Genomic DNA, 70,447 nt, shown 5'->3' with positions numbered 1-70,447 from the left:
AGGCAGACTTGCATGGCATGCTGCACCTCCTAGAATCATGTTCCTGAGGCTATTGGTGAGCTGAGAAAATCTAGGTCCCGCGACGAAGTGTGCATCATGCTCTCCTTCACTCGGCACAGACACGGGTACTCCGAAGGGTCTACGTGTCTGAATGTTGATCTTCGACTCAGGAGAGCCTGGGGGTGCTCAGTGCCTTGGTAGGGAAGCGAGTGCTGCCGCGAGGGGTCTAGGAGTCCAGAAAAGCTTACTAGCCTTCAGCTAAAGCAGAAGAGTGACTAAGGCTTCATAGAAGCTGTTGTACACCTATCCCGCTGCATGGCATATCAGGGCCCTCCTTCGAAGCTAGGGCTCACTTTGAGTTTCCATTTAGCTACATAACAAGGCAGGATGAGCTCTGACTCAGAAACTGAAATACCCTGTCTCTTCGTGTAACCTCTTTTTCCCTCTCACAGCCATGCCTGCCGTGAGTATAAGCCTGACAACCACAGTGTTTTTAAGGGAGCTTCAAGGCGCAGAAGAAGAGCTTTCAAGGTGGGAAAACAAAGCCAGTCGCATGAGGCACCATCACCAGGTTGACACGCAGCATAAGTGTCCGTGGGTACTGGCAGGTCAAAAGAGACCTAGCTACCTCCCTGGCTCTTCCCTGATTCAACTTTTCTGCATAGGGCGCTCTGCGTGTAGCGAACTGCTTAGATGAAAGACTGCCCTAGGTCTCCTAGGGTCCTGTGCCTCTCCCAAAAACCTGAAGTATTCCACGCAAAACTGTGCTGTAGTGGAAGTTGCTGTGCAAGCTGCCTTTCTCCTAGAGATACGGTGACTTCAGGGATGAGGTCCTGGAAGGACTTGTAAGCAGAGAGTTTTTCTCAGTACCGCTCAGACTAGGGCAACGAGGACGACTTCCATGGTATGCTGGCCTTGCTAGAACCGTGTTCATGAAGCCGTTGGTGAGCTGGGGATATCTAGCTCGCCCAAGGAAGAGTGCAGCGGGTGACCCTTCACTCGGCCTACCCAGGGGCACCCTGATGGGCCTACGGGTCTGAGTGTGGCCCAGCAAGCCCAGGGGAGCCTGCGGGTACTCAGTATCCTTGTACGGAAACGAGTGCTGCCGCGAGGGATCTAGGAGGCCTGAAAAGCTTACTGGCGTTCAACTAAAGCAGAAGAGCGACTCAGGCCTCATGGAAGCTGTTGCACGCCTACCCCGCTGTAAGGCATATCAGGGGCCGCCTTCGAAGCGAGGGCTCACTTTGAGTTTCCCCTTAGCTATAAAACAGGACAGGATCAGCTCTGATTTAGAAACTGAAATACCCTGTCTCGTCGTGAAACCTCTTTTGCCCTCTCACAGCCATGCCTGCCATGAGTATAAGCCTGACAACCACAGTGTTTTTAAGGGAGCTTCAAGGCGCATAAGAAGAGCTTTGAAGGTGGGAAAACAAGGCCAGTCGCATCAGGCACCATCACCAGATTGACATGCAGCATAAGTGTCTGTGGGTACTGGCAGGTCAAAAGAGACCTAGCTACCGCCCTGGCTCTTCCCTGATTCAACTTTTCTGCATAGGGCCCTCTGCGTGTAGCGAACTGCTTCGATGACAGACTGCCCTAGGTCTCCTAGGGTCCTGTGCCTCTCCCAAAAACCTGAAGTGTTCCACACAAAACTGTGCTGTAGTGGAAGTTGCTGTGCAAGCTGCCTTTCTCCTAGAGATACGGTGACTTCAGGGATGAGGTCCTAGAAGGACTTGTAAGCAGAGAGTTTTTCTCAGTACCGCTCAGACTAGGGCAACGAGGACGACTTCCATGGTATGCTGGCCTTGCTAGAACCGTGTTCATGTAGCCGTTGGTGAGCTGGGGATATCTAGCTCGCCCAAGGAAGAGTGCAGCGGGTTACCCTTCACTCGGCCTACCCAGGGGCACCCTGATGGGCCTACGGGTCTGAGTGCGGCCCAGCAAGCCCAGGGGAGCCTGGGGGTACTCAGTATCCTTGTACGGAAACGAGTGCTGCCGCGAGGGATCTAGGCGGCCTGAAAAGCTTACTAGCGTTCAACTAAAGCAGGAGAGCGACTAAGGCCTCATGGAAGCTGTTGCACGCCTACCCCGCTGTAAGGCATATCAGGGCCCTCCTTCGAAGTTAGGCCTCACTTTGAGTTTCCCTTTAGCTATAGAACAGGACAGGATCAGCTCTGACTCAGAAACTGGAATACCATGTTTCTTCGTGACACCTCTTTTTCCCTCTCACAGCCATGCCTGTCGTGTGTATAAGCACGACACCAACAGTGTTTTTCACTTAGCTTCAAGGCGCATAAAAGGAGCTTTCATGATGGGAAACAAGGCTAGTCCCATCAGGTCCTGTTTCCAGATTGACACGCAGCGTAAGTATCTGTGGTTTCTAAGAGGACAAAAGAGACCTAGCTAGCTACTTGGCTCTTCCCAGAATCAAGTTTTCTGCACAGGGTGTTGTACATGTAGCGACGTGCCTAGACAATAGACTGCCCTAGGTCTCCTAAGAGCCCTGTGCATGTCCCCAAAGCCTGAAGTGTTACACAGAAAACTGTGCTTTAGTGGAAGTGGGAATGCAAGCCGTCTTTCTCCTTGAGATACGGTGACTTCAGGTATGAGGTCCTCGAAGGACTTCAAAGCAGAGAGTTTTGCTCAGTACAGCTCAGAATAGGGCGATGAGGCAGACTTCCATGGTATGCTGGACTTGCTAGAACCGTGTTCCAGAGGCTGCTGGTGAGCTGAGGAAATCTAGCTTTCCCAAGAAAGAGTGCAGTTTGTTATGCTTCACTCGGCCTACAGAGGGGCACAGTGAAGGGCCTACGGGTGTGAGTGTGGCCCGGCAAGCCCAGGGGAGCCCTGGGGTACTCAGAGTTCTTGTACGGAAACGGGTACTGGCACGAGTGGGACTGGAGTCCTGAGAAGATTAGTACCTTTAAACTAATGCAGAACTGTGACTAAGGACTCAAGGAAAAGGCTGCACAACTACCCTTCTGGAGGGCAAATCAGAGCTGTAGGCCAGGGTAGAGTGCACGTCAAGATTCCCCTTAGCTCTAGTGCAGGGCAGGATATGCTCCTAACCAGAGCCTGGAAGCACCCGCTTTCTTTCGAGATAACTCATATTCTTCCAGAGCCATGCCTGGAGTGAATACAAGTCCCACAACCACAGTGTTTCTCAGGTAGCTTTAAGGCCGCTTGAATGGAGCTTTCAAGACGGGAAAACAAGGCTTGACTCCTAAGGCCGCCATTTCCAGGTTGACACGCAGAAGAAGCATCTGTGCTTTCTAACAAGTCAAAAGAGACCTAGCTACTCCCTGGGTCTTGGAGAATCCACTTTCCTATGCCGGGTGTTCTGCGTGTAGCGAACTGCCTAAATGAAAGAATTCCCTAGGTGTCCTGGCTCCTGGGCATCTTCCAAAAGCCTGTAGCATTATACCAGAAAGTGTGCTCTAGTTGCACTTGGACCACAAGCCGACTTTCTCCTAGAGGTAGGTTGACTTCAGCTATGAGGTGGTAGAAGGAATTGTAAGCAAAGAGTTTTTCTCAGTACAGCTCGGACTACTGTAAGCAGGCAGACTTGCATGGCATGCTGCACCTCCTAGAATCATGTTCCTGAGGCTATTGGTGAGCTGAGAAAATCTAGGTCCCGCGACGAAGTGTGCATCATGCTCTCCTTCACTCGGCACAGACACGGGTACTCTGAAGGGTCTACGTGTCTGAATGTTGATCTTCGACTCAGGAGAGCCTGGGGGTGCTCAGTGCCTTGGTAGGGAAGCGAGTGCTGCCGCGAGGGGTCTAGGAGTCCAGAAAAGCTTACTAGCCTTCAGCTAAAGCAGAAGAGTGACTAAGGCTTCATAGAAGCTGTTGTACGCCTATCCCGCTGCATGGCATATCAGGGCCCTCCTTCGAAGCTAGGGCTCACTTTGAGTTTCCATTTAGCTACATAACAAGGCAGGATGAGCTCTGACTCAGAAACTGAAATACCCTGTCTCTTCGTGTAACCTCTTTTTCCCTCTCACAGCCATGCCTGCCGTGAGTATAAGCCTGACAACCACAGTGTTTTTAAGGGAGCTTCAAGGCGCAGAAGAAGAGCTTTCAAGGTGGGAAAACAAAGCCAGTCGCATGAGGCACCATCACCAGGTTGACACGCAGCATAAGTGTCCGTGGGTACTGGCAGGTCAAAAGAGACCTAGCTACCTCCCTGGCTCTTCCCTGATTCAACTTTTCTGCATAGGGCGCTCTGCGTGTAGCGAACTGCTTAGATGAAAGACTGCCCTAGGTCTCCTAGGGTCCTGTGCCTCTCCCAAAAACCTGAAGTGTTCCACACAAAACTGTGCTGTAGTGGAAGTTGCTGTGCAAGCTGCCTTTCTCCTAGAGATACGGTGACTTCAGGGATGAGGTCCTAGAAGGACTTGTAAGCAGAGAGTTTTTCTCAGTACCGCTCAGACTAGGGCAACGAGGACGACTTCCATGGTATGCTGGCCTTGCTAGAACCGTGTTCATGAAGCCGTTGGTGAGCTGGGGATATCTAGCTCGCCCAAGGAAGAGTGCAGCGGGTTACCCTTCACTCGGCCTACCCAGGGGCACCCTGATGGGCCTACGGGTCTGAGTGTGGCCCAGCAAGCCCAGGGGAGCCTGGGGGTACTCAGTATCCTTGTACGGAAACGAGTGCTGCCGCGAGTGATCTAGGAGGCCTGAAAAGCTTACTGGCGTTCAACTAAAGCAGAAGAGCGACTCAGGCCTCATGGAAGCTGTTGCACGCCTACCCCGCTGTAAGGCATATCAGGGGCCGCCTTCGAATCGAGGGCTCACTTTGAGTTTCCCCTTGGCTATAAAACAGGACAGGATCAGCTCTGATTTAGAAACTGAAATACCCTGTCTCGTCGTGAAACCTCTTTTGCCCTCTCACAGCCATGCCTGCCGTGAGTATAAGCCTGACAACCACAGTGTTTTTAAGGGAGCTTCAAGGCGCATAAGAAGAGCTTTCAAGGTGGGAAAACAAGGCCAGTCGCATCAGGCACCATCACCAGATTGACATGCAGCATAAGTGTCTGTGGGTACTGGCAGGTCAAAAGAGACCTAGCTACCTCCCTGGCTCTTCCCTGATTCAACTTTTCTGCATAGGGCCCTCTGCGTGTAGCGAACTGCTTCGATGACAGACTGCCCTAGGTCTCCTAGGGTCCTGTGCCTCTCCCAAAAACCTGAAGTGTTCCACACAAAACTGTGCTGTAGTGGAAGTTGCTGTGCAAGCTGCCTTTCTCCTAGAGATACGGTGACTTCAGGGATGAGGTCCTAGAAGGACTTGTAAGCAGAGAGTTTTTCTCAGTACCGCTCAGACTAGGGCAACGAGGACGACTTCCATGGTATGCTGGCCTTGCTAGAACCGTGTTCATGAAGCCGTTGGTGAGCTGGGGATATCTAGCTCGCCCAAGGAAGAGTGCAGCGGGTTACCCTTCACTCGGCCTACCCAGGGGCACCCTGATGGGCCTACGGGTCTGAGTGCGGCCCAGCAAGCCCAGGGGAGCCTGCGGGTACTCAGTATCCTTGTACGGAAACGAGTGCTGCCGCGAGGGATCTAGGCGGCCTGAAAAGCTTACTAGCGTTCAACTAAAGCAGGAGAGCGACTAAGGCCTCATGGAAGCTGTTGCACGCCTAACCCGCTGTAAGGCATATCAGGGCCCTCCTTCGAAGTTAGGCCTCACTTTGAGTTTCCCTTTAGCTATAGAACAGGACAGGATCAGCTCTGACTCAGAAACTGGAATACCATGTTTCTTCGTGACACCTCTTTTTCCCTCTCACAGCCATGCCTGTCGTGTGTATAAGCACGACACCAACAGTGTTTTTCACTTAGCTTCAAGGCGCATAAAAGGAGCTTTCATGATGGGAAACAAGGCTAGTCCCATCAGGTCCTGTTTCCAGATTGACACGCAGCGTAAGTATCTGTGGTTTCTAAGAGGACAAAAGAGACCTAGCTAGCTACTTGGCTCTTCCCAGAATCAAGTTTTCTGCACAGGGTGTTGTACATGTAGCGACGTGCCTAGACAATAGACTGCCCTAGGTCTCCTAAGAGCCCTGTGCATGTCCCCAAAGCCTGAAGTGTTACACAGAAAACTGTGCTTTAGTGGAAGTGGGAATGCAAGCCGTCTTTCTCCTTGAGATACGGTGACTTCAGGTATGAGGTCCTCGAAGGACTTCAAAGCAGAGAGTTTTGCTCAGTACAGCTCAGAATAGGGCGATGAGGCAGACTTCCATGGTATGCTGGACTTGCTAGAACCGTGTTCCAGAGGCTGCTGGTGAGCTGAGGAAATCTAGCTTTCCCAAGAAAGAGTGCAGTTTGTTATGCTTCACTCGGCCTACAGAGGGGCACAGTGAAGGGCCTACGGGTGTGAGTGTGGCCCGGCAAGCCCAGGGGAGCCCTGGGGTACTCAGAGTTCTTGTACGGAAACGGGTACTGGCACGAGTGGGACTGGAGTCCTGAGAAGATTAGTACCTTTAAACTAATGCAGAACTGTGACTAAGGACTCAAGGAAAAGGCTGCACAACTACCCTTCTGGAGGGCAAATCAGAGCTGTAGGCCAGGGTAGAGTGCACGTCAAGATTCCCCTTAGCTCTAGTGCAGGGCAGGATATGCTCCTAACCAGAGCCTGGAAGCACCCGCTTTCTTTCGAGATAACTCATATTCTTCCAGAGCCATGCCTGGAGTGAATACAAGTCCCACAACCACAGTGTTTCTCAGGTAGCTTTAAGGCCGCTTGAATGGAGCTTTCAAGACGGGAAAACAAGGCTTGACTCCTAAGGCCGCCATTTCCAGGTTGACACGCAGAAGAAGCATCTGTGCTTTCTAACAAGTCAAAAGAGACCTAGCTACTCCCTGGGTCTTGGAGAATCCACTTTCCTATGCCGGGTGTTCTGCGTGTAGCGAACTGCCTAAATGAAAGAATTCCCTAGGTGTCCTGGCTCCTGGGCATCTTCCAAAAGCCTGTAGCATTATACCAGAAAGTGTGCTCTAGTTGCACTTGGACCACAAGCCGACTTTCTCCTAGAGGTAGGTTGACTTCAGCTATGAGGTGGTAGAAGGAATTGTAAGCAAAGAGTTTTTCTCAGTACAGCTCGGACTACTGTAAGCAGGCAGACTTGCATGGCATGCTGCACCTCCTAGAATCATGTTCCTGAGGCTATTGGTGAGCTGAGAAAATCTAGGTCCCGCGACGAAGTGTGCATCATGCTCTCCTTCACTCGGCACAGACACGGGTACTCCGAAGGGTCTACGTGTCTGAATGTTGATCTTCGACTCAGGAGAGCCTGGGGGTGCTCAGTGCCTTGGTAGGGAAGCGAGTGCTGCCGCGAGGGGTCTAGGAGTCCAGAAAAGCTTACTAGCCTTCAGCTAAAGCAGAAGAGTGACTAAGGCTTCATAGAAGCTGTTGTACGCCTATCCCGCTGCATGGCATATCAGGGCCCTCCTTCGAAGCTAGGGCTCACTTTGAGTTTCCATTTAGCTACATAACAAGGCAGGATGAGCTCTGACTCAGAAACTGAAATACCCTGTCTCTTCGTGTAACCTCTTTTTCCCTCTCACAGCCATGCCTGCCGTGAGTATAAGCCTGACAACCACAGTGTTTTTAAGGGAGCTTCAAGGCGCAGAAGAAGAGCTTTCAAGGTGGGAAAACAAAGCCAGTCGCATGAGGCACCATCACCAGGTTGACACGCAGCATAAGTGTCCGTGGGTACTGGCAGGTCAAAAGAGACCTAGCTACCTCCCTGGCTCTTCCCTGATTCAACTTTTCTGCATAGGGCGCTCTGCGTGTAGCGAACTGCTTAGATGAAAGACTGCCCTAGGTCTCCTAGGGTCCTGTGCCTCTCCCAAAAACCTGAAGTGTTCCACACAAAACTGTGCTGTAGTGGAAGTTGCTGTGCAAGCTGCCTTTCTCCTAGAGATACGGTGACTTCAGGGATGAGGTCCTGGAAGGACTTGTAAGCAGAGAGTTTTTCTCAGTACCGCTCAGACTAGGGCAACGAGGACGACTTCCATGGTATGCTGGCCTTGCTAGAACCGTGTTCATGAAGCCGTTGGTGAGCTGGGGATATCTAGCTCGCCCAAGGAAGAGTGCAGCGGGTTACCCTTCACTCGGCCTACCCAGGGGCACCCTGATGGGCCTACGGGTCTGAGTGTGGCCCAGCAAGCCCAGGGGAGCCTGGGGGTACTCAGTATCCTTGTACGGAAACGAGTGCTGCCGCGAGGGATCTAGGAGGCCTGAAAAGCTTACTGGCGTTCAACTAAAGCAGAAGAGCGACTCAGGCCTCATGGAAGCTGTTGCACGCCTACCCCGCTGTAAGGCATATCAGGGGCCGCCTTCGAATCGAGGGCTCACTTTGAGTTTCCCCTTGGCTATAAAACAGGACAGGATCAGCTCTGATTTAGAAACTGAAATACCCTGTCTCGTCGTGAAACCTCTTTTGCCCTCTCACAGCCATGCCTGCCGTGAGTATAAGCCTGACAACCACAGTGTTTTTAAGGGAGCTTCAAGGCGCATAAGAAGAGCTTTCAAGGTGGGAAAACAAGGCCAGTCGCATCAGGCACCATCACCAGATTGACATGCAGCATAAGTGTCTGTGGGTACTGGCAGGTCAAAAGAGACCTAGCTACCTCCCTGGCTCTTCCCTGATTCAACTTTTCTGCATAGGGCCCTCTGCGTGTAGCGAACTGCTTCGATGACAGACTGCCCTAGGTCTCCTAGGGTCCTGTGCCTCTCCCAAAAACCTGAAGTGTTCCACACAAAACTGTGCTGTAGTGGAAGTTGCTGTGCAAGCTGCCTTTCTCCTAGAGATACGGTGACTTCAGGGATGAGGTCCTAGAAGGACTTGTAAGCAGAGAGTTTTTCTCAGTACCGCTCAGACTAGGGCAACGAGGACGACTTCCATGGTATGCTGGCCTTGCTAGAACCGTGTTCATGAAGCCGTTGGTGAGCTGGGGATATCTAGCTCGCCCAAGGAAGAGTGCAGCGGGTTACCCTTCACTCGGCCTACCCAGGGGCACCCTGATGGGCCTACGGGTCTGAGTGCGGCCCAGCAAGCCCAGGGGAGCCTGCGGGTACTCAGTATCCTTGTACGGAAACGAGTGCTGCCGCGAGGGATCTAGGCGGCCTGAAAAGCTTACTAGCGTTCAACTAAAGCAGGAGAGCGACTAAGGCCTCATGGAAGCTGTTGCACGCCTAACCCGCTGTAAGGCATATCAGGGCCCTCCTTCGAAGTTAGGCCTCACTTTGAGTTTCCCTTTAGCTATAGAACAGGACAGGATCAGCTCTGACTCAGAAACTGGAATACCATGTTTCTTCGTGACACCTCTTTTTCCCTCTCACAGCCATGCCTGTCGTGTGTATAAGCACGACACCAACAGTGTTTTTCACTTAGCTTCAAGGCGCATAAAAGGAGCTTTCATGATGGGAAACAAGGCTAGTCCCATCAGGTCCTGTTTCCAGATTGACACGCAGCGTAAGTATCTGTGGTTTCTAAGAGGACAAAAGAGACCTAGCTAGCTACTTGGCTCTTCCCAGAATCAAGTTTTCTGCACAGGGTGTTGTACATGTAGCGACGTGCCTAGACAATAGACTGCCCTAGGTCTCCTAAGAGCCCTGTGCATGACCCCAAAGCCTGAAGTGTTACACAGAAAACTGTGCTTTAGTGGAAGTGGGAATGCAAGCCGTCTTTCTCCTTGAGATACGGTGACTTCAGGTATGAGGTCCTCGAAGGACTTCAAAGCAGAGAGTTTTGCTCAGTACAGCTCAGAATAGGGCGATGAGGCAGACTTCCATGGTATGCTGGACTTGCTAGAACCGTGTTCCAGAGGCTGCTGGTGAGCTGAGGAAATCTAGCTTTCCCAAGAAAGAGTGCAGTTTGTTATGCTTCACTCGGCCTACAGAGGGGCACAGTGAAGGGCCTACGGGTGTGAGTGTGGCCCGGCAAGCCCAGGGGAGCCCTGGGGTACTCAGAGTTCTTGTACGGAAACGGGTACTGGCACGAGTGGGACTGGAGTCCTGAGAAGATTAGTACCTTTAAACTAATGCAGAACTGTGACTAAGGACTCAAGGAAAAGGCTGCACAACTATCCTTCTGGAGGGCAAATCAGAGCTGTAGGCCAGGGTAGAGTGCACGTCAAGATTCCCCTTAGCTCTAGTGCAGGGCAGGATATGCTCCTAACCAGAGCCTGGAAGCACCCGCTTTCTTTCGAGATAACTCATATTCTTCCAGAGCCATGCCTGGAGTGAATACAAGTCCCACAACCACAGTGTTTCTCAGGTAGCTTTAAGGCCGCTTGAATGGAGCTTTCAAGACGGGAAAACAAGGCTTGACTCCTAAGGCCGCCACTTCCAGGTTGACACGCAGAAGAAGCATCTGTGCTTTCTAACAAGTCAAAAGAGACCTAGCTACTCCCTGGGTCTTGGAGAATCCACTTTCCTATGCCGGGTGTTCTGCGTGTAGCGAACTGCCTAAATGAAAGAATTCCCTAGGTGTCCTGGCTCCTGGGCATCTTCCAAAAGCCTGTAGCATTATACCAGAAAGTGTGCTCTAGTTGCACTTGGACCACAAGCCGACTTTCTCCTAGAGGTAGGTTGACTTCAGCTATGAGGTGGTAGAAGGAATTGTAAGCAAAGAGTTTTTCTCAGTACAGCTCGGACTACTGTAAGCAGGCAGACTTGCATGGCATGCTGCACCTCCTAGAATCATGTTCCTGAGGCTATTGGTGAGCTGAGAAAATCTAGGTCCCGCGACGAAGTGTGCATCATGCTCTCCTTCACTCGGCACAGACACGGGTACTCCGAAGGGTCTACGTGTCTGAATGTTGATCTTCGACTCAGGAGAGCCTGGGGGTGCTCAGTGCCTTGGTAGGGAAGCGAGTGCTGCCGCGAGGGGTCTAGGAGTCCAGAAAAGCTTACTAGCCTTCAGCTAAAGCAGAAGAGTGACTAAGGCTTCATAGAAGCTGTTGTACGCCTATCCCGCTGCATGGCATATCAGGGCCCTCCTTCGAAGCTAGGGCTCACTTTGAGTTTCCATTTAGCTACATAACAAGGCAGGATGAGCTCTGACTCAGAAACTGAAATACCCTGTCTCTTCGTGTAACCTCTTTTTCCCTCTCACAGCCATGCCTGCCGTGAGTATAAGCCTGACAACCACAGTGTTTTTAAGGGAGCTTCAAGGCGCAGAAGAAGAGCTTTCAAGGTGGGAAAACAAAGCCAGTCGCATGAGGCACCATCACCAGGTTGACACGCAGCATAAGTGTCCGTGGGTACTGGCAGGTCAAAAGAGACCTAGCTACCTCCCTGGCTCTTCCCTGATTCAACTTTTCTGCATAGGGCGCTCTGCGTGTAGCGAACTGCTTAGATGAAAGACTGCCCTAGGTCTCCTAGGGTCCTGTGCCTCTCCCAAAAACCTGAAGTGTTCCACACAAAACTGTGCTGTAGTGGAAGTTGCTGTGCAAGCTGCCTTTCTCCTAGAGATACGGTGACTTCAGGGATGAGGTCCTGGAAGGACTTGTAAGCAGAGAGTTTTTCTCAGTACCGCTCAGACTAGGGCAACGAGGACGACTTCCATGGTATGCTGGCCTTGCTAGAACCGTGTTCATGAAGCCGTTGGTGAGCTGGGGATATCTAGCTCGCCCAAGGAAGAGTGCAGCGGGTTACCCTTCACTCGGCCTACCCAGGGGCACCCTGATGGGCCTACGGGTCTGAGTGTGGCCCAGCAAGCCCAGGGGAGCCTGGGGGTACTCAGTATCCTTGTACGGAAACGAGTGCTGCCGCGAGGGATCTAGGAGGCCTGAAAAGCTTACTGGCGTTCAACTAAAGCAGAAGAGCGACTCAGGCCTCATGGAAGCTGTTGCACGCCTACCCCGCTGTAAGGCATATCAGGGGCCGCCTTCGAATCGAGGGCTCACTTTGAGTTTCCCCTTGGCTATAAAACAGGACAGGATCAGCTCTGATTTAGAAACTGAAATACCCTGTCTCGTCGTGAAACCTCTTTTGCCCTCTCACAGCCATGCCTGCCGTGAGTATAAGCCTGACAACCACAGTGTTTTTAAGGGAGCTTCAAGGCGCATAAGAAGAGCTTTCAAGGTGGGAAAACAAGGCCAGTCGCATCAGGCACCATCACCAGATTGACATGCAGCATAAGTGTCTGTGGGTACTGGCAGGTCAAAAGAGACCTAGCTACCTCCCTGGCTCTTCCCTGATTCAACTTTTCTGCATAGGGCCCTCTGCGTGTAGCGAACTGCTTCGATGACAGACTGCCCTAGGTCTCCTAGGGTCCTGTGCCTCTCCCAAAAACCTGAAGTGTTCCACACAAAACTGTGCTGTAGTGGAAGTTGCTGTGCAAGCTGCCTTTCTCCTAGAGATACGGTGACTTCAGGGATGAGGTCCTAGAAGGACTTGTAAGCAGAGAGTTTTTCTCAGTACCGCTCAGACTAGGGCAACGAGGACGACTTCCATGGTATGCTGGCCTTGCTAGAACCGTGTTCATGAAGCCGTTGGTGAGCTGGGGATATCTAGCTCGCCCAAGGAAGAGTGCAGCGGGTTACCCTTCACTCGGCCTACCCAGGGGCACCCTGATGGGCCTACGGGTCTGAGTGCGGCCCAGCAAGCCCAGGGGAGCCTGCGGGTACTCAGTATCCTTGTACGGAAACGAGTGCTGCCGCGAGGGATCTAGGCGGCCTGAAAAGCTTACTAGCGTTCAACTAAAGCAGGAGAGCGACTAAGGCCTCATGGAAGCTGTTGCACGCCTAACCCGCTGTAAGGCATATCAGGGCCCTCCTTCGAAGTTAGGCCTCACTTTGAGTTTCCCTTTAGCTATAGAACAGGACAGGATCAGCTCTGACTCAGAAACTGGAATACCATGTTTCTTCGTGACACCTCTTTTTCCCTCTCACAGCCATGCCTGTCGTGTGTATAAGCACGACACCAACAGTGTTTTTCACTTAGCTTCAAGGCGCATAAAAGGAGCTTTCATGATGGGAAACAAGGCTAGTCCCATCAGGTCCTGTTTCCAGATTGACACGCAGCGTAAGTATCTGTGGTTTCTAAGAGGACAAAAGAGACCTAGCTAGCTACTTGGCTCTTCCCAGAATCAAGTTTTCTGCACAGGGTGTTGTACATGTAGCGACGTGCCTAGACAATAGACTGCCCTAGGTCTCCTAAGAGCCCTGTGCATGACCCCAAAGCCTGAAGTGTTACACAGAAAACTGTGCTTTAGTGGAAGTGGGAATGCAAGCCGTCTTTCTCCTTGAGATACGGTGACTTCAGGTATGAGGTCCTCGAAGGACTTCAAAGCAGAGAGTTTTGCTCAGTACAGCTCAGAATAGGGCGATGAGGCAGACTTCCATGGTATGCTGGACTTGCTAGAACCGTGTTCCAGAGGCTGCTGGTGAGCTGAGGAAATCTAGCTTTCCCAAGAAAGAGTGCAGTTTGTTATGCTTCACTCGGCCTACAGAGGGGCACAGTGAAGGGCCTACGGGTGTGAGTGTGGCCCGGCAAGCCCAGGGGAGCCCTGGGGTACTCAGAGTTCTTGTACGGAAACGGGTACTGGCACGAGTGGGACTGGAGTCCTGAGAAGATTAGTACCTTTAAACTAATGCAGAACTGTGACTAAGGACTCAAGGAAAAGGCTGCACAACTATCCTTCTGGAGGGCAAATCAGAGCTGTAGGCCAGGGTAGAGTGCACGTCAAGATTCCCCTTAGCTCTAGTGCAGGGCAGGATATGCTCCTAACCAGAGCCTGGAAGCACCCGCTTTCTTTCGAGATAACTCATATTCTTCCAGAGCCATGCCTGGAGTGAATACAAGTCCCACAACCACAGTGTTTCTCAGGTAGCTTTAAGGCCGCTTGAATGGAGCTTTCAAGACGGGAAAACAAGGCTTGACTCCTAAGGCCGCCACTTCCAGGTTGACACGCAGAAGAAGCATCTGTGCTTTCTAACAAGTCAAAAGAGACCTAGCTACTCCCTGGGTCTTGGAGAATCCACTTTCCTATGCCGGGTGTTCTGCGTGTAGCGAACTGCCTAAATGAAAGAATTCCCTAGGTGTCCTGGCTCCTGGGCATCTTCCAAAAGCCTGTAGCATTATACCAGAAAGTGTGCTCTAGTTGCACTTGGACCACAAGCCGACTTTCTCCTAGAGGTAGGTTGACTTCAGCTATGAGGTGGTAGAAGGAATTGTAAGCAAAGAGTTTTTCTCAGTACAGCTCGGACTACTGTAAGCAGGCAGACTTGCATGGCATGCTGCACCTCCTAGAATCATGTTCCTGAGGCTATTGGTGAGCTGAGAAAATCTAGGTCCCGCGACGAAGTGTGCATCATGCTCTCCTTCACTCGGCACAGACACGGGTACTCCGAAGGGTCTACGTGTCTGAATGTTGATCTTCGACTCAGGAGAGCCTGGGGGTGCTCAGTGCCTTGGTAGGGAAGCGAGTGCTGCCGCGAGGGGTCTAGGAGTCCAGAAAAGCTTACTAGCCTTCAGCTAAAGCAGAAGAGTGACTAAGGCTTCATAGAAGCTGTTGTACGCCTATCCCGCTGCATGGCATATCAGGGCCCTCCTTCGAAGCTAGGGCTCACTTTGAGTTTCCATTTAGCTACATAACAAGGCAGGATGAGCTCTGACTCAGAAACTGAAATACCCTGTCTCTTCGTGTAACCTCTTTTTCCCTCTCACAGCCATGCCTGCCGTGAGTATAAGCCTGACAACCACAGTGTTTTTAAGGGAGCTTCAAGGCGCAGAAGAAGAGCTTTCAAGGTGGGAAAACAAAGCCAGTCGCATGAGGCACCATCACCAGGTTGACACGCAGCATAAGTGTCCGTGGGTACTGGCAGGTCAAAAGAGACCTAGCTACCTCCCTGGCTCTTCCCTGATTCAACTTTTCTGCATAGGGCGCTCTGCGTGTAGCGAACTGCTTAGATGAAAGACTGCCCTAGGTCTCCTAGGGTCCTGTGCCTCTCCCAAAAACCTGAAGTGTTCCACACAAAACTGTGCTGTAGTGGAAGTTGCTGTGCAAGCTGCCTTTCTCCTAGAGATACGGTGACTTCAGGGATGAGGTCCTGGAAGGACTTGTAAGCAGAGAGTTTTTCTCAGTACCGCTCAGACTAGGGCAACGAGGACGACTTCCATGGTATGCTGGCCTTGCTAGAACCGTGTTCATGAAGCCGTTGGTGAGCTGGGGATATCTAGCTCGCCCAAGGAAGAGTGCAGCGGGTTACCCTTCACTCGGCCTACCCAGGGGCACCCTGATGGGCCTACGGGTCTGAGTGTGGCCCAGCAAGCCCAGGGGAGCCTGGGGGTACTCAGTATCCTTGTACGGAAACGAGTGCTGCCGCGAGGGATCTAGGAGGCCTGAAAAGCTTACTGGCGTTCAACTAAAGCAGAAGAGCGACTCAGGCCTCATGGAAGCTGTTGCACGCCTACCCCGCTGTAAGGCATATCAGGGGCCGCCTTCGAATCGAGGGCTCACTTTGAGTTTCCCCTTGGCTATAAAACAGGACAGGATCAGCTCTGATTTAGAAACTGAAATACCCTGTCTCGTCGTGAAACCTCTTTTGCCCTCTCACAGCCATGCCTGCCGTGAGTATAAGCCTGACAACCACAGTGTTTTTAAGGGAGCTTCAAGGCGCATAAGAAGAGCTTTCAAGGTGGGAAAACAAGGCCAGTCGCATCAGGCACCATCACCAGATTGACATGCAGCATAAGTGTCTGTGGGTACTGGCAGGTCAAAAGAGACCTAGCTACCTCCCTGGCTCTTCCCTGATTCAACTTTTCTGCATAGGGCCCTCTGCGTGTAGCGAACTGCTTCGATGACAGACTGCCCTAGGTCTCCTAGGGTCCTGTGCCTCTCCCAAAAACCTGAAGTGTTCCACACAAAACTGTGCTGTAGTGGAAGTTGCTGTGCAAGCTGCCTTTCTCCTAGAGATACGGTGACTTCAGGGATGAGGTCCTAGAAGGACTTGTAAGCAGAGAGTTTTTCTCAGTACCGCTCAGACTAGGGCAACGAGGACGACTTCCATGGTATGCTGGCCTTGCTAGAACCGTGTTCATGAAGCCGTTGGTGAGCTGGGGATATCTAGCTCGCCCAAGGAAGAGTGCAGCGGGTTACCCTTCACTCGGCCTACCCAGGGGCACCCTGATGGGCCTACGGGTCTGAGTGCGGCCCAGCAAGCCCAGGGGAGCCTGCGGGTACTCAGTATCCTTGTACGGAAACGAGTGCTGCCGCGAGGGATCTAGGCGGCCTGAAAAGCTTACTAGCGTTCAACTAAAGCAGGAGAGCGACTAAGGCCTCATGGAAGCTGTTGCACGCCTAACCCGCTGTAAGGCATATCAGGGCCCTCCTTCGAAGTTAGGCCTCACTTTGAGTTTCCCTTTAGCTATAGAACAGGACAGGATCAGCTCTGACTCAGAAACTGGAATACCATGTTTCTTCGTGACACCTCTTTTTCCCTCTCACAGCCATGCCTGTCGTGTGTATAAGCACGACACCAACAGTGTTTTTCACTTAGCTTCAAGGCGCATAAAAGGAGCTTTCATGATGGGAAACAAGGCTAGTCCCATCAGGTCCTGTTTCCAGATTGACACGCAGCGTAAGTATCTGTGGTTTCTAAGAGGACAAAAGAGACCTAGCTAGCTACTTGGCTCTTCCCAGAATCAAGTTTTCTGCACAGGGTGTTGTACATGTAGCGACGTGCCTAGACAATAGACTGCCCTAGGTCTCCTAAGAGCCCTGTGCATGACCCCAAAGCCTGAAGTGTTACACAGAAAACTGTGCTTTAGTGGAAGTGGGAATGCAAGCCGTCTTTCTCCTTGAGATACGGTGACTTCAGGTATGAGGTCCTCGAAGGACTTCAAAGCAGAGAGTTTTGCTCAGTACAGCTCAGAATAGGGCGATGAGGCAGACTTCCATGGTATGCTGGACTTGCTAGAACCGTGTTCCAGAGGCTGCTGGTGAGCTGAGGAAATCTAGCTTTCCCAAGAAAGAGTGCAGTTTGTTATGCTTCACTCGGCCTACAGAGGGGCACAGTGAAGGGCCTACGGGTGTGAGTGTGGCCCGGCAAGCCCAGGGGAGCCCTGGGGTACTCAGAGTTCTTGTACGGAAACGGGTACTGGCACGAGTGGGACTGGAGTCCTGAGAAGATTAGTACCTTTAAACTAATGCAGAACTGTGACTAAGGACTCAAGGAAAAGGCTGCACAACTATCCTTCTGGAGGGCAAATCAGAGCTGTAGGCCAGGGTAGAGTGCACGTCAAGATTCCCCTTAGCTCTAGTGCAGGGCAGGATATGCTCCTAACCAGAGCCTGGAAGCACCCGCTTTCTTTCGAGATAACTCATATTCTTCCAGAGCCATGCCTGGAGTGAATACAAGTCCCACAACCACAGTGTTTCTCAGGTAGCTTTAAGGCCGCTTGAATGGAGCTTTCAAGACGGGAAAACAAGGCTTGACTCCTAAGGCCGCCACTTCCAGGTTGACACGCAGAAGAAGCATCTGTGCTTTCTAACAAGTCAAAAGAGACCTAGCTACTCCCTGGGTCTTGGAGAATCCACTTTCCTATGCCGGGTGTTCTGCGTGTAGCGAACTGCCTAAATGAAAGAATTCCCTAGGTGTCCTGGCTCCTGGGCATCTTCCAAAAGCCTGTAGCATTATACCAGAAAGTGTGCTCTAGTTGCACTTGGACCACAAGCCGACTTTCTCCTAGAGGTAGGTTGACTTCAGCTATGAGGTGGTAGAAGGAATTGTAAGCAAAGAGTTTTTCTCAGTACAGCTCGGACTACTGTAAGCAGGCAGACTTGCATGGCATGCTGCACCTCCTAGAATCATGTTCCTGAGGCTATTGGTGAGCTGAGAAAATCTAGGTCCCGCGACGAAGTGTGCATCATGCTCTCCTTCACTCGGCACAGACACGGGTACTCCGAAGGGTCTACGTGTCTGAATGTTGATCTTCGACTCAGGAGAGCCTGGGGGTGCTCAGTGCCTTGGTAGGGAAGCGAGTGCTGCCGCGAGGGGTCTAGGAGTCCAGAAAAGCTTACTAGCCTTCAGCTAAAGCAGAAGAGTGACTAAGGCTTCATAGAAGCTGTTGTACGCCTATCCCGCTGCATGGCATATCAGGGCCCTCCTTCGAAGCTAGGGCTCACTTTGAGTTTCCATTTAGCTACATAACAAGGCAGGATGAGCTCTGACTCAGAAACTGAAATACCCTGTCTCTTCGTGTAACCTCTTTTTCCCTCTCACAGCCATGCCTGCCGTGAGTATAAGCCTGACAACCACAGTGTTTTTAAGGGAGCTTCAAGGCGCAGAAGAAGAGCTTTCAAGGTGGGAAAACAAAGCCAGTCGCATGAGGCACCATCACCAGGTTGACACGCAGCATAAGTGTCCGTGGGTACTGGCAGGTCAAAAGAGACCTAGCTACCTCCCTGGCTCTTCCCTGATTCAACTTTTCTGCATAGGGCGCTCTGCGTGTAGCGAACTGCTTAGATGAAAGACTGCCCTAGGTCTCCTAGGGTCCTGTGCCTCTCCCAAAAACCTGAAGTGTTCCACACAAAACTGTGCTGTAGTGGAAGTTGCTGTGCAAGCTGCCTTTCTCCTAGAGATACGGTGACTTCAGGGATGAGGTCCTGGAAGGACTTGTAAGCAGAGAGTTTTTCTCAGTACCGCTCAGACTAGGGCAACGAGGACGACTTCCATGGTATGCTGGCCTTGCTAGAACCGTGTTCATGAAGCCGTTGGTGAGCTGGGGATATCTAGCTCGCCCAAGGAAGAGTGCAGCGGGTTACCCTTCACTCGGCCTACCCAGGGGCACCCTGATGGGCCTACGGGTCTGAGTGTGGCCCAGCAAGCCCAGGGGAGCCTGGGGGTACTCAGTATCCTTGTACGGAAACGAGTGCTGCCGCGAGGGATCTAGGAGGCCTGAAAAGCTTACTGGCGTTCAACTAAAGCAGAAGAGCGACTCAGGCCTCATGGAAGCTGTTGCACGCCTACCCCGCTGTAAGGCATATCAGGGGCCACCTTCGAATCGAGGGCTCACTTTGAGTTTCCCCTTGGCTATAAAACAGGACAGGATCAGCTCTGATTTAGAAACTGAAATACCCTGTCTCGTCGTGAAACCTCTTTTGCCCTCTCACAGCCATGCCTGCCGTGAGTATAAGCCTGACAACCACAGTGTTTTTAAGGGAGCTTCAAGGCGCATAAGAAGAGCTTTCAAGGTGGGAAAACAAGGCCAGTCGCATCAGGCACCATCACCAGATTGACATGCAGCATAAGTGTCTGTGGGTACTGGCAGGTCAAAAGAGACCTAGCTACCTCCCTGGCTCTTCCCTGATTCAACTTTTCTGCATAGGGCCCTCTGCGTGTAGCGAACTGCTTCGATGACAGACTGCCCTAGGTCTCCTAGGGTCCTGTGCCTCTCCCAAAAACCTGAAGTGTTCCACACAAAACTGTGCTGTAGTGGAAGTTGCTGTGCAAGCTGCCTTTCTCCTAGAGATACGGTGACTTCAGGGATGAGGTCCTAGAAGGACTTGTAAGCAGAGAGTTTTTCTCAGTACCGCTCAGACTAGGGCAACGAGGACGACTTCCATGGTATGCTGGCCTTGCTAGAACCGTGTTCATGAAGCCGTTGGTGAGCTGGGGATATCTAGCTCGCCCAAGGAAGAGTGCAGCGGGTTACCCTTCACTCGGCCTACCCAGGGGCACCCTGATGGGCCTACGGGTCTGAGTGCGGCCCAGCAAGCCCAGGGGAGCCTGCGGGTACTCAGTATCCTTGTACGGAAACGAGTGCTGCCGCGAGGGATCTAGGCGGCCTGAAAAGCTTACTAGCGTTCAACTAAAGCAGGAGAGCGACTAAGGCCTCATGGAAGCTGTTGCACGCCTAACCCGCTGTAAGGCATATCAGGGCCCTCCTTCGAAGTTAGGCCTCACTTTGAGTTTCCCTTTAGCTATAGAACAGGACAGGATCAGCTCTGACTCAGAAACTGGAATACCATGTTTCTTCGTGACACCTCTTTTTCCCTCTCACAGCCATGCCTGTCGTGTGTATAAGCACGACACCAACAGTGTTTTTCACTTAGCTTCAAGGCGCATAAAAGGAGCTTTCATGATGGGAAACAAGGCTAGTCCCATCAGGTCCTGTTTCCAGATTGACACGCAGCGTAAGTATCTGTGGTTTCTAAGAGGACAAAAGAGACCTAGCTAGCTACTTGGCTCTTCCCAGAATCAAGTTTTCTGCACAGGGTGTTGTACATGTAGCGACGTGCCTAGACAATAGACTGCCCTAGGTCTCCTAAGAGCCCTGTGCATGTCCCCAAAGCCTGAAGTGTTACACAGAAAACTGTGCTTTAGTGGAAGTGGGAATGCAAGCCGTCTTTCTCCTTGAGATACGGTGACTTCAGGTATGAGGTCCTCGAAGGACTTCAAAGCAGAGAGTTTTGCTCAGTACAGCTCAGAATAGGGCGATGAGGCAGACTTCCATGGTATGCTGGACTTGCTAGAACCGTGTTCCAGAGGCTGCTGGTGAGCTGAGGAAATCTAGCTTTCCCAAGAAAGAGTGCAGTTTGTTATGCTTCACTCGGCCTACAGAGGGGCACAGTGAAGGGCCTACGGGTGTGAGTGTGGCCCGGCAAGCCCAGGGGAGCCCTGGGGTACTCAGAGTTCTTGTACGGAAACGGGTACTGGCACGAGTGGGACTGGAGTCCTGAGAAGATTAGTACCTTTAAACTAATGCAGAACTGTGACTAAGGACTCAAGGAAAAGGCTGCACAACTATCCTTCTGGAGGGCAAATCAGAGCTGTAGGCCAGGGTAGAGTGCACGTCAAGATTCCCCTTAGCTCTAGTGCAGGGCAGGATATGCTCCTAACCAGAGCCTGGAAGCACCCGCTTTCTTTCGAGATAACTCATATTCTTCCAGAGCCATGCCTGGAGTGAATACAAGTCCCACAACCACAGTGTTTCTCAGGTAGCTTTAAGGCCGCTTGAATGGAGCTTTCAAGACGGGAAAACAAGGCTTGACTCCTAAGGCCGCCACTTCCAGGTTGACACGCAGAAGAAGCATCTGTGCTTTCTAACAAGTCAAAAGAGACCTAGCTACTCCCTGGGTCTTGGAGAATCCACTTTCCTATGCCGGGTGTTCTGCGTGTAGCGAACTGCCTAAATGAAAGAATTCCCTAGGTGTCCTGGCTCCTGGGCATCTTCCAAAAGCCTGTAGCATTATACCAGAAAGTGTGCTCTAGTTGCACTTGGACCACAAGCCGACTTTCTCCTAGAGGTAGGTTGACTTCAGCTATGAGGTGGTAGAAGGAATTGTAAGCAAAGAGTTTTTCTCAGTACAGCTCGGACTACTGTAAGCAGGCAGACTTGCATGGCATGCTGCACCTCCTAGAATCATGTTCCTGAGGCTATTGGTGAGCTGAGAAAATCTAGGTCCCGCGACGAAGTGTGCATCATGCTCTCCTTCACTCGGCACAGACACGGGTACTCCGAAGGGTCTACGTGTCTGAATGTTGATCTTCGACTCAGGAGAGCCTGGGGGTGCTCAGTGCCTTGGTAGGGAAGCGAGTGCTGCCGCGAGGGGTCTAGGAGTCCAGAAAAGCTTACTAGCCTTCAGCTAAAGCAGAAGAGTGACTAAGGCTTCATAGAAGCTGTTGTACGCCTATCCCGCTGCATGGCATATCAGGGCCCTCCTTCGAAGCTAGGGCTCACTTTGAGTTTCCATTTAGCTACATAACAAGGCAGGATGAGCTCTGACTCAGAAACTGAAATACCCTGTCTCTTCGTGTAACCTCTTTTTCCCTCTCACAGCCATGCCTGCCGTGAGTATAAGCCTGACAACCACAGTGTTTTTAAGGGAGCTTCAAGGCGCAGAAGAAGAGCTTTCAAGGTGGGAAAACAAAGCCAGTCGCATGAGGCACCATCACCAGGTTGACACGCAGCATAAGTGTCCGTGGGTACTGGCAGGTCAAAAGAGACCTAGCTACCTCCCTGGCTCTTCCCTGATTCAACTTTTCTGCATAGGGCGCTCTGCGTGTAGCGAACTGCTTAGATGAAAGACTGCCCTAGGTCTCCTAGGGTCCTGTGCCTCTCCCAAAAACCTGAAGTGTTCCACACAAAACTGTGCTGTAGTGGAAGTTGCTGTGCAAGCTGCCTTTCTCCTAGAGATACGGTGACTTCAGGGATGAGGTCCTGGAAGGACTTGTAAGCAGAGAGTTTTTCTCAGTACCGCTCAGACTAGGGCAACGAGGACGACTTCCATGGTATGCTGGCCTTGCTAGAACCGTGTTCATGAAGCCGTTGGTGAGCTGGGGATATCTAGCTCGCCCAAGGAAGAGTGCAGTGGGTTACCCTTCACTCGGCCTACCCAGGGGCACCCTGATGGGCCTACGGGTCTGAGTGTGGCCCAGCAAGCCCAGGGGAGCCTGGGGGTACTCAGTATCCTTGTACGGAAACGAGTGCTGCCGCGAGGGATCTAGGAGGCCTGAAAAGCTTACTGGCGTTCAACTAAAGCAGAAGAGCGACTCAGGCCTCATGGAAGCTGTTGCACGCCTACCCCGCTGTAAGGCATATCAGGGGCCGCCTTCGAATCGAGGGCTCACTTTGAGTTTCCCCTTGGCTATAAAACAGGACAGGATCAGCTCTGATTTAGAAACTGAAATACCCTGTCTCGTCGTGAAACCTCTTTTGCCCTCTCACAGCCATGCCTGCCGTGAGTATAAGCCTGACAACCACAGTGTTTTTAAGGGAGCTTCAAGGCGCAGAAGAAGAGCTTTCAAGGTGGGAAAACAAGGCCAGTCGCATCAGGCACCATCACCAGATTGACATGCAGCATAAGTGTCTGTGGGTACTGGCAGGTCAAAAGAGACCTAGCTACCTCCCTGGCTCTTCCCTGATTCAACTTTTCTGCATAGGGCCCTCTGCGTGTAGCGAACTGCTTCGATGACAGACTGCCCTAGGTCTCCTAGGGTCCTGTGCCTCTCCCAAAAACCTGAAGTGTTCCACACAAAACTGTGCTGTAGTGGAAGTTGCTGTGCAAGCTGCCTTTCTCCTAGAGATACGGTGACTTCAGGGATGAGGTCCTAGAAGGACTTGTAAGCAGAGAGTTTTTCTCAGTACCGCTCAGACTAGGGCAACGAGGACGACTTCCATGGTATGCTGGCCTTGCTAGAACCGTGTTCATGAAGCCGTTGGTGAGCTGGGGATATCTAGCTCGCCCAAGGAAGAGTGCAGCGGGTGACCCTTCACTCGGCCTACCCAGGGGCACCCTGATGGGCCTACGGGTCTGAGTGCGGCCCAGCAAGCCCAGGGGAGCCTGCGGGTACTCAGTATCCTTGTACGGAAACGAGTGCTGCCGCGAGGGATCTAGGCGGCCTGAAAAGCTTACTAGCGTTCAACTAAAGCAGGAGAGCGACTAAGGCCTCATGGAAGCTGTTGCACGCCTAACCCGCTGTAAGGCATATCAGGGCCCTCCTTCGAAGTTAGGCCTCACTTTGAGTTTCCCTTTAGCTATAGAACAGGACAGGATCAGCTCTGACTCAGAAACTGGAATACCATGTTTCTTCGTGACACCTCTTTTTCCCTCTCACAGCCATGCCTGTCGTGTGTATAAGCACGACACCAACAGTGTTTTTCACTTAGCTTCAAGGCGCATAAAAGGAGCTTTCATGATGGGAAACAAGGCTAGTCCCATCAGGTCCTGTTTCCAGATTGACACGCAGCGTAAGTATCTGTGGTTTCTAAGAGGACAAAAGAGACCTAGCTAGCTACTTGGCTCTTCCCAGAATCAAGTTTTCTGCACAGGGTGTTGTACATGTAGCGACGTGCCTAGACAATAGACTGCCCTAGGTCTCCTAAGAGCCCTGTGCATGTCCCCAAAGCCTGAAGTGTTACACAGAAAACTGTGCTTTAGTGGAAGTGGGAATGCAAGCCGTCTTTCTCCTTGAGATACGGTGACTTCAGGTATGAGGTCCTCGAAGGACTTCAAAGCAGAGAGTTTTGCTCAGTACAGCTCAGAATAGGGCGATGAGGCAGACTTCCATGGTATGCTGGACTTGCTAGAACCGTGTTCCAGAGGCTGCTGGTGAGCTGAGGAAATCTAGCTTTCCCAAGAAAGAGTGCAGTTTGTTATGCTTCACTCGGCCTACAGAGGGGCACAGTGAAGGGCCTACGGGTGTGAGTGTGGCCCGGCAAGCCCAGGGGAGCCCTGGGGTACTCAGAGTTCTTGTACGGAAACGGGTACTGGCACGAGTGGGACTGGAGTCCTGAGAAGATTAGTACCTTTAAACTAATGCAGAACTGTGACTAAGGACTCAAGGAAAAGGCTGCACAACTACCCTTCTGGAGGGCAAATCAGAGCTGTAGGCCAGGGTAGAGTGCACGTCAAGATTCCCCTTAGCTCTAGTGCAGGGCAGGATATGCTCCTAACCAGAGCCTGGAAGCACCCGCTTTCTTTCGAGATAACTCATATTCTTCCAGAGCCATGCCTGGAGTGAATACAAGTCCCACAACCACAGTGTTTCTCAGGTAGCTTTAAGGCCGCTTGAATGGAGCTTTCAAGACGGGAAAACAAGGCTTGACTCCTAAGGCCGCCACTTCCAGGTTGACACGCAGAAGAAGCATCTGTGCTTTCTAACAAGTCAAAAGAGACCTAGCTACTCCCTGGGTCTTGGAGAATCCACTTTCCTATGCCGGGTGTTCTGCGTGTAGCGAACTGCCTAAATGAAAGAATTCCCTAGGTGTCCTGGCTCCTGGGCATCTTCCAAAAGCCTGTAGCATTATACCAGAAAGTGTGCTCTAGTTGCACTTGGACCACAAGCCGACTTTCTCCTAGAGGTAGGTTGACTTCAGCTATGAGGTGGTAGAAGGAATTGTAAGCAAAGAGTTTTTCTCAGTACAGCTCGGACTACTGTAAGCAGGCAGACTTGCATGGCATGCTGCACCTCCTAGAATCATGTTCCTGAGGCTATTGGTGAGCTGAGAAAATCTAGGTCCCGCGACGAAGTGTGCATCATGCTCTCCTTCACTCGGCACAGACACGGGTACTCCGAAGGGTCTACGTGTCTGAATGTTGATCTTCGACTCAGGAGAGCCTGGGGGTGCTCAGTGCCTTGGTAGGGAAGCGAGTGCTGCCGCGAGGGGTCTAGGAGTCCAGAAAAGCTTACTAGCCTTCAGCTAAAGCAGAAGAGTGACTAAGGCTTCATAGAAGCTGTTGTACGCCTATCCCGCTGCATGGCATATCAGGGCCCTCCTTCGAAGCTAGGGCTCACTTTGAGTTTCCATTTAGCTACATAACAAGGCAGGATGAGCTCTGACTCAGAAACTGAAATACCCTGTCTCTTCGTGTAACCTCTTTTTCCCTCTCACAGCCATGCCTGCCGTGAGTATAAGCCTGACAACCACAGTGTTTTTAAGGGAGCTTCAAGGCGCAGAAGAAGAGCTTTCAAGGTGGGAAAACAAAGCCAGTCGCATGAGGCACCATCACCAGGTTGACACGCAGCATAAGTGTCCGTGGGTACTGGCAGGTCAAAAGAGACCTAGCTACCTCCCTGGCTCTTCCCTGATTCAACTTTTCTGCATAGGGCGCTCTGCGTGTAGCGAACTGCTTAGATGAAAGACTGCCCTAGGTCTCCTAGGGTCCTGTGCCTCTCCCAAAAACCTGAAGTGTTCCACACAAAACTGTGCTGTAGTGGAAGTTGCTGTGCAAGCTGCCTTTCTCCTAGAGATACGGTGACTTCAGGGATGAGGTCCTGGAAGGACTTGTAAGCAGAGAGTTTTTCTCAGTACCGCTCAGACTAGGGCAACGAGGACGACTTCCATGGTATGCTGGCCTTGCTAGAACCGTGTTCATGAAGCCGTTGGTGAGCTGGGGATATCTAGCTCGCCCAAGGAAGAGTGCAGCGGGTGACCCTTCACTCGGCCTACCCAGGGGCACCCTGATGGGCCTACGGGTCTGAGTGCGGCCCAGCAAGCCCAGGGGAGCCTGCGGGTACTCAGTATCCTTGTACGGAAACGAGTGCTGCCGCGAGGGATCTAGGCGGCCTGAAAAGCTTACTAGCGTTCAACTAAAGCAGGAGAGCGACTAAGGCCTCATGGAAGCTGTTGCACGCCTAACCCGCTGTAAGGCATATCAGGGCCCTCCTTCGAAGTTAGGCCTCACTTTGAGTTTCCCTTTAGCTATAGAACAGGACAGGATCAGCTCTGACTCAGAAACTGGAATACCATGTTTCTTCGTGACACCTCTTTTTCCCTCTCACAGCCATGCCTGTCGTGTGTATAAGCACGACACCAACAGTGTTTTTCACTTAGCTTCAAGGCGCATAAAAGGAGCTTTCATGATGGGAAACAAGGCTAGTCCCATCAGGTCCTGTTTCCAGATTGACACGCAGCGTAAGTATCTGTGGTTTCTAAGAGGACAAAAGAGACCTAGCTAGCTACTTGGCTCTTCCCAGAATCAAGTTTTCTGCACAGGGTGTTGTACATGTAGCGACGTGCCTAGACAATAGACTGCCCTAGGTCTCCTAAGAGCCCTGTGCCTGTCCCCAAAGCCTGAAGTGTTACACAGAAAACTGTGCTTTAGTGGAAGTGGGAATGCAAGCCGTCTTTCTCCTTGAGATACGGTGACTTCAGGTATGAGGTCCTCGAAGGACTTCAAAGCAGAGAGTTTTGCTCAGTACAGCTCAGAATAGGGCGATGAGGCAGACTTCCATGGTATGCTGGACTTGCTAGAACCGTGTTCCAGAGGCTGCTGGTGAGCTGAGGAAATCTAGCTTTCCCAAGAAAGAGTGCAGTTTGTTATGCTTCACTCGGCCTACAGAGGGGCACAGTGAAGGGCCTACGGGTGTGAGTGTGGCCCGGCAAGCCCAGGGGAGCCCTGGGGTACTCAGAGTTCTTGTACGGAAACGGGTACTGGCACGAGTGGGACTGGAGTCCTGAGAAGATTAGTACCTTTAAACTAATGCAGAACTGTGACTAAGGACTCAAGGAAAAGGCTGCACAACTATCCTTCTGGAGGGCAAATCAGAGCTGTAGGCCAGGGTAGAGTGCACGTCAAGATTCCCCTTAGCTCTAGTGCAGGGCAGGATATGCTCCTAACCAGAGCCTGGAAGCACCCGCTTTCTTTCGAGATAACTCATATTCTTCCAGAGCCATGCCTGGAGTGAATACAAGTCCCACAACCACAGTGTTTCTCAGGTAGCTTTAAGGCCGCTTGAATGGAGCTTTCAAGACGGGAAAACAAGGCTTGACTCCTAAGGCCGCCACTTCCAGGTTGACACGCAGAAGAAGCATCTGTGCTTTCTAACAAGTCAAAAGAGACCTAGCTACTCCCTGGGTCTTGGAGAATCCACTTTCCTATGCCGGGTGTTCTGCGTGTAGCGAACTGCCTAAATGAAAGAATTCCCTAGGTGTCCTGGCTCCTGGGCATCTTCCAAAAGCCTGTAGCATTATACCAGAAAGTGTGCTCTAGTTGCACTTGGACCACAAGCCGACTTTCTCCTAGAGGTAGGTTGACTTCAGCTATGAGGTGGTAGAAGGAATTGTAAGCAAAGAGTTTTTCTCAGTACAGCTCGGACTACTGTAAGCAGGCAGACTTGCATGGCATGCTGCACCTCCTAGAATCATGTTCCTGAGGCTATTGGTGAGCTGAGAAAATCTAGGTCCCGCGACGAAGTGTGCATCATGCTCTCCTTCACTCGGCACAGACACGGGTACTCCGAAGGGTCTACGTGTCTGAATGTTGATCTTCGACTCAGGAGAGCCTGGGGGTGCTCAGTGCCTTGGTAGGGAAGCAAGTGCTGCCGCGAGGGGTCTAGGAGTCCAGAAAAGCTTACTAGCCTTCAGCTAAAGCAGAAGAGTGACTAAGGCTTCATAGAAGCTGTTGTACGCCTATCCCGCTGCATGGCATATCAGGGCCCTCCTTCGAAGCTAGGGCTCACTTTGAGTTTCCATTTAGCTACATAACAAGGCAGGATGAGCTCTGACTCAGAAACTGAAATACCCTGTCTCTTCGTGTAACCTCTTTTTCCCTCTCACAGCCATGCCTGCCGTGAGTATAAGCCTGACAACCACAGTGTTTTTAAGGGAGCTTCAAGGCGCAGAAGAAGAGCTTTCAAGGTGGGAAAACAAAGCCAGTCGCATGAGGCACCATCACCAGGTTGACACGCAGCATAAGTGTCCGTGGGTACTGGCAGGTCAAAAGAGACCTAGCTACCTCCCTGGCTCTTCCCTGATTCAACTTTTCTGCATAGGGCGCTCTGCGTGTAGCGAACTGCTTAGATGAAAGACTGCCCTAGGTCTCCTAGGGTCCTGTGCCTCTCCCAAAAACCTGAAGTGTTCCACACAAAACTGTGCTGTAGTGGAAGTTGCTGTGCAAGCTGCCTTTCTCCTAGAGATACGGTGACTTCAGGGATGAGGTCCTGGAAGGACTTGTAAGCAGAGAGTTTTTCTCAGTACCGCTCAGACTAGGGCAACGAGGACGACTTCCATGGTATGCTGGCCTTGCTAGAACCGTGTTCATGAAGCCGTTGGTGAGCTGGGGATATCTAGCTCGCCCAAGGAAGAGTGCAGTGGGTTACCCTTCACTCGGCCTACCCAGGGGCACCCTGATGGGCCTACGGGTCTGAGTGTGGCCCAGCAAGCCCAGGGGAGCCTGGGGGTACTCAGTATCCTTGTACGGAAACGAGTGCTGCCGCGAGGGATCTAGGAGGCCTGAAAAGCTTACTGGCGTTCAACTAAAGCAGAAGAGCGACTCAGGCCTCATGGAAGCTGTTGCACGCCTACCCCGCTGTAAGGCATATCAGGGGCCGCCTTCGAATCGAGGGCTCACTTTGAGTTTCCCCTTGGCTATAAAACAGGACAGGATCAGCTCTGATTTAGAAACTGAAATACCCTGTCTCGTCGTGAAACCTCTTTTGCCCTCTCACAGCCATGCCTGCCGTGAGTATAAGCCTGACAACCACAGTGTTTTTAAGGGAGCTTCAAGGCGCAGAAGAAGAGCTTTCAAGGTGGGAAAACAAGGCCAGTCGCATCAGGCACCATCACCAGATTGACATGCAGCATAAGTGTCTGTGGGTACTGGCAGGTCAAAAGAGACCTAGCTACCTCCCTGGCTCTTCCCTGATTCAACTTTTCTGCATAGGGCCCTCTGCGTGTAGCGAACTGCTTCGATGACAGACTGCCCTAGGTCTCCTAGGGTCCTGTGCCTCTCCCAAAAACCTGAAGTGTTCCACACAAAACTGTGCTGTAGTGGAAGTTGCTGTGCAAGCTGCCTTTCTCCTAGAGATACGGTGACTTCAGGGATGAGGTCCTAGAAGGACTTGTAAGCAGAGAGTTTTTCTCAGTACCGCTCAGACTAGGGCAACGAGGACGACTTCCATGGTATGCTGGCCTTGCTAGAACCGTGTTCATGAAGCCGTTGGTGAGCTGGGGATATCTAGCTCGCCCAAGGAAGAGTGCAGCGGGTGACCCTTCACTCGGCCTACCCAGGGGCACCCTGATGGGCCTACGGGTCTGAGTGCGGCCCAGCAAGCCCAGGGGAGCCTGCGGGTACTCAGTATCCTTGTACGGAAACGAGTGCTGCCGCGAGGGATCTAGGCGGCCTGAAAAGCTTACTAGCGTTCAACTAAAGCAGGAGAGCGACTAAGGCCTCATGGAAGCTGTTGCACGCCTAACCCGCTGTAAGGCATATCAGGGCCCTCCTTCGAAGTTAGGCCTCACTTTGAGTTTCCCTTTAGCTATAGAACAGGACAGGATCAGCTCTGACTCAGAAACTGGAATACCATGTTTCTTCGTGACACCTCTTTTTCCCTCTCACAGCCATGCCTGTCGTGTGTATAAGCACGACACCAACAGTGTTTTTCACTTAGCTTCAAGGCGCATAAAAGGAGCTTTCATGATGGGAAACAAGGCTAGTCCCATCAGGTCCTGTTTCCAGATTGACACGCAGCGTAAGTATCTGTGGTTTCTAAGAGGACAAAAGAGACCTAGCTAGCTACTTGGCTCTTCCCAGAATCAAGTTTTCTGCACAGGGTGTTGTACATGTAGCGACGTGCCTAGACAATAGACTGCCCTAGGTCTCCTAAGAGCCCTGTGCATGTCCCCAAAGCCTGAAGTGTTACACAGAAAACTGTGCTTTAGTGGAAGTGGGAATGCAAGCCGTCTTTCTCCTTGAGATACGGTGACTTCAGGTATGAGGTCCTCGAAGGACTTCAAAGCAGAGAGTTTTGCTCAGTACAGCTCAGAATAGGGCGATGAGGCAGACTTCCATGGTATGCTGGACTTGCTAGAACCGTGTTCCAGAGGCTGCTGGTGAGCTGAGGAAATCTAGCTTTCCCAAGAAAGAGTGCAGTTTGTTATGCTTCACTCGGCCTACAGAGGGGCACAGTGAAGGGCCTACGGGTGTGAGTGTGGCCCGGCAAGCCCAGGGGAGCCCTGGGGTACTCAGAGTTCTTGTACGGAAACGGGTACTGGCACGAGTGGGACTGGAGTCCTGAGAAGATTAGTACCTTTAAACTAATGCAGAACTGTGACTAAGGACTCAAGGAAAAGGCTGCACAACTACCCTTCTGGAGGGCAAATCAGAGCTGTAGGCCAGGGTAGAGTGCACGTCAAGATTCCCCTTAGCTCTAGTGCAGGGCAGGATATGCTCCTAACCAGAGCCTGGAAGCACCCGCTTTCTTTCGAGATAACTCATATTCTTCCAGAGCCATGCCTGGAGTGAATACAAGTCCCACAACCACAGTGTTTCTCAGGTAGCTTTAAGGCCGCTTGAATGGAGCTTTCAAGACGGGAAAACAAGGCTTGACTCCTAAGGCCGCCACTTCCAGGTTGACACGCAGAAGAAGCATCTGTGCTTTCTAACAAGTCAAAAGAGACCTAGCTACTCCCTGGGTCTTGGAGAATCCACTTTCCTATGCCGGGTGTTCTGCGTGTAGCGAACTGCCTAAATGAAAGAATTCCCTAGGTGTCCTGGCTCCTGGGCATCTTCCAAAAGCCTGTAGCATTATACCAGAAAGTGTGCTCTAGTTGCACTTGGACCACAAGCCGACTTTCTCCTAGAGGTAGGTTGACTTCAGCTATGAGGTGGTAGAAGGAATTGTAAGCAAAGAGTTTTTCTCAGTACAGCTCGGACTACTGTAAGCAGGCAGACTTGCATGGCATGCTGCACCTCCTAGAATCATGTTCCTGAGGCTATTGGTGAGCTGAGAAAATCTAGGTCCCGCGACGAAGTGTGCATCATGCTCTCCTTCACTCGGCACAGACACGGGTATTCCGAAGGGTCTACGTGTCTGAATGTTGATCTTCGACTCAGGAGAGCCTGGGGGTGCTCAGTGCCTTGGTAGGGAAGCGAGTGCTGCCGCGAGGGGTCTAGGAGTCCAGAAAAGCTTACTAGCCTTCAGCTAAAGCAGAAGAGTGACTAAGGCTTCATAGAAGCTGTTGTACGCCTATCCCGCTGCATGGCATATCAGGGCCCTCCTTCGAAGCTAGGGCTCACTTTGAGTTTCCATTTAGCTACATAACAAGGCAGGATGAGCTCTGACTCAGAAACTGAAATACCCTGTCTCTTCGTGTAACCTCTTTTTCCCTCTCACAGCCATGCCTGCCGTGAGTATAAGCCTGACAACCACAGTGTTTTTAAGGGAGCTTCAAGGCGCAGAAGAAGAGCTTTCAAGGTGGGAAAACAAAGCCAGTCGCATGAGGCACCATCACCAGGTTGACACGCAGCATAAGTGTCCGTGGGTACTGGCAGGTCAAAAGAGACCTAGCTACCTCCCTGGCTCTTCCCTGATTCAACTTTTCTGCATAGGGCGCTCTGCGTGTAGCGAACTGCTTAGATGAAAGACTGCCCTAGGTCTCCTAGGGTCCTGTGCCTCTCCCAAAAACCTGAAGTGTTCCACACAAAACTGTGCTGTAGTGGAAGTTGCTGTGCAAGCTGCCTTTCTCCTAGAGATACGGTGACTTCAGGGATGAGGTCCTGGAAGGACTTGTAAGCAGAGAGTTTTTCTCAGTACCGCTCAGACTAGGGCAACGAGGACGACTTCCATGGTATGCTGGCCTTGCTAGAACCGTGTTCATGAAGCCGTTGGTGAGCTGGGGATATCTAGCTCGCCCAAGGAAGAGTGCAGCGGGTGACCCTTCACTCGGCCTACCCAGGGGCACCCTGATGGGCCTACGGGTCTGAGTGTGGCCCAGCAAGCCCAGGGGAGCCTGGGGGTACTCAGTATCCTTGTACGGAAACGAGTGCTGCCGCGAGGGATCTAGGAGGCCTGAAAAGCTTACTGGCGTTCAACTAAAGCAGAAGAGCGACTCAGGCCTCATGGAAGCTGTTGCACGCCTACCCCGCTGTAAGGCATATCAGGGGCCGCCTTCGAATCGAGGGCTCACTTTGAGTTTCCCCTTGGCTATAAAACAGGACAGGATCAGCTCTGATTTAGAAACTGAAATACCCTGTCTCGTCGTGAAACCTCTTTTGCCCTCTCACAGCCATGCCTGCCGTGAGTATAAGCCTGACAACCACAGTGTTTTTAAGGGAGCTTCAAGGCGCATAAGAAGAGCTTTCAAGGTGGGAAAACAAGGCCAGTCGCATCAGGCACCATCACCAGATTGACATGCAGCATAAGTGTCTGTGGGTACTGGCAGGTCAAAAGAGACCTAGCTACCTCCCTGGCTCTTCCCTGATTCAACTTTTCTGCATAGGGCGCTCTGCGTGTAGCGAACTGCTTAGATGAAAGACTGCCCTAGGTCTCCTAGGGTCCTGTGCCTCTCCCAAAAACCTGAAGTGTTCCACACAAAACTGTGCTGTAGTGGAAGTTGCTGTGCAAGCTGCCTTTCTCCTAGAGATACGGTGACTTCAGGGATGAGGTCCTGGAAGGACTTGTAAGCAGAGAGTTTTTCTCAGTACCGCTCAGACTAGGGCAACGAGGACGACTTCCATGGTATGCTGGCCTTGCTAGAACCGTGTTCATGAAGCCGTTGTGAGCTGGGGATATCTAGCTCGCCCAAGGAAGAGTGCAGCGGGTTACCCTTCACTCGGCCTACCCAGGGGCACCCTGATGGGCCTACGGGTCTGAGTGTGGCCCAGCAAGCCCAGGGGAGCCTGGGGGTACTCAGTATCCTTGTACGGAAACGAGTGCTGCCGCGAGGGATCTAGGAGGCCTGAAAAGCTTACTGGCGTTCAACTAAAGCAGAAGAGCGACTCAGGCCTCATGGAAGCTGTTGCACGCCTACCCCGCTGTAAGGCATATCAGGGGCCGCCTTCGAATCGAGGGCTTACTTTGAGTTTCCCCTTGGCTATAAAACAGGACAGGATCAGCTCTGATTTAGAAACTGAAATACCCTGTCTCGTCGTGAAACCTCTTTTGCCCTCTCACAGCCATGCCTGCCGTGAGTATAAGCCTGACAACCACAGTGTTTTTAAGGGAGCTTCAAGGCGCAGAAGAAGAGCTTTCAAGGTGGGAAAACAAGGCCAGTCGCATCAGGCACCATCACCAGATTGACATGCAGCATAAGTGTCTGTGGGTACTGGCAGGTCAAAAGAGACCTAGCTACCTCCCTGGCTCTTCCCTGATTCAACTTTTCTGCATAGGGCCCTCTGCGTGTAGCGAACTGCTTCGATGACAGACTGCCCTAGGTCTCCTAGGGTCCTGTGCCTCTCCCAAAAACCTGAAGTGTTCCACACAAAACTGTGCTGTAGTGGAAGTTGCTGTGCAAGCTGCCTTTCTCCTAGAGATACGGTGACTTCAGGGATGAGGTCCTAGAAGGACTTGTAAGCAGAGAGTTTTTCTCAGTACCGCTCAGACTAGGGCAACGAGGACGACTTCCATGGTATGCTGGCCTTGCTAGAACCGTGTTCATGAAGCCGTTGGTGAGCTGGGGATATCTAGCTCGCCCAAGGAAGAGTGCAGCGGGTTACCCTTCACTCGGCCTACCCAGGGGCACCCTGATGGGCCTACGGGTCTGAGTGCGGCCCAGCAAGCCCAGGGGAGCCTGCGGGTACTCAGTATCCTTGTACGGAAACGAGTGCTGCCGCGAGGGATCTAGGCGGCCTGAAAAGCTTACTAGCGTTCAACTAAAGCAGGAGAGCGACTAAGGCCTCATGGAAGCTGTTGCACGCCTAACCCGCTGTAAGGCATATCAGGGCCCTCCTTCGAAGTTAGGCCTCACTTTGAGTTTCCCTTTAGCTATAGAACAGGACAGGATCAGCTCTGACTCAGAAACTGGAATACCATGTTTCTTCGTGACACCTCTTTTTCCCTCTCACAGCCATGCCTGTCGTGTGTATAAGCACGACACCAACAGTGTTTTTCACTTAGCTTCAAGGCGCATAAAAGGAGCTTTCATGATGGGAAACAAGGCTAGTCCCATCAGGTCCTGTTTCCAGATTGACACGCAGCGTAAGTATCTGTGGTTTCTAAGAGGACAAAAGAGACCTAGCTAGCTACTTGGCTCTTCCCAGAATCAAGTTTTCTGCACAGGGTGTTGTACATGTAGCGACGTGCCTAGACAATAGACTGCCCTAGGTCTCCTAAGAGCCCTGTGCATGTCCCCAAAGCCTGAAGTGTTACACAGAAAACTGTGCTTTAGTGGAAGTGGGAATGCAAGCCGTCTTTCTCCTTGAGATACGGTGACTTCAGGTATGAGGTCCTCGAAGGACTTCAAAGCAGAGAGTTTTGCTCAGTACAGCTCAGAATAGGGCGATGAGGCAGACTTCCATGGTATGCTGGACTTGCTAGAACCGTGTTCCAGAGGCTGCTGGTGAGCTGAGGAAATCTAGCTTTCCCAAGAAAGAGTGCAGTTTGTTATGCTTCACTCGGCCTACAGAGGGGCACAGTGAAGGGCCTACGGGTGTGAGTGTGGCCCGGCAAGCCCAGGGGAGCCCTGGGGTACTCAGAGTTCTTGTACGGAAACGGGTACTGGCACGAGTGGGACTGGAGTCCTGAGAAGATTAGTACCTTTAAACTAATGCAGAACTGTGACTAAGGACTCAAGGAAAAGGCTGCACAACTACCCTTCTGGAGGGCAAATCAGAGCTGTAGGCCAGGGTAGAGTGCACGTCAAGATTCCCCTTAGCTCTAGTGCAGGGCAGGATATGCTCCTAACCAGAGCCTGGAAGCACCCGCTTTCTTTCGAGATAACTCATATTCTTCCAGAGCCATGCCTGGAGTGAATACAAGTCCCACAACCACAGTGTTTCTCAGGTAGCTTTAAGGCCGCTTGAATGGAGCTTTCAAGACGGGAAAACAAGGCTTGACTCCTAAGGCCGCCATTTCCAGGTTGACACGCAGAAGAAGCATCTGTGCTTTCTAACAAGTCAAAAGAGACCTAGCTACTCCCTGGGTCTTGGAGAATCCACTTTCCTATGCCGGGTGTTCTGCGTGTAGCGAACTGCCTAAATGAAAGAATTCCCTAGGTGTCCTGGCTCCTGGGCATCTTCCAAAAGCCTGTAGCATTATACCAGAAAGTGTGCTCTAGTTGCACTTGGACCACAAGCCGACTTTCTCCTAGAGGTAGGTTGACTTCAGCTATGAGGTGGTAGAAGGAATTGTAAGCAAAGAGTTTTTCTCAGTACAGCTCGGACTACTGTAAGCAGGCAGACTTGCATGGCATGCTGCACCTCCTAGAATCATGTTCCTGAGGCTATTGGTGAGCTGAGAAAATCTAGGTCCCGCGACGAAGTGTGCATCATGCTCTCCTTCACTCGGCACAGACACGGGTACTCCGAAGGGTCTACGTGTCTGAATGTTGATCTTCGACTCAGGAGAGCCTGGGGGTGCTCAGTGCCTTTGTAGGGAAGCGAGTGCTGCCGCGAGGGGTCTAGGAGTCCAGAAAAGCTTACTAGCCTTCAGCTAAAGCAGAAGAGTGACTAAGGCTTCATAGAAGCTGTTGTACGCCTATCCCGCTGCATGGCATATCAGGGCCCTCCTTCGAAGCTAGGGCTCACTTTGAGTTTCCATTTAGCTACATAACAAGGCAGGATGAGCTCTGACTCAGAAACTGAAATACCCTGTCTCTTCGTGTAACCTCTTTTTCCCTCTCACAGCCATGCCTGCCGTGAGTATAAGCCTGACAACCACAGTGTTTTTAAGGGAGCTTCAAGGCGCAGAAGAAGAGCTTTCAAGGTGGGAAAACAAAGCCAGTCGCATGAGGCACCATCACCAGGTTGACACGCAGCATAAGTGTCCGTGGGTACTGGCAGGTCAAAAGAGACCTAGCTACCTCCCTGGCTCTTCCCTGATTCAACTTTTCTGCATAGGGCGCTCTGCGTGTAGCGAACTGCTTAGATGAAAGACTGCCCTAGGTCTCCTAGGGTCCTGTGCCTCTCCCAAAAACCTGAAGTGTTCCACACAAAACTGTGCTGTAGTGGAAGTTGCAGTGCAAGCTGCCTTTCTCCTAGAGATACGGTGACTTCAGGGATGAGGTCCTGGAAGGACTTGTAAGCAGAGAGTTTTTCTCAGTACCGCTCAGACTAGGGCAACGAGGACGACTTCCATGGTATGCTGGCCTTGCTAGAACCGTGTTCATGAAGCCGTTGGTGAGCTGGGGATATCTAGCTCGCCCAAGGAAGAGTGCAGCGGGTTACCCTTCACTCGGCCTACCCAGGGGCACCCTGATGGGCCTACGGGTCTGAGTGTGGCCCAGCAAGCCCAGGGGAGCCTGGGGGTACTCAGTATCCTTGTACGGAAACGAGTGCTGCCGCGAGGGATCTAGGAGGCCTGAAAAGCTTACTGGCGTTCAACTAAAGCAGAAGAGCGACTCAGGCCTCATGGAAGCTGTTGCACGCCTACCCCGCTGTAAGGCATATCAGGGGCCGCCTTCGAATCGAGGGCTCACTTTGAGTTTCCCCTTGGCTATAAAACAGGACAGGATCAGCTCTGATTTAGAAACTGAAATACCCTGTCTCGTCGTGAAACCTCTTTTGCCCTCTCACAGCCATGCCTGCCGTGAGTATAAGCCTGACAACCACAGTGTTTTTAAGGGAGCTTCAAGGCGCATAAGAAGAGCTTTCAAGGTGGGAAAACAAGGCCAGTCGCATCAGGCACCATCACCAGATTGACATGCAGCATAAGTGTCTGTGGGTACTGGCAGGTCAAAAGAGACCTAGCTACCTCCCTGGCTCTTCCCTGATTCAACTTTTCTGCATAGGGCCCTCTGCGTGTAGCGAACTGCTTCGATGACAGACTGCCCTAGGTCTCCTAGGGTCCTGTGCCTCTCCCAAAAACCTGAAGTGTTCCACACAAAACTGTGCTGTAGTGGAAGTTGCTGTGCAAGCTGCCTTTCTCCTAGAGATACGGTGACTTCAGGGATGAGGTCCTAGAAGGACTTGTAAGCAGAGAGTTTTTCTCAGTACCGCTCAGACTAGGGCAACGAGGACGACTTCCATGGTATGCTGGCCTTGCTAGAACCGTGTTCATGAAGCCGTTGGTGAGCTGGGGATATCTAGCTCGCCCAAGGAAGAGTGCAGCGGGTTACCCTTCACTCGGCCTACCCAGGGGCACCCTGATGGGCCTACGGGTCTGAGTGCGGCCCAGCAAGCCCAGGGGAGCCTGCGGGTACTCAGTATCCTTGTACGGAAACGAGTGCTGCCGCGAGGGATCTAGGCGGCCTGAAAAGCTTACTAGCGTTCAACTAAAGCAGGAGAGCGACTAAGGCCTCATGGAAGCTGTTGCACGCCTAACCCGCTGTAAGGCATATCAGGGCCCTCCTTCGAAGTTAGGCCTCACTTTGAGTTTCCCTTTAGCTATAGAACAGGACAGGATCAGCTCTGACTCAGAAACTGGAATACCATGTTTCTTCGTGACACCTCTTTTTCCCTCTCACAGCCATGCCTGTCGTGTGTATAAGCACGACACCAACAGTGTTTTTCACTTAGCTTCAAGGCGCATAAAAGGAGCTTTCATGATGGGAAACAAGGCTAGTCCCATCAGGTCCTGTTTCCAGATTGACACGCAGCGTAAGTATCTGTGGTTTCTAAGAGGACAAAAGAGACCTAGCTAGCTACTTGGCTCTTCCCAGAATCAAGTTTTCTGCACAGGGTGTTGTACATGTAGCGACGTGCCTAGACAATAGACTGCCCTAGGTCTCCTAAGAGCCCTGTGCCTGTCCCCAAAGCCTGAAGTGTTACACAGAAAACTGTGCTTTAGTGGAAGTTGGAATGCAAGCCGTCTTTCTCCTTGAGATACGGTGACTTCAGGTATGAGGTCCTCGAAGGACTTCAAAGCAGAGAGTTTTGCTCAGTACAGCTCAGAATAGGGCGATGAGGCAGACTTCCATGGTATGCTGGACTTGCTAGAACCGTGTTCCAGAGGCTGCTGGTGAGCTGAGGAAATCTAGCTTTCCCAAGAAAGAGTGCAGTTTGTTATGCTTCACTCGGCCTACAGAGGGGCACAGTGAAGGGCCTACGGGTGTGAGTGTGGCCCGGCAAGCCCAGGGGAGCCCTGGGGTACTCAGAGTTCTTGTACGGAAACGGGTACTGGCACGAGTGGGACTGGAGTCCTGAGAAGATTAGTACCTTTAAACTAATGCAGAACTGTGACTAAGGACTCAAGGAAAAGGCTGCACAACTACCCTTCTGGAGGGCAAATCAGAGCTGTAGGCCAGGGTAGAGTGCACGTCAAGATTCCCCTTAGCTCTAGTGCAGGGCAGGATATGCTCCTAACCAGAGCCTGGAAGCGCCCGCTTTCTTTCGAGATAACTCATGTTCTTCCAGAGCCATGCCTGGAGTGAATACAAGTCCCACAACCACAGTGTTTCTCAGGTAGCTTTAAGGCCGCTTGAATGGAGCTTTCAAGACGGGAAAACAAGGCTTGACTCCTAAGGCCGCCATTTCCAGGTTGACACGCAGAAGAAGCATCTGTGCTTTCTAACAAGTCAAAAGAGACCTAGCTACTCCCTGGGTCTTGGAGAATCCACTTTCCTATGCCGGGTGTTCTGCGTGTAGCGAACTGCCTAAATGAAAGAATTCCCTAGGTGTCCTGGCTCCTGGGCATCTTCCAAAAGCCTGTAGCATTATACCAGAAAGTGTGCTCTAGTTGCACTTGGACCACAAGCCGACTTTCTCCTAGAGGTAGGTTGACTTCAGCTATGAGGTGGTAGAAGGAATTGTAAGCAAAGAGTTTTTCTCAGTACAGCTCGGACTACTGTAAGCAGGCAGACTTGCATGGCATGCTGCACCTCCTAGAATCATGTTCCTGAGGCTATTGGTGAGCTGAGAAAATCTAGGTCCCGCGACGAAGTGTGCATCATGCTCTCCTTCACTCGGCACAGACACGGGTACTCCGAAGGGTCTACGTGTCTGAATGTTGATCTTCGACTCAGGAGAGCCTGGGGGTGCTCAGTGCCTTGGTAGGGAAGCGAGTGCTGCCGCGAGGGGTCTAGGAGTCCAGAAAAGCTTACTAGCCTTCAGCTAAAGCAGAAGAGTGACTAAGGCTTCATAGAAGCTGTTGTACGCCTATCCCGCTGCATGGCATATCAGGGCCCTCCTTCGAAGCTAGGGCTCACTTTGAGTTTCCATTTAGCTACATAACAAGGCAGGATGAGCTCTGACTCAGAAACTGAAATACCCTGTCTCTTCGTGTAACCTCTTTTTCCCTCTCACAGCCATGCCTGCCGTGAGTATAAGCCTGACAACCACAGTGTTTTTAAGGGAGCTTCAAGGCGCAGAAGAAGAGCTTTCAAGGTGGGAAAACAAAGCCAGTCGCATGAGGCACCATCACCAGGTTGACACGCAGCATAAGTGTCCGTGGGTACTGGCAGGTCAAAAGAGACCTAGCTACCTCCCTGGCTCTTCCCTGATTCAACTTTTCTGCATAGGGCGCTCTGCGTGTAGCGAACTGCTTAGATGAAAGACTGCCCTAGGTCTCCTAGGGTCCTGTGCCTCTCCCAAAAACCTGAAGTGTTCCACGCAAAACTGTGCTGTAGTGGAAGTTGCTGTGCAAGCTGCCTTTCTCCTAGAGATACGGTGAATTCAGGGATGAGGTCCTGGAAGGACTTGTAAGCAGAGAGTTTTTCTCAGTACCGCTCAGACTAGGGCAACGAGGACGACTTCCATGGTATGCTGGCCTTGCTAGAACCGTGTTCATGAAGCCGTTGGTGAGCTGGGGATATCTAGCTCGCCCAAGGAAGAGTGCAGCGGGTGACCCTTCACTCGGCCTACCCAGGGGCACCCTGATGGGCCTACGGGTCTGAGTGTGGCCCAGCAAGCCCAGGGGAGCCTGGGGGTACTCAGTATCCTTGTACGGAAACGAGTGCTGCCGCGAGGGATCTAGGAGGCCTGAAAAGCTTACTGGCGTTCAACTAAAGCAGAAGAGCGACTCAGGCCTCATGGAAGCTGTTGCACGCCTACCCCGCTGTAAGGCATATCAGGGGCCGCCTTCGAAGCGAGGGCTCACTTTGAGTTTCCCCTTGGCTATAAAACAGGACAGGATCAGCTCTGATTTAGAAACTGAAATACCCTGTCTCGTCGTGAAACCTCTTTTGCCCTCTCACAGCCATGCCTGCCGTGAGTATAAGCCTGACAACCACAGTGTTTTTAAGGGAGCTTCAAGGCGCAGAAGAAGAGCTTTCAAGTTGGGAAAACAAAGCCAGTCGCATGAGGCACCATCACCAGGTTGACACGCAGCATAAGTGTCCGTGGGTACTGGCAGGTCAAAAGAGACCTAGCTACCTCCCTGGCTCTTCCCTGATTCAACTTTTCTGCATAGGGCCCTCTGCGTGTAGCGAACTGCTTCGATGACAGACTGCCCTAGGTCTCCTAGGGTCCTGTGCCTCTCCCAAAAACCTGAAGTGTTCCACACAAAACTGTGCTGTAGTGGAAGTTGCTGTGCAAGCTGCCTTTCTCCTAGAGATACGGTGACTTCAGGGATGAGGTCCTAGAAGGACTTGTAAGCAGAGAGTTTTTCTCAGTACCGCTCAGACTAGGGCAACGAGGACGACTTCCATGGTATGCTGGCCTTGCTAGAACCGTGTTCATGAAGCCGTTGGTGAGCTGGGGATATCTAGCTCGCCCAAGGAAGAGTGCAGCGGGTGACCCTTCACTCGGCCTACCCAGGGGCACCCTGATGGGCCTACGGGTCTGAGTGTGGCCCAGCAAGCCCAGGGGAGCCTGCGGGTACTCAGTATCCTTGTACGGAAACGAGTGCTGCCGCGAGGGATCTAGGAGGCCTGAAAAGCTTACTGGCGTTCAACTAAAGCAGAAGAGCGACTCAGGCCTCATGGAAGCTGTTGCACGCCTACCCCGCTGTAAGGCATATCAGGGGCCGCCTTCGAAGCGAGGGCTCACTTTGAGTTTCCCCTTAGCTATAAAACAGGACAGGATCAGCTCTGATTTAGAAACTGAAATACCCTGTCTCGTCGTGAAACCTCTTTTGCCCTCTCACAGCCATGCCTGCCATGAGTATAAGCCTGACAACCACAGTGTTTTTAAGGGAGCTTCAAGGCGCATAAGAAGAGCTTTGAAGGTGGGAAAACAAGGCCAGTCGCATCAGGCACCATCACCAGATTGACATGCAGCATAAGTGTCTGTGGGTACTGGCAGGTCAAAAGAGACCTAGCTACCGCCCTGGCTCTTCCCTGATTCAACTTTTCTGCATAGGGCCCTCTGCGTGTAGCGAACTGCTTCGATGACAGACTGCCCTAGGTCTCCTAGGGTCCTGTGCCTCTCCCAAAAACCTGAAGTGTTCCACACAAAACTGTGCTGTAGTGGAAGTTGCTGTGCAAGCTGCCTTTCTCCTAGAGATACGGTGACTTCAGGGATGAGGTCCTAGAAGGACTTGTAAGCAGAGAGTTTTTCTCAGTACCGCTCAGACTAGGGCAACGAGGACGACTTCCATGGTATGCTGGCCTTGCTAGAACCGTGTTCATGAAGCCGTTGGTGAGCTGGGGATATCTAGCTCGCCCAAGGAAGAGTGCAGCGGGTTACCCTTCACTCGGCCTACCCAGGGGCACCCTGATGGGCCTACGGGTCTGAGTGCGGCCCAGCAAGCCCAGGGGAGCCTGCGGGTACTCAGTATCCTTGTACGGAAACGAGTGCTGCCGCGAGGGATCTAGGCGGCCTGAAAAGCTTACTAGCGTTCAACTAAAGCAGGAGCGACTAAGGCCTCATGGAAGCTGTTGCACGCCTAACCCGCTGTAAGCCATATCAGGGCCCTCCTTCGAAGTTAGGCCTCACTTTGAGTTTCCCTTTAGCTATAGAACAGGACAGGATCAGCTCTGACTCAGAAACTGGAATACCATGTTTCTTCGTGACACCTCTTTTTCCCTCTCACAGCCATGCCTGTCGTGTGTATAAGCACGACACCAACAGTGTTTTTCACTTAGCTTCAAGGCGCATAAAAGGAGCTTTCATGATGGGAAACAAGGCTAGTCCCATCAGGTCCTGTTTCCAGATTGACACGCAGCGTAAGTATCTGTGGTTTCTAAGAGGACAAAAGAGACCTAGCTAGCTACTTGGCTCTTCCCAGAATCAAGTTTTCTGCACAGGGTGTTGTACATGTAGCGACGTGCCTAGACAATAGACTGCCCTAGGTCTCCTAAGAGCCCTGTGCCTGTCCCCAAAGCCTGAAGTGTTACACAGAAAACTGTGCTTTAGTGGAAGTTGGAATGCAAGCCGTCTTTCTCCTTGAGATACGGTGACTTCAGGTATGAGGTCCTCGAAGGACTTCAAAGCAGAGAGTTTTGCTCAGTACAGCTCAGAATAGGGCGATGAGGCAGACTTCCATGGTATGCTGGACTTGCTAGAACCGTGTTCCAGAGGCTGCTGGTGATCTGAGGAATTCTAGCTTTTCCAAGAAAGAGTGCAGTTTGTTATGCTTCACTCGGCCTACAGAGGGGCACAGTGAAGGGCCTACGGGTGTGAGTGTGGCCTGGCAAGCCCAGGGGAGCCCTGGGGTACTCAGAGTTCTTGTACGGAAACGGGTACTGGCACGAGTGGGACTGGAGTCCTGAGAAGATTAGTACCTTTAAACTAATGCAGAACTGTGACTAAGGACTCAAGGAAAAGGCTGCACAACTACCCTTCTGGAGGGCAAATCAAAGCTGTAGGCCAGGATAGAGTGCACGTCAAGATTCCCCTTAGCTCTAGTGCAGGGCAGGATATGCTCCTAACCAGAGCCTGGAAGCACCCGCTTTCTTTCGAGATAACTCATGTTCTTCCAGAGCCATGCCTGGAGTGAATACAAGTCCCACAACCACAGTGTTTCTCAGGTAGCTTTAAGGCCGCTTGAATGGAGCTTTCAAGACGGGAAAACAAGGCTTGACTCCTAAGGCCGCCATTTCCAGGTTGACACGCAGAAGAAGCATCTGTGCTTTCTAACAAGTCAAAAGAGACCTAGCTACTCCCTGGGTCTTGGAGAATCCACTTTCCTATGCCGGGTGTTCTGCGTGTAGCGAACTGCCTAAATGAAAGAATTCCCTAGGTGTCCTGGCTCCTGGGCATCTTCCAAAAGCCTGTAGCATTATACCAGAAAGTGTGCTCTAGTTGCACTTGGACCACAAGCCGACTTTCTCCTAGAGGTAGGTTGACTTCAGCTATGAGGTGGTAGAAGGAATTGTAAGCAAAGAGTTTTTCTCAGTACAGCTCGGACTACTGTAAGCAGGCAGACTTGCATGGCATGCTGCACCTCCTAGAATCATGTTCCTGAGGCTATTGGTGAGCTGAGAAAATCTAGGTCCCGCGACGAAGTGTGCATCATGCTCTCCTTCACTCGGCACAGACACGGGTACTCCGAAGGGTCTACGTGTCTGAATGTTGATCTTCGACTCAGGAGAGCCTGGGGGTGCTCAGTGCCTTGGTAGGGAAGCGAGTGCTGCCGCGAGGGGTCTAGGAGTCCAGAAAAGCTTACTAGCCTTCAGCTAAAGCAGAAGAGTGACTAAGGCTTCATAGAAGCTGTTGTACGCCTATCCCGCTGCATGGCATATCAGGGCCCTCCTTCGAAGCTAGGGCTCACTTTGAGTTTCCATTTAGCTACATAACAAGGCAGGATGAGCTCTGACTCAGAAACTGAAATACCCTGTCTCTTCGTGTAACCTCTTTTTCCCTCTCACAGCCATGCCTGCCGTGAGTATAAGCCTGACAACCACAGTGTTTTTAAGGGAGCTTCAAGGCGCAGAAGAAGAGCTTTCAAGGTGGGAAAACAAAGCCAGTCGCATGAGGCACCATCACCAGGTTGACACGCAGCATAAGTGTCCGTGGGTACTGGCAGGTCAAAAGAGACCTAGCTACCTCCCTGGCTCTTCCCTGATTCAACTTTTCTGCATAGGGCCCTCTGCGTGTAGCGAACTGCTTCGATGACAGACTGCCCTAGGTCTCCTAGGGTCCTGTGCCTCTCCCAAAAACCTGAAGTGTTCCACACAAAACTGTGCTGTAGTGGAAGTTGCTGTGCAAGCTGCCTTTCTCCTAGAGATACGGTGACTTCAGGGATGAGGTCCTAGAAGGACTTGTAAGCAGAGAGTTTTTCTCAGTACCGCTCAGACTAGGGCAACGAGGACGACTTCCATGGTATGCTGGCCTTGCTAGAACCGTGTTCATGAAGCCGTTGGTGAGCTGGGGATATCTAGCTCGCCCAAGGAAGAGTGCAGCGGGTTACCCTTCACTCGGCCTACCCAGGGGCACCCTGATGGGCCTACGGGTCTGAGTGTGGCCCAGCAAGCCCAGGGGAGCCTGGGGGTACTCAGTATCCTTGTACGGAAACGAGTGCTGCCGCGAGGGATCTAGGAGGCCTGAAAAGCTTACTGGCCTTCAACTAAAGCAGAAGAGCGACTCAGGCCTCATGGAAGCTGTTGCACGCCTACCCCGCTGTAAGGCATATCAGGGGCCGCCTTCGAATCTCGGGCTCACTTTGAGTTTCCCCTTGGCTATAAAACAGGACAGGATCAGCTCTGATTTAGAAACTGAAATACCCTGTCTCGTCGTGAAACCTCTTTTGCCCTCTCACAGCCATGCCTGCCGTGAGTATAAGCCTGACAACCACAGTGTTTTTAAGGGAGCTTCAAGGCGCATAAGAAGAGCTTTCAAGGTGGGAAAACAAGGCCAGTCGCATCAGGCACCATCACCAGATTGACATGCAGCATAAGTGTCTGTGGGTACTGGCAGGTCAAAAGAGACCTAGCTACCTCCCTGGCTCTTCCCTGATTCAACTTTTCTGCATAGGGCCCTCTGCGTGTAGCGAACTGCTTCGATGACAGACTGCCCTAGGTCTCCTAGGGTCCTGTGCCTCTCCCAAAAACCTGAAGTGTTCCACACAAAACTGTGCTGTAGTGGAAGTTGCTGTGCAAGCTGCCTTTCTCCTAGAGATACGGTGACTTCAGGGATGAGGTCCTAGAAGGACTTGTAAGCAGAGAGTTTTTCTCAGTACCGCTCAGACTAGGGCAACGAGGACGACTTCCATGGTATGCTGGCCTTGCTAGAACCGTGTTCATGAAGCCGTTGGTGAGCTGGGGATATCTAGCTCGCCCAAGGAAGAGTGCAGCGGGTTACCCTTCACTCGGCCTACCCAGGGGCACCCTGATGGGCCTACGGGTCTGAGTGCGGCCCAGCAAGCCCAGGGGAGCCTGCGGGTACTCAGTATCCTTGTACGGAAACGAGTGCTGCCGCGAGGTATCTAGGCGGCCTGAAAAGCTTACTAGCGTTCAACTAAAGCAGGAGAGCGACTAAGGCCTCATGGAAGCTGTTGCACGCCTAACCCGCTGTAAGCCATATCAGGGCCCTCCTTCGAAGTTAGGCCTCACTTTGAGTTTCCCTTTAGCTATAGAACAGGACAGGATCAGCTCTGACTCAGAAACTGGAATACCATGTTTCTTCGTGACACCTCTTTTTCCCTCTCACAGCCATGCCTGTCGTGTGTATAAGCACGACACCAACAGTGTTTTTCACTTAGCTTCAAGGCGCATAAAAGGAGCTTTCATGATGGGAAACAAGGCTAGTCCCATCAGGTCCTGTTTCCAGATTGACACGCAGCGTAAGTATCTGTGGTTTCTAAGAGGACAAAAGAGACCTAGCTAGCTACTTGGCTCTTCCCAGAATCAAGTTTTCTGCACAGGGTGTTGTACATGTAGCGACGTGCCTAGACAATAGACTGCCCTAGGTCTCCTAAGAGCCCTGTGCCTGTCCCCAAAGCCTGAAGTGTTACACAGAAAACTGTGCTTTAGTGGAAGTTGGAATGCAAGCCGTCTTTCTCCTTGAGATACGGTGACTTCAGGTATGAGGTCCTCGAAGGACTTCAAAGCAGAGAGTTTTGCTCAGTACAGCTCAGAATAGGGCGATGAGGCAGACTTCCATGGTATGCTGGACTTGCTAGAACCGTGTTCCAGAGGCTGCTGGTGATCTGAGGAATTCTAGCTTTTCCAAGAAAGAGTGCAGTTTGTTATGCTTCACTCGGCCTACAGAGGGGCACAGTGAAGGGCCTACGGGTGTGAGTGTGGCCTGGCAAGCCCAGGGGAGCCCTGGGGTACTCAGAGTTCTTGTACGGAAACGGGTACTGGCACGAGTGGGACTGGAGTCCTGAGAAGATTAGTACCTTTAAACTAATGCAGAACTGTGACTAAGGACTCAAGGAAAAGGCTGCACAACTACCCTTCTGGAGGGCAAATCAAAGCTGTAGGCCAGGATAGAGTGCACGTCAAGATTCCCCTTAGCTCTAGTGCAGGGCAGGATATGCTCCTAACCAGAGCCTGGAAGCACCCGCTTTCTTTCGAGATAACTCATGTTCTTCCAGAGCCATGCCTGGAGTGAATACAAGTCCCACAACCACAGTGTTTCTCAGGTAGCTTTAAGGCCGCTTGAATGGAGCTTTCAAGACGGGAAAACAAGGCTTGACTCCTAAGCCCGCCATTTCCAGGTTGACACGCAGAAGAAGCATCTGTGCTTTCTAACAAGTCAAAAGAGACCTAGCTACTCCCTGGGTCTTGGAGAATCCACTTTCCTATGCCGGGTGTTCTGCGTGTAGCGAACTGCCTAAATGAAAGAATTCCCTAGGTGTCCTGGCTCCTGGGCATCTTCCAAAAGCCTGTAGCATTATACCAGAAAGTGTGCTCTAGTTGCACTTGGACCACAAGCCGACTTTCTCCTAGAGGTAGGTTGACTTCAGCTATGAGGTGGTAGAAGGAATTGTAAGCAAAGAGTTTTTCTCAGTACAGCTCGGACTACTGTAAGCAGGCAGACTTGCATGGCATGCTGCACCTCCTAGAATCATGTTCCTGAGGCTATTGGTGAGCTGAGAAAATCTAGGTCCCGCGACGAAGTGTGCATCATGCTCTCCTTCACTCGGCACAGACACGGGTACTCCGAAGGGTCTACGTGTCTGAATGTTGATCTTCGACTCAGGAGAGCCTGGGGGTGCTCAGTGCCTTTGTAGGGAAGCGAGTGCTGCCGCGAGGGGTCTAGGAGTCCAGAAAAGCTTACTAGCCTTCAGCTAAAGCAGAAGAGTGACTAAGGCTTCATAGAAGCTGTTGTACGCCTATCCCGCTGCATGGCATATCAGGGCCCTCCTTCGAAGCTAGGGCTCACTTTGAGTTTCCATTTAGCTACATAACAAGGCAGGATGAGCTCTGACTCAGAAACTGAAATACCCTGTCTCTCGTGTAACCTCTTTTTCCCTCTCACAGCCATGCCTGCCGTGAGTATAAGCCTGACAACCACAGTGTTTTTAAGGGAGCTTCAAGGCGCAGAAGAAGAGCTTTCAAGGTGGGAAAACAAAGCCAGTCGCATGAGGCACCATCACCAGGTTGACACGCAGCATAAGTGTCCGTGGGTACTGGAAGGTCAAAAGAGACCTAGCTACCTCCCTGGCTCTTCCCTGATTCAACTTTTCTGCATAGGGCGCTCTGCGTGTAGCGAACTGCTTAGATGAAAGACTGCCCTAGGTCTCCTAGGGTCCTGTGCCTCTCCCAAAAACCTGAAGTGTTCCACACAAAACTGTGCTGTAGTGGAAGTTGCTGTGCAAGCTGCCTTTCTCCTAGAGATACGGTGACTTCAGGGATGAGGTCCTGGAAGGACTGGTAAGCAGAGAGTTTTTCTCAGTACCGCTCAGACTAGGGCAACGAGGACGACTTCCATGGTATGCTGGCCTTGCTAGAACCGTGTTCATGAAGCCGTTGGTGAGCTGGGGATATCTAGCTCGCCCAAGGAAGAGTGCAGCGGGTTACCCTTCACTCGGCCTACCCAGGGGCACCCTGATGGGCCTACGGGTCTGAGTGTGGCCCAGCAAGCCCAGGGGAGCCTGGGGGTACTCAGTATCCTTGTACGGAAACGAGTGCTGCCGCGAGGGATCTAGGAGGCCTGAAAAGCTTACTGGCGTTCAACTAAAGCAGAAGAGCGACTCAGGCCTCATGGAAGCTGTTGCACGCCTACCCCGCTGTAAGGCATATCAGGGGCCGCCTTCGAATCGAGGGCTCACTTTGAGTTTCCCCTTGGCTATAAAATAGGACAGGATGAGCTCTGATTCAGAAACTGAAATACCCTGTCTCGTCGTGAAACCTCTTTTTCCCTCTCACAGCCATGCCTGCCGTGAGTATAAGCCTGACAACCACAGTGTTTTTAAGGGAGCTTCAAGGCGCAGAAGAAGAGCTTTCAAGGTGGGAAAACAAAGCCAGTCGCATGAGGCACCATCACCAGGTTGACACGCAGCATAACTTTCCGTGGGTACTGGCAGGTCAAAAGAGACCTAGCTACCTCCCTGGCTCTTCCCTGATTCAAGTTTTCTGCATAGGGCCCTCTGCGTGTAGCGAACTGCTTCGATGACAGACTGCCCTAGGTCTCCTAGGGTCCTGTGCCTCTCCCAAAAACCTGAAGTGTTCCACACAAAACTGTGCTGTAGTGGAAGTTGCTGTGCAAGCTGCCTTTCTCCTAGAGATACGGTGACTTCAGGGATGAGGTCCTAGAAGGACTTGTAAGCAGAGAGTTTTTCTCAGTACCGCTCAGACTAGGGCAACGAGGACGACTTCCCTGGTATGCTGGCCTTGCTAGAACCGTGTTCATGAAGCCGTTGGTGAGCTGGGGATATCTAGCTCGCCCAAGGAAGAGTGCAGCGGGTTACCCTTCACTCGGCCTACCCAGGGGCACCCTGATGGGCCTACGGGTCTGAGTGTGGCCCAGCAAGCCCAGGGGAGCCTGCGGGTACTCAGTATCCTTGTACGGAAACGAGTGCTGCCGCGAGGGATCTAGGAGGCCTGAAAAGCTTACTGGCGTTCAACTAAAGCAGAAGAGCGACTCAGGCCTCATGGAAGCTGTTGCACGCCTACCCCGCTGTAAGGCATATCAGGGGCCGCCTTCGAAGCGAGGGCTCACTTTGAGTTTCCCCTTAGCTATAAAACAGGACAGGATCAGCTCTGATTTAGAAACTGAAATACCCTGTCTCGTCGTGAAACCTCTTTTGCCCTCTCACAGCCATGCCTGCCGTGAGTATAAGCCTGACAACCACAGTGTTTTTAAGGGAGCTTCAAGGCGCATAAGAAGAGCTTTGAAGGTGGGAAAACAAGGCCAGTCGCATCAGGCACCATCACCAGATTGACATGCAGCATAAGTGTCTGTGGGTACTGGCAGGTCAAAAGAGACCTTGCTACCGCCCTGGCTCTTCCCTGATTCAACTTTTCTGCATAGGGCCCTCTGCGTGTAGCGAACTGCTTCGATGACAGACTGCCCTAGGTCTCCTAGGGTCCTGTGCCTCTCCCAAAAACCTGAAGTGTTCCACACAAAACTGTGCTGTAGTGGAAGTTGCTGTGCAAGCTGCCTTTCTCCTAGAGATACGGTGACTTCAGGGATGAGGTCCTAGAAGGACTTGTAAGCAGAGAGTTTTTCTCAGTACCGCTCAGACTAGGGCAACGAGGACGACTTCCATGGTATGCTGGCCTTGCTAGAACCGTGTTCATGAAGCCGTTGGTGAGCTGGGGATATCTAGCTCGCCCAAGGAAGAGTGCAGCGGGTTACCCTTCACTCGGCCTACCCAGGGGCACCCTGATGGGCCTACGGGTCTGAGTGCGGCCCAGCAAGCCCAGGGGAGCCTGCGGGTACTCAGTATCCTTGTACGGAAACGAGTGCTGCCGCGAGGGATCTAGGCGGCCTGAAAAGCTTACTAGCGTTCAACTAAAGCAGGAGAGCGACTAAGGCCTCATGGAAGCTGTTGCACGCCTAACCCGCTGTAAGCCATATCAGGGCCCTCCTTCGAAGTTAGGCCTCACTTTGAGTTTCCCTTTAGCTATAGAACAGGACAGGATCAGCTCTGACTCAGAAACTGGAATACCATGTTTCTTCGTGACACCTCTTTTTCCCTCTCACAGCCATGCCTGTCGTGTGTATAAGCACGACACCAACAGTGTTTTTCACTTAGCTTCAAGGCGCATAAAAGGAGCTTTCATGATGGGAAACAAGGCTAGTCCCATCAGGTCCTGTTTCCAGATTGACACGCAGCGTAAGTATCTGTGGTTTCTAAGAGGACAAAAGAGACCTAGCTAGCTACTTGGCTCTTCCCAGAATCAAGTTTTCTGCACAGGGTGTTGTACATGTAGCGACGTGCCTAGACAATAGACTGCCCTAGGTCTCCTAAGAGCCCTGTGCCTGTCCCCAAAGCCTGAAGTGTTACACAGAAAACTGTGCTTTAGTGGAAGTTGGAATGCAAGCCGTCTTTCTCCTTGAGATACGGTGACTTCAGGTATGAGGTCCTCGAAGGACTTCAAAGCAGAGAGTTTTGCTCAGTACAGCTCAGAATAGGGCGATGAGGCAGACTTCCATGGTATGCTGGACTTGCTAGAACCGTGTTCCAGAGGCTGCTGGTGATCTGAGGAATTCTAGCTTTTCCAAGAAAGAGTGCAGTTTGTTATGCTTCACTCGGCCTACAGAGGGGCACAGTGAAGGGCCTACGGGTGTGAGTGTGGCCTGGCAAGCCCAGGGGAGCCCTGGGGTACTCAGAGTTCTTGTACGGAAACGGGTACTGGCACGAGTGGGACTGGAGTCCTGAGAAGATTAGTACCTTTAAACTAATGCAGAACTGTGACTAAGGACTCAAGGAAAAGGCTGCACAACTACCCTTCTGGAGGGCAAATCAAAGCTGTAGGCCAGGATAGAGTGCACGTCAAGATTCCCCTTAGCTCTAGTGCAGGGCAGGATATGCTCCTAACCAGAGCCTGGAAGCACCCGCTTTCTTTCGAGATAACTCATGTTCTTCCAGAGCCATGCCTGGAGTGAATACAAGTCCCACAACCACAGTGTTTCTCAGGTAGCTTTAAGGCCGCTTGAATGGAGCTTTCAAGACGGGAAAACAAGGCTTGACTCCTAAGCCCGCCATTTCCAGGTTGACACGCAGAAGAAGCATCTGTGCTTTCTAACAAGTCAAAAGAGACCTAGCTACTCCCTGGGTCTTGGAGAATCCACTTTCCTATGCCGGGTGTTCTGCGTGTAGCGAACTGCCTAAATGAAAGAATTCCCTAGGTGTCCTGGCTCCTGGGCATCTTCCAAAAGCCTGTAGCATTATACCAGAAAGTGTGCTCTAGTTGCACTTGGACCACAAGCCGACTTTCTCCTAGAGGTAGGTTGACTTCAGCTATGAGGTGGTAGAAGGAATTGTAAGCAAAGAGTTTTTCTCAGTACAGCTCGGACTACTGTAAGCAGGCAGACTTGCATGGCATGCTGCACCTCCTAGAATCATGTTCCTGAGGCTATTGGTGAGCTGAGAAAATCTAGGTCCCGCGACGAAGTGTGCATCATGCTCTCCTTCACTCGGCACAGACACGGGTACTCCGAAGGGTCTACGTGTCTGAATGTTGATCTTCGACTCAGGAGAGCCTGGGGGTGCTCAGTGCCTTTGTAGGGAAGCGAGTGCTGCCGCGAGGGGTCTAGGAGTCCAGAAAAGCTTACTAGCCTTCAGCTAAAGCAGAAGAGTGACTAAGGCTTCATAGAAGCTGTTGTACGCCTATCCCGCTGCATGGCATATCAGGGCCCTCCTTCGAAGCTAGGGCTCACTTTGAGTTTCCATTTAGCTACATAACAAGGCAGGATGAGCTCTGACTCAGAAACTGAAATACCCTGTCTCTCGTGTAACCTCTTTTTCCCTCTCACAGCCATGCCTGCCGTGAGTATAAGCCTGACAACCACAGTGTTTTTAAGGGAGCTTCAAGGCGCAGAAGAAGAGCTTTCAAGGTGGGAAAACAAAGCCAGTCGCATGAGGCACCATCACCAGGTTGACACGCAGCATAAGTGTCCGTGGGTACTGGAAGGTCAAAAGAGACCTAGCTACCTCCCTGGCTCTTCCCTGATTCAACTTTTCTGCATAGGGCGCTCTGCGTGTAGCGAACTGCTTAGATGAAAGACTGCCCTAGGTCTCCTAGGGTCCTGTGCCTCTCCCAAAAACCTGAAGTGTTCCACACAAAACTGTGCTGTAGTGGAAGTTGCTGTGCAAGCTGCCTTTCTCCTAGAGATACGGTGACTTCAGGGATGAGGTCCTGGAAGGACTGGTAAGCAGAGAGTTTTTCTCAGTACCGCTCAGACTAGGGCAACGAGGACGACTTCCATGGTATGCTGGCCTTGCTAGAACCGTGTTCATGAAGCCGTTGGTGAGCTGGGGATATCTAGCTCGCCCAAGGAAGAGTGCAGCGGGTTACCCTTCACTCGGCCTACCCAGGGGCACCCTGATGGGCCTACGGGTCTGAGTGTGGCCCAGCAAGCCCAGGGGAGCCTGGGGGTACTCAGTATCCTTGTACGGAAACGAGTGCTGCCGCGAGGGATCTAGGAGGCCTGAAAAGCTTACTGGCGTTCAACTAAAGCAGAAGAGCGACTCAGGCCTCATGGAAGCTGTTGCACGCCTACCCCGCTGTAAGGCATATCAGGGGCCGCCTTCGAATCGAGGGCTCACTTTGAGTTTCCCCTTGGCTATAAAATAGGACAGGATGAGCTCTGATTCAGAAACTGAAATACCCTGTCTCGTCGTGAAACCTCTTTTTCCCTCTCACAGCCATGCCTGCCGTGAGTATAAGCCTGACAACCACAGTGTTTTTAAGGGAGCTTCAAGGCGCAGAAGAAGAGCTTTCAAGGTGGGAAAACAAAGCCAGTCGCATGAGGCACCATCACCAGGTTGACACGCAGCATAACTTTCCGTGGGTACTGGCAGGTCAAAAGAGACCTAGCTACCTCCCTGGCTCTTCCCTGATTCAAGTTTTCTGCATAGGGCCCTCTGCGTGTAGCGAACTGCTTCGATGACAGACTGCCCTAGGTCTCCTAGGGTCCTGTGCCTCTCCCAAAAACCTGAAGTGTTCCACACAAAACTGTGCTGTAGTGGAAGTTGCTGTGCAAGCTGCCTTTCTCCTAGAGATACGGTGACTTCAGGGATGAGGTCCTAGAAGGACTTGTAAGCAGAGAGTTTTTCTCAGTACCGCTCAGACTAGGGCAACGAGGACGACTTCCCTGGTATGCTGGCCTTGCTAGAACCGTGTTCATGAAGCCGTTGGTGAGCTGGGGATATCTAGCTCGCCCAAGGAAGAGTGCAGCGGGTTACCCTTCACTCGGCCTACCCAGGGGCACCCTGATGGGCCTACGGGTCTGAGTGTGGCCCAGCAAGCCCAGGGGAGCCTGCGGGTACTCAGTATCCTTGTACGGAAACGAGTGCTGCCGCGAGGGATCTAGGAGGCCTGAAAAGCTTACTGGCGTTCAACTAAAGCAGAAGAGCGACTCAGGCCTCATGGAAGCTGTTGCACGCCTACCCCGCTGTAAGGCATATCAGGGGCCGCCTTCGAAGCGAGGGCTCACTTTGAGTTTCCCCTTAGCTATAAAACAGGACAGGATCAGCTCTGATTTAGAAACTGAAATACCCTGTCTCGTCGTGAAACCTCTTTTGCCCTCTCACAGCCATGCCTGCCGTGAGTATAAGCCTGACAACCACAGTGTTTTTAAGGGAGCTTCAAGGCGCATAAGAAGAGCTTTGAAGGTGGGAAAACAAGGCCAGTCGCATCAGGCACCATCACCAGATTGACATGCAGCATAAGTGTCTGTGGGTACTGGCAGGTCAAAAGAGACCTTGCTACCGCCCTGGCTCTTCCCTGATTCAACTTTTCTGCATAGGGCCCTCTGCGTGTAGCGAACTGCTTCGATGACAGACTGCCCTAGGTCTCCTAGGGTCCTGTGCCTCTCCCAAAAACCTGAAGTGTTCCACACAAAACTGTGCTGTAGTGGAAGTTGCTGTGCAAGCTGCCTTTCTCCTAGAGATACGGTGACTTCAGGGATGAGGTCCTAGAAGGACTTGTAAGCAGAGAGTTTTTCTCAGTACCGCTCAGACTAGGGCAACGAGGACGACTTCCATGGTATGCTGGCCTTGCTAGAACCGTGTTCATGAAGCCGTTGGTGAGCTGGGGATATCTAGCTCGCCCAAGGAAGAGTGCAGCGGGTTACCCTTCACTCGGCCTACCCAGGGGCACCCTGATGGGCCTACGGGTCTGAGTGCGGCCCAGCAAGCCCAGGGGAGCCTGCGGGTACTCAGTATCCTTGTACGGAAACGAGTGCTGCCGCGAGGGATCTAGGCGGCCTGAAAAGCTTACTAGCGTTCAACTAAAGCAGGAGAGCGACTAAGGCCTCATGGAAGCTGTTGCACGCCTAACCCGCTGTAAGCCATATCAGGGCCCTCCTTCGAAGTTAGGCCTCACTTTGAGTTTCCCTTTAGCTATAGAACAGGACAGGATCAGCTCTGACTCAGAAACTGGAATACCATGTTTCTTCGTGACACCTCTTTTTCCCTCTCACAGCCATGCCTGTCGTGTGTATAAGCACGACACCAACAGTGTTTTTCACTTAGCTTCAAGGCGCATAAAAGGAGCTTTCATGATGGGAAACAAGGCTAGTCCCATCAGGTCCTGTTTCCAGATTGACACGCAGCGTAAGTATCTGTGGTTTCTAAGAGGACAAAAGAGACCTAGCTAGCTACTTGGCTCTTCCCAGAATCAAGTTTTCTGCACAGGGTGTTGTACATGTAGCGACGTGCCTAGACAATAGACTGCCCTAGGTCTCCTAAGAGCCCTGTGCCTGTCCCCAAAGCCTGAAGTGTTACACAGAAAACTGTGCTTTAGTGGAAGTTGGAATGCAAGCCGTCTTTCTCCTTGAGATACGGTGACTTCAGGTATGAGGTCCTCGAAGGACTTCAAAGCAGAGAGTTTTGCTCAGTACAGCTCAGAATAGGGCGATGAGGCAGACTTCCATGGTATGCTGGACTTGCTAGAACCGTGTTCCAGAGGCTGCTGGTGATCTGAGGAATTCTAGCTTTTCCAAGAAAGAGTGCAGTTTGTTATGCTTCACTCGGCCTACAGAGGGGCACAGTGAAGGGCCTACGGGTGTGAGTGTGGCCTGGCAAGCCCAGGGGAGCCCTGGGGTACTCAGAGTTCTTGTACGGAAACGGGTACTGGCACGAGTGGGACTGGAGTCCTGAGAAGATTAGTACCTTTAAACTAATGCAGAACTGTGACTAAGGACTCAAGGAAAAGGCTGCACAACTACCCTTCTGGAGGGCAAATCAAAGCTGTAGGCCAGGATAGAGTGCACGTCAAGATTCCCCTTAGCTCTAGTGCAGGGCAGGATATGCTCCTAACCAGAGCCTGGAAGCACCCGCTTTCTTTCGAGATAACTCATGTTCTTCCAGAGCCATGCCTGGAGTGAATACAAGTCCCACAACCACAGTGTTTCTCAGGTAGCTTTAAGGCCGCTTGAATGGAGCTTTCAAGACGGGAAAACAAGGCTTGACTCCTAAGGCCGCCATTTCCAGGTTGACACGCAGAAGAAGCATCTGTGCTTTCTAACAAGTCAAAAGAGACCTAGCTACTCCCTGGGTCTTGGAGAATCCACTTTCCTATGCCGGGTGTTCTGCGTGTAGCGAACTGCCTAAATGAAAGAATTCCCTAGGTGTCCTGGCTCCTGGGCATCTTCCAAAAGCCTGTAGCATTATACCAGAAAGTGTGCTCTAGTTGCACTTGGACCACAAGCCGACTTTCTCCTAGAGGTAGGTTGACTTCAGCTATGAGGTGGTAGAAGGAATTGTAAGCAAAGAGTTTTTCTCAGTACAGCTCGGACTACTGTAAGCAGGCAGACTTGCATGGCATGCTGCACCTCCTAGAATCATGTTCCTGAGGCTATTGGTGAGCTGAGAAAATCTAGGTCCCGCGACGAAGTGTGCATCATGCTCTCCTTCACTCGGCACAGACACGGGTACTCCGAAGGGTCTACGTGTCTGAATGTTGATCTTCGACTCAGGAGAGCCTGGGGGTGCTCAGTGCCTTGGTAGGGAAGCGAGTGCTGCCGCGAGGGGTCTAGGAGTCCAGAAAAGCTTACTAGCCTTCAGCTAAAGCAGAAGAGTGACTAAGGCTTCATAGAAGCTGTTGTACGCCTATCCCGCTGCATGGCATATCAGGGCCCTCCTTCGAAGCTAGGGCTCACTTTGAGTTTCCATTTAGCTACATAACAAGGCAGGATGAGCTCTGACTCAGAAACTGAAATACCCTGTCTCTCGTGTAACCTCTTTTTCCCTCTCACAGCCATGCCTGCCGTGAGTATAAGCCTGACAACCACAGTGTTTTTAAGGGAGCTTCAAGGCGCAGAAGAAGAGCTTTCAAGGTGGGAAAACAAAGCCAGTCGCATGAGGCACCATCACCAGGTTGACACGCAGCATAAGTGTCCGTGGGTACTGGAAGGTCAAAAGAGACCTAGCTACCTCCCTGGCTCTTCCCTGATTCAACTTTTCTGCATAGGGCGCTCTGCGTGTAGTGAACTGCTTAGATGAAAGACTGCCCAAGGTCTCCTAGGGTCCTGTGCCTCTCCCAAAAACCTGAAGTGTTCCACACAAAACTGTGCTGTAGTGGAAGTTGCTGTGCAAGCTGCCTTTCTCCTAGAGATACGGTGACTTCAGGGATGAGGTCCTGGAAGGACTGGTAAGCAGAGAGTTTTTCTCAGTACCGCTCAGACTAGGGCAACGAGGACGACTTCCATGGTATGCTGGCCTTGCTAGAACCGTGTTCATGAAGCCGTTGGTGAGCTGGGGATATCTAGCTCGCCCAAGGAAGAGTGCAGCGGGTTACCCTTCACTCGGCCTACCCAGGGGCACCCTGATGGGCCTACGGGTCTGAGTGTGGCCCAGCAAGCCCAGGGGAGCCTGGGGGTACTCAGTATCCTTGTACGGAAACGAGTGCTGCCGCGAGGGATCTAGGAGGCCTGAAAAGCTTACTGGCGTTCAACTAAAGCAGAAGAGCGACTCAGGCCTCATGGAAGCTGTTGCACGCCTACCCCGCTGTAAGGCATATCAGGGGCCGCCTTCGAATCGAGGGCTCACTTTGAGTTTCCCCTTGGCTATAAAATAGGACAGGATGAGCTCTGATTCAGAAACTGAAATACCCTGTCTCGTCGTGAAACCTCTTTTTCCCTCTCACAGCCATGCCTGCCGTGAGTATAAGCCTGACAACCACAGTGTTTTTAAGGGAGCTTCAAGGCGCAGAAGAAGAGCTTTCAAGGTGGGAAAACAAAGCCAGTCGCATGAGGCACCATCACCAGGTTGACACGCAGCATAACTTTCCGTGGGTACTGGCAGGTCAAAAGAGACCTAGCTACCTCCCTGGCTCTTCCCTGATTCAACTTTTCTGCATAGGGCCCTCTGCGTGTAGCGAACTGCTTCGATGACAGACTGCCCTAGGTCTCCTAGGGTCCTGTGCCTCTCCCAAAAACCTGAAGTGTTCCACACAAAACTGTGCTGTAGTGGAAGTTGCTGTGCAAGCTGCCTTTCTCCTAGAGATACGGTGACTTCAGGGATGAGGTCCTAGAAGGACTTGTAAGCAGAGAGTTTTTCTCAGTACCGCTCAGACTAGGGCAACGAGGACGACTTCCCTGGTATGCTGGCCTTGCTAGAACCGTGTTCATGAAGCCGTTGGTGAGCTGGGGATATCTAGCTCGCCCAAGGAAGAGTGCAGCGGGTTACCCTTCACTCGGCCTACCCAGGGGCACCCTGATGGGCCTACGGGTCTGAGTGCGGCCCAGCTAAGCCCAGGGGAGCCTGCGGGTACTCAGTATCCTTGTACGGAAACGAGTGCTGCCGCGAGGGATCTAGGCGGCCTGAAAAGCTTACTAGCGTTCAACTAAAGCAGGAGAGCGACTAAGGCCTCATGAAAGCTGTTGCACGCCTAACCCGCTGTAAGGCATATCAGGGCCCTCCTTCGAAGTTAGGCCTCACTTTGAGTTTCCCTTTAGCTATAGAACAGGACAGGATCAGCTCTGACTCAGAAACTGGAATACCATGTTTCTTCGTGACACCTCTTTTTCCCTCTCACAGCCATGCCTGTCGTGTGTATAAGCACGACACCAACAGTGTTTTTCACTTAGCTTCAAGGCGCATAAAAGGAGCTTTCATGATGGGAAACAAGGCTAGTCCCATCAGGTCCTGTTTCCAGATTGACACGCAGCGTAAGTATCTGTGGTTTCTAAGAGGACAAAAGAGACCTAGCTAGCTACTTGGCTCTTCCCAGAATCAAGTTTTCTGCACAGGGTGTCGTACATGTAGCGACGTGCCTAGACAATAGACTGCCCTAGGTCTCCTAAGAGCCCTGTGCATGTCCCCAAAGCCTGAAGTGTTACACAGAAAACTGTGCATTAGTGGAAGTGGGAATGCAAGCCGTCTTTCTCCTTGAGATACGGTGACTTCAGGTATGAGGTCCTCGAAGGACTTCAAAGCAGAGAGTTTTGCTCAGTACAGCTCAGAATAGGGCCATGAGGCAGACTTCCATGGTATGCTGGACTTGCTAGAACCGTGTTCCAGAGGCTGCTGGTGAGCTGAGGAAATCTAGCTTTCCCAAGAAAGAGTGCAGTTTGTTATGCTTCACTCGGCCTACAGAGGGGCACAGTGAAGGGCCTACGGGTGTGAGTGTGGCCCGGCAAGCCCAGGGGAGCCCTGGGGTACTCAGAGTTCTTGTACGGAAACGGGTACTGGCACGAGTGGGACTGGAGTCCTGAGAAGATTAGTACCTTTAAACTAATGCAGAACTGTGACTAAGGACTCAAGGAAAAGGCTGCACAACTACCCTTCTGGAGGGCAAATCAGAGCTGTAGGCCAGGGTAGAGTGCACGTCAAGATTCCCCTTAGCTCTAGTGCAGGGCAGGATATGCTCCTAACCAGAGCCTGGAAGCGCCCTCTTTCTTTCGAGATAACTCATGTTCTTCCAGAGCCATGCCTGGAGTGAATACAAGTCCCACAACCACAGTGTTTCTCAGGTAGCTTTAAGGCCGCTTGAATGGAGCTTTCAAGACGGGAAAACAAGGCTTGACTCCTAAGGCCGCCATTTCCAGGTTGACACGCAGAAGAAGCATCTGTGCTTTCTAACAAGTCAAAAGAGACCTAGCTACTCCCTGGGTCTTGGAGAATCCACTTTCCTATGCCGGGTGTTCTGCGTGTAGCGAACTGCCTAAATGAAAGAATTCCCTAGGTGTCCTGGCTCCTGGGCATCTTCCAAAAGCCTGTAGCATTATACCAGAAAGTGTGCTCTAGTTGCACTTGGACCACAAGCCGACTTTCTCCTAGAGGTAGGTTGACTTCAGCTATGAGGTGGTAGAAGGAATTGTAAGCAAAGAGTTTTTCTCAGTACAGCTCGGACTACTGTAAGCAGGCAGACTTGCATGGCATGCTGCACCTCCTAGAATCATGTTCCTGAGGCTATTGGTGAGCTGAGAAAATCTAGGTCCCGCGACGAAGTGTGCATCATGCTCTCCTTCACTCGGCACAGACACGGGTACTCCGAAGGGTCTACGTGTCTGAATGTTGATCTTCGACTCAGGAGAGCCTGGGGGTGCTCAGTGCCTTGGTAGGGAAGCGAGTGCTGCCGCGAGGGGTCTAGGAGTCCAGAAAAGCTTACTAGCCTTCAGCTAAAGCAGAAGAGTGACTAAGGCTTCATAGAAGCTGTTGTACGCCTATCCCGCTGCATGGCATATCAGGGCCCTCCTTCGAAGCTAGGGCTCACTTTGAGTTTCCATTTAGCTACATAACAAGGCAGGATGAGCTCTGACTCAGAAACTGAAATACCCTGTCTCTTCGTGTAACCTCTTTTTCCCTCTCACAGCCATGCCTGCCGTGAGTATAAGCCTGACAACCACAGTGTTTTTAAGGGAGCTTCAAGGCGCATAAGAAGAGCTTTCAAGGTGGGAAAACAAAGCCAGTCGCATGAGGCACCATCACCAGGTTGACACGCAGCATAAGTATCCGTGGGTACTGGCAGGTCAAAACAGACCTAGCTACCTCCCTGGCTCTTCCCTGATTCAACTTTTCTGCATAGGGCGCTCTGCGTGTAGCGAACTGCTTAGATGAAAGACTGCCCTAGGTCTCCTAGGGTCCTGTGCCTCTCCCAAAAACCTGAAGTGTTCCACGCAAAACTGTGCTGTAGTGGAAGTTGCTGTGCAAGCTGCCTTTCTCCTAGAGATACGGTGACTTCAGGGATGAGGTCCTGGAAGGACTTGTAAGCAGAGAGTTTTTCTCAGTACCGCTCAGACTAGGGCAACGAGGACGACTTCCATGGTATGCTGGCCTTGCTAGAACCGTGTTCATGAAGCCGTTGGTGAGCTGGGGATATCTAGCTCGCCCAAGGAAGAGTGCAGCGGGTTACCCTTCACTCGGCCTACCCAGGGGCACCCTGATGGGCCTACGGGTCTGAGTGTGGCCCAGCAAGCCCAGGGGAGCCTGGGGGTACTCAGTATCCTTGTACGGAAACGAGTGCTGCCGCGAGGGATCTAGGAGGCCTGAAAAGCTTACTGGCGTTCAACTAAAGCAGAAGAGCGACTCAGGCCTCATGGAAGCTGTTGCACGCCTACCCCGCTGTAAGGCATATCAGGGGCCGCCTTCGAAGCGAGGGCTCACTTTGAGTTTCCCCTTAGCTATAAAACAGGACAGGATCAGCTCTGATTTAGAAACTGAAATACCCTGTCTCGTCGTGAAACCTCTTTTGCCCTCTCACAGCCATGCCTGCCGTGAGTATAAGCCTGACAACCACAGTGTTTTTAAGGGAGCTTCAAGGCGCATAAGAAGAGCTTTCAAGGTGGGAAAACAAGGCCAGTCGCATCAGGCACCATCACCAGATTGACATGCAGCATAAGTGTCTGTGGGTACTGGCAGGTCAAAAGAGACCTAGCTACCTCCCTGGCTCTTCCCTGATTCAACTTTTCTGCATAGGGCCCTCTGCGTGTAGCGAACTGCTTCGATGACAGACTGCCCTAGGTCTCCTAGGGTCCTGTGCCTCTCCCAAAAACCTGAAGTGTTCCACACAAAACTGTGCTGTAGTGGAAGTTGCTGTGCAAGCTGCCTTTCTCCTAGAGATACGGTGACTTCAGGGATGAGGTCCTAGAAGGACTTGTAAGCAGAGAGTTTTTCTCAGTACCGCTCAGACTAGGGCAACGAGGACGACTTCCATGGTATGCTGGCCTTGCTAGAACCGTGTTCATGAAGCCGTTGGTGAGCTGGGGATATCTAGCTCGCCCAAGGAAGAGTGCAGCGGGTTACCCTTCACTCGGCCTACCCAGGGGCACCCTGATGGGCCTACGGGTCTGAGTGCGGCCCAGCAAGCCCAGGGGAGCCTGCGGGTACTCAGTATCCTTGTACGGAAACGAGTGCTGCCGCGAGGGATCTAGGCGGCCTGAAAAGCTTACTAGCGTTCAACTAAAGCAGGAGAGCGACTAAGGCCTCATGGAAGCTGTTGCACGCCTAACCCGCTGTAAGGCATATCAGGGCCCTCCTTCGAAGTTAGGCCTCACTTTGAGTTTCCCTTTAGCTATAGAACAGGACAGGATCAGCTCTGACTCAGAAACTGGAATACCATGTTTCTTCGTGACACCTCTTTTTCCCTCTCACAGCCATGCCTGTCGTGTGTATAAGCACGACACCAACAGTGTTTTTCACTTAGCTTCAAGGCGCATAAAAGGAGCTTTCATGATGGGAAACAAGGCTAGTCCCATCAGGTCCTGTTTCCAGATTGACACGCAGCGTAAGTATCTGTGGTTTCTAAGAGGACAAAAGAGACCTAGCTAGCTACTTGGCTCTTCCCAGAATCAAGTTTTCTGCACAGGGTGTTGTACATGTAGCGACGTGCCTAGACAATAGACTGCCCTAGGTCTCCTAAGAGCCCTGTGCCTGTCCCCAAAGCCTGAAGTGTTACACAGAAAACTGTGCTTTAGTGGAAGTGGGAATGCAAGCCGTCTTTCTCCTTGAGATACGGTGACTTCAGGTATGAGGTCCTCGAAGGACTTCAAAGCAGAGAGTTTTGCTCAGTACAGCTCAGAATAGGGCGATGAGGCAGACTTCCATGGTATGCTGGACTTGCTAGAACCGTGTTCCAGAGGCTGCTGGTGAGCTGAGGAAATCTAGCTTTCCCAAGAAAGAGTGCAGTTTGTTATGCTTCACTAGGCCTACAGAGGGGCACAGTGAAGGGCCTACGGGTGTGAGTGTGGCCCGGCAAGCCCAGGGGAGCCCTGGGGTACTCAGAGTTCTTGTACGGAAACGGGTACTGGCACGAGTGGGACTGGAGTCCTGAGAAGATTAGTACCTTTAAACTAATGCAGAACTGTGACTAAGGACTCAAGGAAAAGGCTGCACAACTACCCTTCTGGAGGGCAAATCAGAGCTGTAGGCCAGGGTAGAGTGCACGTCAAGATTCCACTTAGCTCTAGTGCAGGGCAGGATATGCTCCTAACCAGAGCCTGGAAGCACCCGCTTTCTTTCGAGATAACTCATATTCTTCCAGAGCCATGCCTGGAGTGAATACAAGTCCCACAACCACAGTGTTTCTCAGGTAGCTTTAAGGCCGCTTGAATGGAGCTTTCAAGACGGGAAAACAAGGCTTGACTCCTAAGGCCGCCATTTCCAGGTTGACACGCAATAGAAACATCTGTGCTTTCTAACAAGTCAAAAGAGACCTAGCTACTCCCTGGGTCTTGGAGAATCCACTTTCCTATGCCGGGTGTTCTGCGTGTAGCGAACTGCCTAAATGAAAGAATTCCCTAGGTGTCCTGGCTCCTGGGCATCTTCCAAAAGCCTGTAGCATTATACCAGAAAGTGTGCTCTAGTTGCACTTGGACCACAAGCCGACTTTCTCCTAGAGGTAGGTTGACTTCAGCTATGAGGTGGTAGAAGGAATTGTAAGCAAAGAGTTTTTCTCAGTACAGCTCGGACTACTGTAAGCAGGCAGACTTGCATGGCATGCTGCACCTCCTAGAATCATGTTCCTGAGGCTATTGGTGAGCTGAGAAAATCTAGGTCCCGCGACGAAGTGTGCATCATGCTCTCCTTCACTCGGCACAGACACGGGTACTCCGAAGGGTCTACGTGTCTGAATGTTGATCTTCGACTCAGGAGAGCCTGGGGGTGCTCAGTGCCTTGGTAGGGAAGCGAGTGCTGCCGCGAGGGGTCTAGGAGTCCAGAAAAGCTTACTAGCCTTCAGCTAAAGCAGAAGAGTGACTAAGGCTTCATAGAAGCTGTTGTACGCCTATCCCGCTGCATGGCATATCAGGGCCCTCCTTCGAAGCTAGGGCTCACTTTGAGTTTCCATTTAGCTACATAACAAGGCAGGATGAGCTCTGACTCAGAAACTGAAATACCCTGTCTCTTCGTGTAACCTCTTTTTCCCTCTCACAGCCATGCCTGCCGTGAGTATAAGCCTGACAACCACAGTGTTTTTAAGGGAGCTTCAAGGCGCAGAAGAAGAGCTTTCAAGGTGGGAAAACAAAGCCAGTCGCATGAGGCACCATCACCAGGTTGACACGCAGCATAAGTGTCCGTGGGTACTGGCAGGTCAAAAGAGACCTAGCTACCTCCCTGGCTCTTCCCTGATTCAACTTTTCTGCATAGGGCGCTCTGCGTGTAGCGAACTGCTTAGATGAAAGACTGCCCTAGGTCTCCTAGGGTCCTGTGCCTCTCCCAAAAACCTGAAGTGTTCCACACAAAACTGTGCTGTAGTGGAAGTTGCTGTGCAAGCTGCCTTTCTCCTAGAGATACGGTGACTTCAGGGATGAGGTCCTGGAAGGACTTGTAAGCAGAGAGTTTTTCTCAGTACCGCTCAGACTAGGGCAACGAGGACGACTTCCATGGTATGCTGGCCTTGCTAGAACCGTGTTCATGAAGCCGTTGGTGAGCTGGGGATATCTAGCTCGCCCAAGGAAGAGTGCAGCGGGTTACCCTTCACTCGGCCTACCCAGGGGCACCCTGATGGGCCTACGGGTCTGAGTGCGGCCCAGCAAGCCCAGGGGAGCCTGCGGGTACTCAGTATCCTTGTACGGAAACGAGTGCTGCCGCGAGGGATCTAGGCGGCCTGAAAAGCTTACTAGCGTTCAACTAAAGCAGGAGAGCGACTAAGGCCTCATGGAAGCTGTTGCACGCCTACCCCGCTGTAAGGCATATCAGGGCCCTCCTTCGAAGTTAGGCCTCACTTTGAGTTTCCCTTTAGCTATAGAACAGGACAGGATCAGCTCTGACTCAGAAACTGGAATACCATGTTTCTTCGTGACACCTCTTTTTCCCTCTCACAGCCATGCCTGTCGTGTGTATAAGCACGACACCAACAGTGTTTTTCACTTAGCTTCAAGGCGCATAAAAGGAGCTTTCATGATGGGAAACAAGGCTAGTCCCATCAGGTCCTGTTTCCAGATTGACACGCAGCGTAAGTATCTGTGGTTTCTAAGAGGACAAAAGAGACCTAGCTAGCTACTTGGCTCTTCCCAGAATCAAGTTTTCTGCACAGGGTGTTGTACATGTAGCGACGTGCCTAGACAATAGACTGCCCTAGGTCTCCTAAGAGCCCTGTGCATGTCCCCAAAGCCTGAAGTGTTACACAGAAAACTGTGCTTTAGTGGAAGTTGGAATGCAAGCCGTCTTTCTCCTTGAGATACGGTGACTTCAGGTATGAGGTCCTCGAAGGACTTCAAAGCAGAGAGTTTTGCTCAGTACAGCTCAGAATAGGGCGATGAGGCAGACTTCCATGGTATGCTGGACTTGCTAGAACCGTGTTCCAGAGGCTGCTGGTGATCTGAGGAAATCTAGCTTTCCCAAGAAAGAGTGCAGTTTGTTATGCTTCACTCGGCCTACAGAGGGGCACAGTGAAGGGCCTACGGGTGTGAGTGTGGCCTGGCAAGCCCAGGGGAGCCCTGGGGTACTCAGAGTTCTTGTACGGAAACGGGTACTGGCACGAGTGGGACTGGAGTCCTGAGAAGATTAGTACCTTTAAACTAATGCAGAACTGTGACTAAGGACTCAAGGAAAAGGCTGCACAACTACCCTTCTGGAGGGCAAATCAAAGCTGTAGGCCAGGGTAGAGTGCACGTCAAGATTCCCCTTAGCTCTAGTGCAGGGCAGGATATGCTCCTAACCAGAGCCTGGAAGCGCCCTCTTTCTTTCGAGATAACTCATGTTCTTCCAGAGCCATGCCTGGAGTGAATACAAGTCCCACAACCACAGTGTTTCTCAGGTAGCTTTAAGGCCGCTTGAATGGAGCTTTCAAGACGGGAAAACAAGGCTTGACTCCTAAGGCCGCCATTTCCAGGTTGACACGCAGAAGAAGCATCTGTGCTTTCTAACAAGTCAAAAGAGACCTAGCTACTCCCTGGGTCTTGGAGAATCCACTTTCCTATGCCGGGTGTTCTGCGTGTAGCGAACTGCCTAAATGAAAGAATTCCCTAGGTGTCCTGGCTCCTGGGCATCTTCCAAAAGCCTGTAGCATTATACCAGAAAGTGTGCTCTAGTTGCACTTGGACCACAAGCCGACTTTCTCCTAGAGGTAGGTTGACTTCAGCTATGAGGTGGTAGAAGGAATTGTAAGCAAAGAGTTTTTCTCAGTACAGCTCGGACTACTGTAAGCAGGCAGACTTGCATGGCATGCTGCACCTCCTAGAATCATGTTCCTGAGGCTATTGGTGAGCTGAGAAAATCTAGGTCCCGCGACGAAGTGTGCATCATGCTCTCCTTCACTCGGCACAGACACGGGTACTCCGAAGGGTCTACGTGTCTGAATGTTGATCTTCGACTCAGGAGAGCCTGGGGGTGCTCAGTGCCTTGGTAGGGAAGCGAGTGCTGCCGCGAGGGGTCTAGGAGTCCAGAAAAGCTTACTAGCCTTCAGCTAAAGCAGAAGAGTGACTAAGGCTTCATAGAAGCTGTTGTACGCCTATCCCGCTGCATGGCATATCAGGGCCCTCCTTCGAAGCTAGGGCTCACTTTGAGTTTCCATTTAGCTACATAACAAGGCAGGATGAGCTCTGACTCAGAAACTGAAATACCCTGTCTCTTCGTGTAACCTCTTTTTCCCTCTCACAGCCATGCCTGCCGTGAGTATAAGCCTGACAACCACAGTGTTTTTAAGGGAGCTTCAAGGCGCAGAAGAAGAGCTTTCAAGGTGGGAAAACAAAGCCAGTCGCATGAGGCACCATCACCAGGTTGACACGCAGCATAAGTATCCGTGGGTACTGGCAGGTCAAAAGAGACCTAGCTACCTCCCTGGCTCTTCCCTGATTCAACTTTTCTGCATAGGGCGCTCTGCGTGTAGCGAACTGCTTAGATGAAAGACTGCCCTAGGTCTCCTAGGGTCCTGTGCCTCTCCCAAAAACCTGAAGTGTTCCACGCAAAACTGTGCTGTAGTGGAAGTTGCTGTGCAAGCTGCCTTTCTCCTAGAGATACGGTGACTTCAGGGATGAGGTCCTGGAAGGACTTGTAAGCAGAGAGTTTTTCTCAGTACCGCTCAGACTAGGGCAACGAGGACGACTTCCATGGTATGCTGGCCTTGCTAGAACCGTGTTCATGAAGCCGTTGGTGAGCTGGGGATATCTAGCTCGCCCAAGGAAGAGTGCAGCGGGTTACCCTTCACTCGGCCTACCCAGGGGCACCCTGATGGGCCTACGGGTCTGAGTGTGGCCCAGCAAGCCCAGGGGAGCCTGGGGGTACTCAGTATCCTTGTACGGAAACGAGTGCTGCCGCGAGGGATCTAGGAGGCCTGAAAAGCTTACTGGCGTTCAACTAAAGCAGAAGAGCGACTCAGGCCTCATGGAAGCTGTTGCACGCCTACCCCGCTGTAAGGCATATCAGGGGCCGCCTTCGAAGCGAGGGCTCACTTTGAGTTTCCCCTTAGCTATAAAACAGGACAGGATCAGCTCTGATTTAGAAACTGAAATACCCTGTCTCGTCGTGAAACCTCTTTTTCCCTCTCACAGCCATGCCTGCCGTGAGTATAAGCCTGACAACCACAGTGTTTTTAAGGGAGCTTCAAGGCGCATAAGAAGAGCTTTCAAGGTGGGAAAACAAAGCCAGTCGCATGAGGCACCATCACCAGGTTGACACGCAGCATAACTTTCCGTGGGTACTGGCAGGTCAAAAGAGACCTAGCTACCTCCCTGGCTCTTCCCTGATTCAACTTTTCTGCATAGGGCCCTCTGCGTGTAGCGAACTGCTTCGATGACAGACTGCCCTAGGTCTCCTAGGGTCCTGTGCCTCTCCCAAAAACCTGAAGTGTTCCACACAAAACTGTGCTGTAGTGGAAGTTGCTGTGCAAGCTGCCTTTCTCCTAGAGATACGGTGACTTCAGGGATGAGGTCCTAGAAGGACTTGTAAGCAGAGAGTTTTTCTCAGTACCGCTCAGACTAGGGCAACGAGGACGACTTCCATGGTATGCTGGCCTTGCTAGAACCGTGTTCATGAAGCCGTTGGTGAGCTGGGGATATCTAGCTCGCCCAAGGAAGAGTGCAGCGGGTTACCCTTCACTCGGCCTACCCAGGGGCACCCTGATGGGCCTACGGGTCTGAGTGCGGCCCAGCAAGCCCAGGGGAGCCTGCGGGTACTCAGTATCCTTGTACGGAAACGAGTGCTGCCGCGAGGGATCTAGGCGGCCTGAAAAGCTTACTAGCGTTCAACTAAAGCAGGAGAGCGACTAAGGCCTCATGGAAGCTGTTGCACGCCTAACCCGCTGTAAGGCATATCAGGGCCCTCCTTCGAAGTTAGGCCTCACTTTGAGTTTCCCTTTAGCTATAGAACAGGACAGGATCAGCTCTGACTCAGAAACTGGAATACCATGTTTCTTCGTGACACCTCTTTTTCCCTCTCACAGCCATGCCTGTCGTGTGTATAAGCACGACACCAACAGTGTTTTTCACTTAGCTTCAAGGCGCATAAAAGGAGCTTTCATGATGGGAAACAAGGCTAGTCCCATCAGGTCCTGTTTCCAGATTGACACGCAGCGTAAGTATCTGTGGTTTCTAAGAGGACAAAAGAGACCTAGCTAGCTACTTGGCTCTTCCCAGAATCAAGTTTTCTGCACAGGGTGTTGTACATGTAGCGACGTGCCTAGACAATAGACTGCCCTAGGTCTCCTAAGAGCCCTGTGCATGTCCCCAAAGCCTGAAGTGTTACACAGAAAACTGTGCTTTAGTGGAAGTGGGAATGCAAGCCGTCTTTCTCCTTGAGATACGGTGACTTCAGGTATGAGGTCCTCGAAGGACTTCAAAGCAGAGAGTTTTGCTCAGTACAGCTCAGAATAGGGCGATGAGGCAGACTTCCATGGTATGCTGGACTTGCTAGAACCGTGTTCCAGAGGCTGCTGGTGAGCTGAGGAAATCTAGCTTTCCCAAGAAAGAGTGCAGTTTGTTATGCTTCACTAGGCCTACAGAGGGGCACAGTGAAGGGCCTACGGGTGTGAGTGTGGCCCGGCAAGCCCAGGGGAGCCCTGGGGTACTCAGAGTTCTTGTACGGAAACGGGTACTGGCACGAGTGGGACTGGAGTCCTGAGAAGATTAGTACCTTTAAACTAATGCAGAACTGTGACTAAGGACTCAAGGAAAAGGCTGCACAACTACCCTTCTGGAGGGCAAATCAGAGCTGTAGGCCAGGGTAGAGTGCACGTCAAGATTCCCCTTAGCTCTAGTGCAGGGCAGGATATGCTCCTAACCAGAGCCTGGAAGCACCCGCTTTCTTTCGAGATAACTCATATTCTTCCAGAGCCATGCCTGGAGTGAATACAAGTCCCACAACCACAGTGTTTCTCAGGTAGCTTTAAGGCCGCTTGAATGGAGCTTTCAAGACGGGAAAACAAGGCTTGACTCCTAAGGCCGCCATTTCCAGGTTGACACGCAATAGAAACATCTGTGCTTTCTAACAAGTCAAAAGAGACCTAGCTACTCCCTGGGTCTTGGAGAATCCACTTTCCTATGCCGGGTGTTCTGCGTGTAGCGAACTGCCTAAATGAAAGAATTCCCTAGGTGTCCTGGCTCCTGGGCATCTTCCAAAAGCCTGTAGCATTATACCAGAAAGTGTGCTCTAGTTGCACTTGGACCACAAGCCGACTTTCTCCTAGAGGTAGGTTGACTTCAGCTATGAGGTGGTAGAAGGAATTGTAAGCAAAGAGTTTTTCTCAGTACAGCTCGGACTACTGTAAGCAGGCAGACTTGCATGGCATGCTGCACCTCCTAGAATCATGTTCCTGAGGCTATTGGTGAGCTGAGAAAATCTAGGTCCCGCGACGAAGTGTGCATCATGCTCTCCTTCACTCGGCACAGACACGGGTACTCCGAAGGGTCTACGTGTCTGAATGTTGATCTTCGACTCAGGAGAGCCTGGGGGTGCTCAGTGCCTTGGTAGGGAAGCGAGTGCTGCCGCGAGGGGTCTAGGAGTCCAGAAAAGCTTACTAGCCTTCAGCTAAAGCAGAAGAGTGACTAAGGCTTCATAGAAGCTGTTGTACGCCTATCCCGCTGCATGGCATATCAGGGCCCTCCTTCGAAGCTAGGGCTCACTTTGAGTTTCCATTTAGCTACATAACAAGGCAGGATGAGCTCTGACTCAGAAACTGAAATACCCTGTCTCTTCGTGTAACCTCTTTTTCCCTCTCACAGCCATGCCTGCCGTGAGTATAAGCCTGACAACCACAGTGTTTTTAAGGGAGCTTCAAGGCGCAGAAGAAGAGCTTTCAAGGTGGGAAAACAAAGCCAGTCGCATGAGGCACCATCACCAGGTTGACACGCAGCATAAGTGTCCGTGGGTACTGGCAGGTCAAAAGAGACCTAGCTACCTCCCTGGCTCTTCCCTGATTCAACTTTTCTGCATAGGGCGCTCTGCGTGTAGCGAACTGCTTAGATGAAAGACTGCCCTAGGTCTCCTAGGGTCCTGTGCCTCTCCCAAAAACCTGAAGTGTTCCACACAAAACTGTGCTGTAGTGGAAGTTGCTGTGCAAGCTGCCTTTCTCCTAGAGATACGGTGACTTCAGGGATGAGGTCCTGGAAGGACTTGTAAGCAGAGAGTTTTTCTCAGTACCGCTCAGATTAGGGCAACGAGGACGACTTCCATGGTATGCTGGCCTTGCTAGAACCGTGTTCATGAAGCCGTTGGTGAGCTGGGGATATCTAGCTCGCCCAAGGAAGAGTGCAGCGGGTTACCCTTCACTCGGCCTACCCAGGGGCACCCTGATGGGCCTACGGGTCTGAGTGTGGCCCAGCAAGCCCAGGGGAGCCTGGGGGTACTCAGTATCCTTGT

This window comes from Eubalaena glacialis, chromosome 9 (assembly GCF_028564815.1).
Source record: "Eubalaena glacialis isolate mEubGla1 chromosome 9, mEubGla1.1.hap2.+ XY, whole genome shotgun sequence".
Classification (NCBI taxonomy): domain Eukaryota; kingdom Metazoa; phylum Chordata; class Mammalia; order Artiodactyla; family Balaenidae; genus Eubalaena; species Eubalaena glacialis.
The sequence above is the reverse complement of the archived record's forward strand: the minus strand, read 5'-3'. Positions refer to the sequence as shown.